Source organism: Rhineura floridana, chromosome 3, assembly GCF_030035675.1.
Source record: "Rhineura floridana isolate rRhiFlo1 chromosome 3, rRhiFlo1.hap2, whole genome shotgun sequence".
Classification (NCBI taxonomy): domain Eukaryota; kingdom Metazoa; phylum Chordata; class Lepidosauria; order Squamata; family Rhineuridae; genus Rhineura; species Rhineura floridana.
The window spans coordinates 103,170,794-103,225,190 of record NC_084482.1 but is presented as its reverse complement, the minus strand read 5'-3'; the positions used below and the strand labels follow the sequence as shown (position 1 = coordinate 103,225,190).

The 54,397-nt window shown below is 42.2% G+C and overlaps 1 protein-coding gene and 1 pseudogene across 3 annotated transcripts; both read left to right on the top strand.

Annotated features, from left to right (window-relative positions):
* The first annotated feature begins 6,869 nt into the window (after positions 1 to 6,869).
* On the top strand, positions 6,870 to 6,978 carry LOC133382547 (5S ribosomal RNA; annotated as a pseudogene).
* A 9,190-nt stretch (positions 6,979 to 16,168) lies between these two features.
* SAR1B (secretion associated Ras related GTPase 1B) lies at positions 16,169 to 46,400 on the top strand. Of its 3 annotated transcripts, XM_061617143.1 has the most exons (8): positions 16,169 to 16,629; positions 24,393 to 24,423; positions 31,023 to 31,098; positions 36,117 to 36,236; positions 38,831 to 38,896; positions 43,340 to 43,443; positions 44,324 to 44,455; positions 45,744 to 46,400. In XM_061617143.1, the coding sequence occupies exons 3-8, from the start codon at positions 31,041 to 31,043 to the stop codon at positions 45,858 to 45,860; spliced, it is 597 nt and encodes a 198-aa protein (XP_061473127.1). In that variant the 5' UTR covers positions 16,169 to 16,629; positions 24,393 to 24,423; positions 31,023 to 31,040; the 3' UTR covers positions 45,861 to 46,400. The 3 variants fall into 3 exon arrangements, with proteins under 3 accessions (XP_061473127.1, XP_061473126.1, XP_061473128.1); XM_061617142.1 differs by lacking the exon at positions 24,393 to 24,423 and having other exon boundaries at positions 16,171 to 16,629; XM_061617144.1 differs by lacking the exons at positions 16,169 to 16,629; positions 24,393 to 24,423; positions 31,023 to 31,098 and adding an exon at positions 34,491 to 34,558.
* Positions 46,401 to 54,397: the final 7,997 nt, after the last annotated feature.

Here is a 54,397-nt window from a genome sequence, read left to right as displayed (position 1 = left end):
GATTGCAGCCCTAGTTACTTAAAGGTGGTTTGCCAGTAGACTTTATTTACGCGCTTCTCGTGTCCGATTTTTGGAATTAACTCTTACACCTTAAGTAAATTCTCGGCTTCAAAAAATCATGAGACATCCCTTATCTGGATGGGAAAAACACTTTTACAATGTGATACCAAAAGGTAAAGAACAAGTCCTGAAAGCAGAGAGACGTGATGCAATCAGATCCACTCCAGCTATCGCTGTACATTTAAAAATGTCCTTCCTAAGTGACTTGTGAAAGAAGACGATTCCATGTTGCAATCTTTCTGCAGGGGAAGACAGCCACAGTCATTCTTCGTGTGGGAATATTTAATAAAGAAAGATAAGCTCACTCACTGGAGATTCATATAATAGATACCATGCCGATCTCTCCCGATATGAACCTACCCGCTCACTACGTTCAACATCAAAGGCCCTCCTCCCAGTCCCGACCCACAGAGAGGCTCGGAGGGTTGTAACAAGATCCAGGGCCTTTTCAGTAGTGGCCCCCGAATTATGGAACAGTCTCCCCGATGAGGTACACCTGGCGCCTACACTTTTATCTTTTCGGTGCCAGGTTAAAACCTTTTTATTCTCCCAGGCATTTTAACTTAATTTATTTTTTAGCTTTCAATTTATACCAGGCTGTTTTACTGTTTAATATGTATGCTTTTTACTGACCTTTGTAATTTTATTGTATTTTACTCTATGTTGTGCACCGCCCTGAGAGCCTTTTGGCTGTGGGCGGTATAGAAATCGAAATAAAATAAAATAAAATAAAAAATCAACCTGCCATACTGACACGCTGAATTTTCAATGCATGAGCCATACTGACCAGCTGCGAGCACACTAGTTGCCTACAGCAAAGGGGGAATGGTTGATCTGCCAATCACTTCCAAAATCTGTTTGAAACTGAATTAAAAAAACGCATTCCGGCGGATCCCGCCACATTTTACAATAAAAAGGGGCAGGGTTTGACTAGCGTTGTGTGCCCCCATTTTTAGAAGAGGTGAAGACGCCCCAGTACCAGCAGAACAGTAGATCGGTTCCAGTGCATCTCCTGTAGGAATTGAAATCTGTCCGTTTTGGTTCTCTGTTTCTCATTTTTCCAATCTTAAATTCTGTTCTCCACATTTCTACAGTATTTGAGATTTTTTAAAAAAAATCTCATGTTAATTTTCCAGCATTTTAGTGCAAATTTCTCGTAATAGACACTCATTTGTAGGCAGTTTTGGCTAATGTACACGTTTTGTATGCTATTTCTCATTGTATAATGCATTTTTCTTATTTTCACATGTGTTTGCATATATTCATTTTTATGCACACTTTCTCCTAATACATGCATTTTTGTAAACATTGGTTGGTTGGCAAACTGCACTGCAAAATTTGAATAAGTGTGAATTTCAAAGGATGGTTGTGTTTCAATTCTCATATTACTACTGAAGTAAACTGTTTCAAAAGGTAGGTGTGAACTCAGACTAATATAACATAATTAAATGAATTTTAAATGTATAAAAAATTTGATAGCTTTGTCTTGAAATGTGAACTGAATCAAAATTCTCACCCATCTTTAGTTTCCACTTTTCTGAAAATGGCAGTACACAATGCCAGCCAACCTCCGCCCTTTTTTACTCTGAAGCCTGGTGGGATCAGCTTGACTCTGTTTTTAAAAAAATTGCTTCAAAGAGATTTCATTTATTTAAAATATTTCTATCCCACCCTTCCACCCCACAATGGGGCACTCAGGGCGGCTTACAATAAAATTACACAAACACACAATAAAATTATACAGAATAAAAACAAGACAAAACAGTAAAATACATAAAATACAATTATTTAAAATACAATAAGCATATATATACAAACAAACTGAGAAACCTACATGTATATATATGAGTACAAATATGGGGAGATAACAGTAAAAACCACAAGATAAAAATTAAAAAAAAGAGAACATTAAAAATAAAAAACGTAGAAACTGTCCGATTTTGCAACTGATCAGCAGATCAACCCATTCCCCCTCTAGGTGGGGCCAACGGAAAAGCTTTGCTGTAGGCGACTAATGATTCACATACATTTTATTCATCTTTTGAGACACAATCCTATTGTACACTTAAGTTCAATTTAACTCAGTGCACTTTATTTCCCAATAAACATACATATGAGCAAGCTGCATGTGGGTGTTCACACTGGAACTTTACAACTGGTTTGCTACTGAAACTACTGCTGGATCTGCTCCTCCTATTACAGGGTTTGTACTTGAGCAACAATAATTCAATGCTAAATTATTGCTGGAAGACTCAGCAGTACTTTACTTTCCCAGGGATGCCTGCAAAAGGAAGCATAACAGTGTGTCCTCCTGTGGGGCTACCCAAGACATCCTGCTACCTGGGGCAGAGGACAACTGAGTGCCCTTGCCCATTCCATGTATAGAAGCCATCCAGCAGGACTGGCAGTTGAATCTCACTTCAACACTGGTGATGAAACAGTAGTATCCTTCATTGCACCTAAGGGCATCAGAATAGCTTAGCGGCTGGAGGGCAGTCTACATGCGACACACATCTCTGTTCTCCAGCAGACAGGAATAGCTAGGGGAAAGAGGCTCAGAAAGAGCATAGGGGGCATCCCGCACTCCGCCTAATGGTAGGGCCACCTTGCTCTATTGGGCATAAACTGTTTGATAAAATGCCTTCTCAACAAAAACTCCTTTCCTACAGAAGCGACTACTGGAGTAAACTGTTTCAAAAGGTAGGTGTGAACTCAGACTAATATAAGATATAATTAAAATGAACTTTAAATGTATAAAAAAGAAGCCCATGCTAGTCTGTTATATTAATTGCACATTCTCATCAGTATATCTTATTAGTGTGCATTAAATCTGTTAGTTTGGGTTGGTCCAGAAAAAAAACTTTTCAGAAACCATGCCTAAATTGAATCTGAAGTCCACTGTGGATTTCAGAATATTTATTATGAACCAATTTGGCTTCCTTCGTTTTCTGTGTCTTTGAAAATACCTCCAATTTGAAGAGCATGCTATTAAAAATGTTAAAAACCAACACCACCAAAAATCTTTAAGTATATTCAAAGCAGGATACCATCTAGGGAGGTGGTTGGACTCTTGGATGACAAGGGAGTCCAAGGTGTGCTAAAGCAGGATAAGGAGACTGCAGAGAAGCTAAATGAATTCTTTGCATCTGTCTTTGCATCTGGAGGATATAGGGCAGATCCCTATGCCTGAACTATTGCAGGGAGTCCGAGGAACTGAGGCAAATGGTGCTGATGAGAGATGAAGTTCTAGGCTTAATAGACAAAATAAAAACTGGCTAATTGCCGGATCTGGATGGCATCCACCTGAGAATTCCTGAAGAACTCAAATGTAAAATTGCTGATCTTCTAACAAATATAGGTAACTTGTCCCTCAGATCCACCTCCATACCTGAAGACTGGAAAGTGGCCAATGTAACACCAATCTTTAAAAAAGGAGCCAGGGGGTATCACAGAAATTACAGACTGGTCCCCTTAACGGGGAAAACTGGTAGAAAATATTGTTAAAGATAAAATATCCAAGCAGATAGAAGAGTGAGCCTTGCTGAAGCAGAACCAGCATGGTTTCTACAAGGGTGAGTCCTATCTCACTAACCAATTAGAGTTCTTTGAGAGTGTCAACAAGCATATAGATAGAGGTGTTCCAGTGAACGTAGTATACTTGGACTTTCAAAAAGCTTTCCAAAAGGTATCTCAACAAAGACTCCTAAGTAAGCTTAGCAGTCATGGAATAAGCGGAGAGGTCCTCTTGCGGATCAGTTACTGGTTAAGCAGCAGGAAGCAGAGAGTAGGAATAAATGGGCAGTTCTCCCAATGGAGGGCTGTAGAAAGTAGAGTCCCCTGAGGATCAGTATTGGGACCTGCTTTTTAACTTGCTCATACATTATCTAGAGTTAGAAATGAGCACAGAGGTGGCCACGTTTGCTGATGATACTAAATTGTTCAGGGTTGTTAAAACAAAAAGGGATTGCAAGAGCTCCAAAAGGACCTGACTACGTGAATGGGTGGCAAAATGGCAAATGCAATTCAATGTAAACAAGTGTATAGTTATACATATTAGAGCAAAAAATATTTAACATATATGCTCATGAGGTCTGAACTGGCAGTGACTGACCAGGAATGAGACCTTGAGGCTGTAGTGGATAGCTCAGTGAAGATGTCGATCCAGTGTGTGGCAGCTGTGAAAAGGCAAATTCCATGCTAGGGATCATGAGGAAAGGTATTGAAAATAAAACTACCGATATCATACTGCCATTATACAAGTCTATGATGCGGCTTCATTTGGAATATTGTGTACAGTTCTGGTCGCCTCACCTCAAAAAGGATATTATAGAGCTGGAAGATGTTCAATATTTTCAACCAAAATGATCAAGGGGATGGAGCGACTCCCTTATGAGGAAACATTGTAGCATATGGGACTTTTTAGTTTAGAGAAAAGGCGAGTAAGAGGTGACATGATATAGAAGTGTATAGAATTACGCATTGTGTGGAAAAAGTGGATAGAGAAAAGTTTTTCATCCTTTCTCATAACACTAGAACTTGTAGACATCCAATGAACCTGAATGATGGAAGATTCAGGACAGACAAAAGAAAGTACTTCACATGGCACATAGCTAAACTATGGAATTTGCTCCCATAAGAGGCAGTGATGGCCACAACTTGGATGGCTTTAAAAGAATAGGTAAATTTATGGAGGATAATGCTATCAATGGCTATTAGCCATGGTGGCTATGCTGTGCCTCCATAGTAGGAGGTGGTATGCTTCCGAATACCAGTTGCTGGAAACTGCAGGAGGGAAGAGTGCTCTGGCACTCAGGTCCTGCTTGCAGGCTTCCCACGCGCAACTGGTTGGCCACTGTGAGAACAGGATGCTGGATTAGATGGGCCATTGGCCTGATCCAGCTTGCTCTTCTTATGTTCTTATGTTCTCATTAATTAAAACTACCTATCTTTTACATTGCCTTATAATTGCCCTGAACAATAAAAATGTTAGCCTAACGCTTTTTAATATGTAAATAGCAAAGCATTTCCTAATCACAGAACTATTTTACTTTCTAAAATGATTTGGAATGACACTAGTAGAATGAAATTGTTTGGCGCATTCCATGATGTGAATGTTGGACAGTGAAAAAAGCAGATAAGAGAAAAATCAACTCATTTGAAATGTGGTGTTGGAGGAGAGCTTTACACATACCATGGACTGCAAAAAAGACAAATAGTTGGGTGTTAGAACAAATTAAACCAGAACTATCACAAGAAGCTAAAATGTTGAAACTGAGGTTATCATACTTTGGACACATAATGAGATGACATGATTCACTAGAAAAGACAATAATGCTGGGAAAAACAGAAGGGAGTAGAAAAAGAGGAAGGCCAAACAAGAGATGGATTGATTCCATAAAGGAAGCCACAGGTGTGAACTTACAAGATCTGAACAGGGTGGTTCATGGCAGATGCTACTGGAGGTCACTGATTCATAGGGTCGCCATAAGTCATAATCAACTTGAAGGCACATAACAACAACAATTATTGGTCCCAGTAACAAAATTGCATATAAGGATGGCAACTGGTTATGTTATTTAGTACTAAAGATGTTTGTTGATCAGCTACTGAAACTTAGGCTAGAGACACACTTACTGTTTTGCCAGCTCCACCTCTCTTTTCTGAAAACAGGAACATGGGATGCTAGTTAAACTCTGTCCCTTTTTACTATAAAACCTGGTGGTATCAGCTCAAGCGTGTGTCTTTTTTTAAAAAATCACTTCAAAGAGATTTCACAACTGATTGGCAGATCAACCTGTTCCCCCTCCAGGTGTGGTCAAGGGAAATGCTTTGCTGTAGGCGACTAGTGTGCTCACAGCCTTAAACTACACAACAGCTGAATGTTGGAAAAATATTGCACACTGAGAAGGATCAAGCATCCTTTTTCTCATGGTGCAAATAATACTTTCCAAAATATGACTCCAAAATTATTTACTTAGCCTTTTTGAATGCAGTTTCAGAGCCCACCTTTTTATTACATCCAGCTAACATGTCATGCTTACAAAAAAGAACCTAACAACTGGACATTACTTATTTTCACATCCTGGCCACAATTCAGCACACCATTAGACGACCTACTGAAATCAGTGGGCTTAAGGCTGTGCTTCCATGCAGAGTTGATAGCAATCCCTTGGAACTCAGTGGGACTTACTAACATTATAATATAACCTTTGGCTAGTACAATAAATTGAATTGATTGATATTGATTATAATATATCACACTGAAAACATACCTACTTTTCTGTGTGACTGAAGTCTCTGTGTTTGGGATCATGATATAAGATGAGCATTCTAAAAAAAGACTACATAACCAACACAAATATATAATTATATAATGTTAGCAAAATGCCCAACATAATGGGCTTGTCCACATTTGAGCATTATTTAGCTGTTAATTCACTTTCACCCCATTTGAATTAGACTGCAGGAGAAAAGGCAATAATGCTGGGGAAAACAGAAGGGAGTAGAAAAAGAGGAAGGCCAAACAAGAGATGGATTGATTCCATAAAGGAAGCCACAGGCCTGAACTTACAAGATCTGAACAGGGTGGTTCATGACAGATGCTCTTGGAGGTCATTGATTCATAGGGTTGTCATAAGTTGTAATCAACTTAAAGGCACATAACAACAACAGTTCACACCTCCATGTATTTGAATTTGTATATGAGAAGCAACTTCAATGTTTCCCATTCATACTTTTAGGCATCCCCTTTTATGTTTCTTCCTGCCTTCTAATTTGTTGATTTAATTACAATTCAGTACTGATAGGGTGCCTACGGCCATACTACCTTGAAAACGCCCGATCTCGGAAGGTAAGCAGGGTCAGGCCTGGTTAGTACTTGGATGGAAGATTGCCTGGGAACACTGGGTGCCGTAGACTTAGAGGAAGGCAATGATAAACCACCTCAGAATACCTCTTACCATGAAAAATCTATGAATATATAAAAAAAAAGTTGAGTCCACCCCAGAGACTAATCGATCCAGATGGTTTCCAAAGGGCTCTGGTGAGTTTTCCGGCTGATAGGGCTGGCGCTCCTGTCAAAACCCTGGTTGAACTGTGGAATACAGAAATGACCCGGGCGGTTAACATGATTGCTCCTGAGCGCCGTCTCCTGTGTAGAGCTCGTACGGCTCCATGGTATACCCCAGAGCTGAGAGTGATGGAACAATATAGGAGACGACTTGAGTGCAAATGGAGACGAACTCCTGGTGGATGCAATTACACACTGGTAAGTGCCTAGGGTAAGCTGTATTTAGGGGCAGTGAGAGCAGCAAAAAAACAATATTTTGCTGCCACTATCAAATCATCAATCTGCTGCCCAGCAGAGCTCTTCAGAATTGTCCGGGGGCTATTACACACTGGCCCCAAGGACATGGAAGAACCATCTGAGGCCCGCTGTAATGAATTTGCTAGGCACTTCCAGGATAAAATCTTTAGCATCTACCAGGATTTAGACTCCAGTGTTATAGCAGGTGAATCAAGCGGGGTATCCAGAGCACAGCCTCGTCCCGATTTCTTGGATGAGTTTCAGTTGGTACAGCTTGAAAACGTTGACAAGGTACTTGGACAGGTTCGTGCAACCATTTCGGTGCTGGATCCTTGCCCTTCTTGGCTAATAAAGGCTAGCAGGGATGGAACAGTCTGCTGGGCCAGTGATTAATGCCTCTCTGCAAGAGAGGGTGGTCCCTGGCTGCCTGAAAGAGGCGGTAGTGAAACCACTCCTGAAGAAACCCTCCCTGGACCCAGAAAATCTTAGTAACTATAGGCCGGTAGCAAATGTTCCATTCCTGGGCAAGGTCCTTGAACGAATGGTGGCAGGCCAGCTCCAGACACTCTTGGATGAGACCGATTATCTGGATCCATTTCAGTTGGGTTTCAGGCCTGGTTTTGGCATGGAAACAGTCTTGGTCACCCTGTATGATGACCTCTGTCGAGAAAGACAGGGGGAGTGTGACTCTGTTGATTCTCCTTGATCTCTCTCTCAGTGGCTTTCGATATCATTGACCATGGTATCCTTCTGGGTAGACTAGCTGAGTTGGGAGTGGGAGGGACTGCATGGCACTGGTTCCACTCCTATTTGGCGGGTCAGCTCCAGAAGGTGGTGCTTGGGGAACACTGCTCGGCACCCTGGACTCTCCAGTATGGGGTTATGCATGGGTCAGTTCTGTCCCCCATGCTGTTCATCATCTACATGAAACCGTTGGGTGCGGTCATCCAGAGCTTTGGAGTGCGTTGCCATCAGTATGCTGATGACACACAGCTCTATTTCTCCTTTTCATCTTCATCAGGTGAGGCTGTCAATGTGCTGAACTGGTGCCTGGCTGCGACAATGGACTGGATGAGGGCTAATAAACTGAGGCTCAATCCAGACAAGACTGAGATGCTGCTAGCGGGTGGTTCTTCTGACCAGATGGTGGATGTCCAACCTGTCCTGGATGGGGTTGCACTCGCCCTGAAGGAGCAGGTTCGTAGCTTGGGGGTTCTCCTAGAACCATCTCTGTCACTTGAGGCTCAGGTAGCCTCGGTGGCATGGAGTGCCTTCTACCCACTTTGGTTGGTGGCCCAACTACACTAAAGTGGAATTTTCCACTCTCAGGGGTTGCTGGTACTAGTATGTAAATAAGGTGGAAGGGGACGGATGTTGTGACAGGATGGGGCAGAGAAAAGATGAGTATGTGCATTCATACTTCCTCTTAATGGAGAATTACCTGACGAATCACGGAGCCAGGTGGGAGCGGGAAACAGGTAAAGCCCCTTATGGGGTACCTTGGGACACATGGCTGTACATTGTAAAATCTTATAAAAGACCTTCAATTTGGGGAAGAAGGCAGTCTTCCGCCATAACACATGCTAGCAGGCACTCCTTATAGTTGTAAGTATAATAAACAGCTGTAAGCTTCCACCTGCCTCAGGGTTGTTTCCTGGACAAGGACTCCATTAAGGAGAAAATTCCACAACATATGGCGCTGTGAGCAGGATTCCAGGCTCTCCGCTGGGAAGCAGCTCTCGCTTCAGCGGCCAGACAGCGCACTACATCAGTAGAGACCGTTTGGTCCCCTGGTCGTCTCAAGCGCGAGCCTCTTCCTGGTGGTGGTAAGTAAAAACAACCGGGCAGTGCTCAAAGCTTTAATTCAGCCTTCGATCTAAATTTCTGTACCTGACTGAATTCGATTTCCTGTAATTGGATGAAATCGAATTCCTGACTGAAGCTGATTTCCTGCAAATTCTCTGATTGAAACCAGCTTCCAGTATCTGACTGAAATCGATTTCCTGACTGAATCCAATTTCCTGTAATTGGACGAAATCGGATTCCTGACTGAAGTTGGCTCCCCGCAAATTCTCTGACTGTAACCGCCTTCCTGCTGCTGGCCTAGGCGTGGGTTATTCCCTTACGGAAAAGGTCTGGGGGACTGTCTGTTGCTTTCCTATTCCGGGGACGCCCGGTTTCTACCTCTTTTTTCCCCTCTCCTTCCTTTGCCCACCAGACCACCCACCTGAAAATGGGTTCAGGACAGTCCTGTCCCAATTCTGGAACACCCTTGGGTTATATGTGTAAGAATTATGGATCCAGGTTAGGTCCAAAGATAGGACAAAAGTTAGTTACGCTAGCACACCGCTAGAATGGGTATACCTATAAATAATAATAATAATAATAATAATAATAATAATAATAATAATAAAATATTCTGAACTGCAGTTTCGTGATACCGGTACCTTTGATTTGGACAAATTAAAGTAATCTCAGGGGTTTTCTAGAGACTCCACACCCCCACCAGATAAACTACTGGTCCTTTTCAAAAGAAGAGGGGGAGAAGCAAAAAATTAAAATCCCTTAAAATCTGGCTCTAAATTTACGGCCGAGAAATAAAGGATTGAAAGCTTCTAAGAGCTCCCTGTCTGTGCACCAACCCTTGCAGCCTTTGTATCCTGTTTTGTCTGGGAGGGAGCCACCCTATCACCCTGCTGTCCCACTTGGTGACCCCTTTGACTCTTGGGTGCCGCTGCCTCCCACCTTGGAGTCTCAAATAACGAACCCTGGAACTCCCACCCCACTGCCCTGCCTGACTCACACTCTCTTGACCTGAGCACTCCCACTCCTCCTTTTGCTGTTCCCTTTTAAGTCGCCAGACCAAGGATGTATTTTTTACTAGAAATGTGTGTGAGAGTATGTTGAGACTAGAGATTTGTTATTGTTGGGGTTTTTGTCCCTCCCCCCCTCTTCATTTTTACACTGCCTGCCCCTCTTTTGTCTGGGGATGGAGGTGGCTCTCTCCCCTGGCAACAGCCTTTTCCCCCCTGAGAATTTTCTGGGGGGGGGCAATTAGGACAACTTTTTGATGTGTACAACCCCACGTGGGCTGATGTGAATCAAATTTTGGCGGGACTTTTACCCTCCCCCGAGCAACGCCTAGACCTATTTACTCAAACTGGCACCTGGGTTGGGAACACTGCTCTTATGTGACTCGATAAAGACCCAGGTCACAATACTACGTCCCTATCTGGCCAGGGATAACCTGGCTTCAGTTGTCCATGCTCTGGTAACCTCCAAGTTAGATTACTGTACTGTGCTCTATGTGGGGCTGCCTTTGAAGACGGTTCGGAAGCTGCACCTTGTGCAAAATGCAGCAGCTAGATTGGTAACAGGGACCAGACAGTTCGAACATATAAAACTGATTCTGGCCCGCTTGCATTGGCTGCCTGTATGTTTCCGAGCTCGATTCAAAGTGCTGGTTTTAACCCATAAAGCCTTACACAGCTTAGGATCACAATACCTGATGGAACGCCTCTCCCAACACGAACCCACCCGTATACTATGCTCAACATCGAAGGTCCTCCTCCGGGTGTCAGATCTGTCTGACAAGGTGTGCCTGGCGCCAACACTATTATCTTTTTGCGCCAGGTCAAGACTTTCCTTTTCTCCCAGGCATTTTAGCATGTGTTTTTAAATTGCTTTTTAAAAATGTGTTTCTAGATTTGTATATTTGTTTTTAATGTTTTTAATTGTTGTAAACCACCCAGAGAGCTTCGGCTATGAGGCGATACAGTAGGGCCCCACTCATACAGCGGGTTATGTTTCGGACCCCCACTGTAAAGCGGAATCCATTGAATAGAATGGCGTGCGATGCCCAAAAACCGCCGTAAAAGGGGAACAAGCGCCGTATGAGTGGGGCTTTAGTCTAATTGTGTCTAATTGAGACCGCTGTATTAGCAAATCACTGAGAAGCAAATCGCTGTAAAGCGGGGCCCTACTGTATACAAATGAAATAAATAAATAAATAAAGATTCATAGGGTCACCATAAGTCGTAATTGACTTGAAGGCATATAACAACTGACAGGGCATGTGCACAGACAGCTGTGCATGCACCTTTTTAAAAAAAAATATTCCCCACCAAGGAAGTGCTTGTAACAGTGCTCGTGCAGTTTACTGTTTTTGTGCAAACCTGAGAGATCAAAAGAAAAAATATATATAAGCTCCTCCACTGGAAATAGGAGCATGACAGAAAATAACCGAAAGCAATAAAAGCAACTGTAAATTCTCAGCATGCACTTTTCTAATTGCTGCCCAATATTTCTGATGTAAAAATGTTTAATGTGGTTTGCTTGTGCAGTTTTCTGGTTTTGTGCAAGTTTGAGAGATGAAAATAAAAAAATACATAAGGCTATGATCCTCCATCGGAAATAGTTAGGAGCATTACTAGGGCAGACTTTGCATGCGCCCTGTAGAATCCCTCTCTGCAGGGCTTGAACCAACCAAGTGCCAGAACTGGAAGGCAGGTTTTGCTTTCACTGCAACCATATCCACACAATTAGGGCATGGAGGCAACAAGAAAATAAAGGATGAAAGGATTCTTGAAGATGCACAGGAATAAAGATTTCATAGTGAACAGGTTTCAGAACATTCTGTTCACAAGGCACTTGTTCCTCAACCATGCACTGAGACCCAATGAACTTGAGCATGGTTGAGGACACACTGTTATATTTATTATAAAATTTATACACTCCCCTCCCTCCCAAAAGCATCCCAGGGTGGCAAACAACAAATGTTAAAACACTGAAAATGTATTGTCAAAACTATTAAAAGCAAAAACTGTTCTGCATGAGGACAGCATCCTCAACTACAATTATTCTGGGGGTGGGGGAGTCAGTCCTTTCCAGCCCTCCAGGAGCAAAGGTTCATAACCCCCAGGCACAGGCAGGGAAAGACTCTGTCTGATAAGCAGCCACGGGGAGTGGCCCGAACATGCAACAAGGGCAGCCACAGACACACACTGACAGCCACAGCCTCCAGTTGCTCACTGTATGGGACAGGGGGCTGGGGAGCAAGAGTTTGAGCCCGCTGGGGGAAGGGGCAGATTTGGCCCCACTCACCCTTTCCATGCCCAGAGGGGAGAGTGAAGGACAGTAATCTTAAGGGCAAAAAAGAGGAAACTCCCAGGACTTGGACCCTCACCAGAAACAACATAGAGCAGTTCTCTACCCACACAACCATAGCAGCAAACAGGAACCAAACACATCCTCGGGCATTTGTCTTCCCCTGCTCCCAGGCTCAATACCCTGTCATAGATACCAGGAAATGGAAGATGAGAGCTATCTAGGGGAACAGCTTATGTTTTATAGGTTGGAGGCCCCAGGTTCAAATCTGGGGTACAACCCCCACTGTTCCTGCCCCCTGCCACACCTTAGCCAATCAACAGGAGCCCAGCATAGACTAATAGCCTGGTCCCTGCATGGACTAACCAGCTCTTTTGGCCTCCCTCCCCTTGGCAGCCCACATCACCATTCCCTCTACGTTGCCTGATAGGCCATCCCTGCCAGGTAGCATCCCAACAGGCCTAAAGGCCACTTCCTCCCGTCTTCCTTCCCCCTTCTCCAGGAGATTGCTTCATGCACCCTGATAGCCTATCTGTCCTATGCATCCTGAAAGTTCTGCCCCCTCACAGTCCAGGGAATCTGAGTGGAGAGGGAGGAGGGACCACTGTCCCTGTCCCCATCAGGTTCTCTGCTCCCTCTTGAAAGTCCCATCCCGAGGGAAACGGAAGCCAGTTCATACTGGGATGAGGGAAAGGGATTCCTACCTCCCACACCCTAACAACAAAGATACAAACACATGTGGCAATATCAAAGCCTTTATTGCACAACATCTAGGATGGAGGAGATCCTGAAAGGGAAAGACATGTGTGGGACTGCCAACTGGTCACCTCAGCTGGGCTCCTGTGCCTTTGAGAGTAGCTCTACAGACACCAGGGTAGCAGGTGCAGCAGTGTCCCTTAGAGTAGCAGCTCTATGTTAGATACACTTTTCCCTGTTTCTTGCCTAGAGCAAGCAAACCCCATGAAGGAAGGTGAGAGCCTCCTGATCGCTGCTGCTGATAACGGGGTGGGTCTCTTTTATGGTCAGCAGTGATGTAGTGATACATTTGGAAGTACAGGAGCTCTGCAGTGTTTGAGATACATCATTCAGCTCTTGTGAATCAAAAAGAGGGTATATCCAGTTCTCAAGAACTTTGCAAAAGTTTAACAGGCTGAGCCGTGCGAGGGCAAGCGAGAATGGCGTCTACAGGCAGGACTCACCGGGAGGCCGGCATGCTGGTGCTGCCGGAGGGGCTCGACGCCGTCAATGCCTGCAACCCCCTCACCAACTTCAGCGTCCCGGCTGCCGCTGCCGCCGCACATACACCATGCTCGCCCTCATCCAGCTGGGCGGTGGCTGCACCTTCTCCAAGAAGATCAACATGGTCGCCAAGCAGGGGGCCACTGCTACCGTCACTTACAACTACAGGGAAGACATCCAGGCCATGACCCACCCTGCTTCTGCGGAACCAGCTGGTGCTGGGGAAAGCTTACTTGCATTTTGCCATCAGAGAAGCTGATCAGAAGTTCAATTGAACGTGTCGGACTTGCAAGCACAGAAGGAAAAAGACAACCAACTCAGTGCTTTGTTGGGGGTAGCCTGAGATGTTTCTGCCGCTCCAGGCGCCTGCACCACACTCTATTTTCACTGGAAGTTGTAATTGCTGTTTTTTAATAATGTTATTTGTTATTTAATTTTGTAAATTGTATTGTTTTATTGATGTATTCCTATATTTGTGTTTTTCTTGTAAGCCGCCTTGAGGGCCTTTTGGCCATAAGGCAGGGTATAAATAAACTATAATCATCGTCATCATCATCATGACAGCCACAATAGGTACACCCTCAAGAAGAGTTAAAAAATGCAGGGAGCTGTGTAGATATATATTATATATAATAATATATAGCTGGCCTCATCTAACTTCCTCCTTGCAAATATGTCACGTACAATAGTAAAACTTGAAAGCCTCATTATCACCTCATTCACTTGCCAGATCAAGTGACAGATGATGTACTGCTCCTATTCAGAAAAAAAACTCCTGGCGTTGCACTGCTCTGCATGCCCTCTCCATTACACTACTATCTGCCCGTGTTCATGGCTCACAGAGCAATCCAACTCAGGGGAAGCCAGAGAAAGGGGAGCTGGTGCAAGAGGAGCGGGTGGGAAGGTCCGTGGCATCCAACTGCCATTTGGGAGCCTCTGTGCTGGCTGAATGCCGGCTCTGCCAAGAGCTGCACACAGGGACTAGAAAGTAAAATCTGGCTCTCAAAAATACCCCATTGATTTCCAATTATTGATTTGCAGTTATTTTCTTAGACTGACCTTTTTCCTGGCAGGAGAGGGGCCTGGACCTGCAGGAGCACCCCGAACATGAATTGGATGTGGCCTAAGTCCCTTGGCCCCTCTTCCAACACAACCCCAGAATGCCCCTTTTTAGGGCCTTAAGCCAGCTTCTGCTAGCTCCCCTTCCACCGGGCTGGGCTTCCCCGGTGGACCCCCAGCTGAGCCGGCAGAGTCCCAGCTCCACCGCAGCTAAGCCAGAATGAGGGGCTTCTGCTGGCATAGCCTGGCTGAGTCAAGACCCTGCCGGCTCAGCTTGGAGTTGGCCATATCCAACATCCTCAGCCCAGTTTAACTAGCAGTTGGATTGTGCCCTCAGACTCTCCCAGGTAGAATTGGTTTAGAACTTCAGAAATAGAATCTGACATTACCTTTGAATAACTCTTTATGACTTTGAGTTGTTTGTATATCTGCTTTTGTTTCAGCATAATAATGGAAAATATAGTAGAAGGCATGTAAAAGGATACTGTGATTGTTTTACAGCAGCCAGCTATTATTTCCCTGAAGTTTTGATAGAATCTAAATCAGAAAAACAACAACTGGAATTATATTATGGGTGTGCAAAAATATGGTTGCAAACAAGCGAAAACTGCACTTCCATGGAAAGTCTTTAAATTGCTGTATATTTTGTACAGATTTTGCATTGTACCCAAAATAAATTTTAATTGGCCACCATTTTGTAATTGTTCAATGGGAGGCTTCTAAAGCCCTTTGGGATAAGTGTTAGATACCACATTAGCATGCCCTCAACATTTCATCAAAGTTGGTTAAACAGTGTGTCTGCCAGGGCAAGTCATGTTGTTAAGGAGTGGGTGTTGGCCATCTTAGCTAACATCCTTGGTTTTCACATCATAGCTAAACTATATAGCTTAGATTAGCCTTCCCCAGCCTGGAATCCTCCAGATTTTTGGACTACAACTCCTATCATCTCTGACCCTTGGCCATGCTGGCTAGGGCTGATGGGAGATGAAGTCCAAATAGGGTTGCCAGGTTCAGACGTATCTTTAGAAGAGAAAGTCAGCCAAGTGCAGGTGTTTTTGCAACACTGTAATGAGAAAAACCACAAGGTGGAATTCTCCCTTCCCCCTGCACAACTTTTAAAGATACAGAAGACCTCTTGGAGGCCTGGCCCACTGAATTCAATAGGGCTTATTTCCAAGTAGGCATGGTCAGGTTGCACTGTAAAGCACTCAACAGATATTAAATGGTAACTAACCTTTTTAAGTGACCTTGGGGACCACAACATCTAGTCTTGAGAGTTATGTTTCAAATGTTGCTCCTGGGGCTCTGGTAAATATTGGCTTGGGGTTTTAAGCTCTATTACACTCATAATTTAGGCGTGAGGGAATATGAGGTGGCTGCAGCTTGCCCAATATAAGGGCGAAGACCGGATCTGAAGAAGTAACCGCGGGTTTCGGTTAAAGTCACAGCCCTCCTTTCTCCAGCGAGGCCCCCAAAAGCGGTTTTGAAGGAAAGGATCATCTTTTCGCATAGAATATCTTGTAGCAGCTATAAGGTGATGGTGACTGATGTTGTGTTTTTCCGCACAAGCAATTTCTGGAGTATGAGCAGCCTTTGTTGGGGAGCTTGTAGAGGTGATGCTCGAGGGAGGGACAGGCAGAGACACCCCCGCCCTCGAAAATCCGCCGCAGAAAGATTGCCACTCACCTCCCGGCAGCTGCCATACTCCGGCCGGGCAGCAGGGCCCGGAAGGAAGGAGCCGGGGAGGGGCGGAGCGGAGAAGAAGAGAAGAGAAAGTGTGGAGCGGCCTCCGGGCTCCTGTGTTGGTGCCGGGCGGAGCTGAAGACGGAGCGGCCTGGATCTCAGGCTCTCAATAGCGGGTGAGTAGCACTGATGGTGAAGCCGGGTAGGGAGGAATGGTTGTTGGCCACGGGCTAGCGTCCTCCCTCACTCCCTCTGGCCTGCCTTCTCCACATAGCCTCCCATGGATCTCTTCCCTGTCTCCTCATTTGTATAGCTTGTCATACCCCCATTTAAGCTCTGCTTCCCCCGACTCCCCCGTACTTATTTCCCTCTTGGCCCGGCACCTTGGCCCGGCACCTTTACTCTGCTTCTGCCCTTAGCGCCACTTCACATTGGTCTGCTGCCCTCCCCAAAAGAACCTCTCTTCACGCCACTGATCCACCCCCCCCCCAAAAAGATTTCGTTCTGTCTCTTCCCTGCCCTGTCCCTTTTGTCACTTGGTCCCAGTATCCTCGCATCTTCCCAGGGTTACTTTCTCCCGAGTGCTTGCCTATCCCGTGATCTCTCCCTCTTTTTAACTTCCTTACCTGCTTTGTTTTTGGTGATGGCTTTTTTTTTTTTTATTGATAGATTTTGGGAGCACTAGTGAACAGTCCATCAGTCCTGTTTAGCATTTTTACTTAAGTAAATGATATTCCTTATTTAGAAAGGAAGCTAGCTTTAAGTGGCTTGCCCAACTGTCACAGGATGAGTCAGTGCAAGCAGGTAGTTAGGAGAGCTTAAAGGGTAAAACTAGGTTGTTGGTTTGACCACTAACCTTTCCTGTTGTCACATATCAAACTGTCACTATGAATCACTGTTATAGCACATTGAATGGGCTAAAATGACAATCTGTGTCTTGTTCATCCTTAAGAACAGTTCTGTGAGGTAACCACTACAATTACCATTTACAGATGAGGAACTCCAAAATGACTTGCCCAGGCGGGCTCCCTCATAAATAAGAATTTGAACATAAAACACTCTGCCAAGCTTGCAAGTTATGTGCATGAACATTCACATTCTCATTGAAGACATGATGTTCTCAGTTAGTTAAAATATAAGTTGGCAGCTCCTTCCGATGGATAATTATTAAGCTTAATACTGATAAATTCTCAGTGATGGAAACTCATTACGCACACCACTGGCTATATGGGAGGAACATGGGTTACTTGAGAATTAGAAAGTGCTGCCATGGTGGTGGAGATAGCTTGGGCTATTACAAGGCAATTGCATATTTGGCAGGTTGGGACTGGGGGAGGAGTTTCTATACTGTATTTTCTTGTCCCATCACCAATTTTGTATAGAATTAAATGCATACATGAAGTGATAAATATCATTTAGTCTTTGGTAACAGAACTTAAACTTAAATAATGTTTAAGATTTCATCTGGCCTGCTCTGTCACTTTTAGGGGATCTGAAGCCACTTAGAGCAGGGGTAATGAACCTGTGGCTCTCCACTTATTATTAGACTCCAGCTCCCATCAGCCCCAGTTACCATGGTCAATGGTCAAGGATGTTGGGAGTAGTAGTCTAGCAACATCTGGAGTGTCACTGGTTCCCCCATCTCTGCCCTAGAAACAAGTCAAAAGTACAGTTGGGCAGCAGACCTAAGTCTACTTACACCAGAAAGAATCCAGTTAAACTTAGCAATACATGCTTCTAGCAGATATAATTACAATCTGGCTATTGGTATGTGCTTTCATGTGCTTGTTTTCCTACAACTAGTAATAAACTGTTTGAATTACTAAAGCAGCTATTTAAAATGTTGTCATGCTTCTAATGTGGAAGGCTAGAAGATTTATGAATAGGACTGTGTTTTTTAAATAGGGTGACTATTCAACATTGTTTAATACAAACTAGTTCCTCCTGAATTTGGGTTGACTATACTGTGTTCGCAGTCAGGATTTAGTAGACTCACCCCTCCCCCTTAAATGCAAGTTTACCAGTGAAGACGGAATGCAGATGCCACATTATTGTGAGTGAATACCTGATGGTGGTGGTAGCTATTCTAGATGAATGAATTTAGAACAAACTGGTATAAATTTATTTATGCATCAGAAGTTCAAAAAATAAGTTGGGCCAGAAAGTGGACTGAAAACTACTGTTCGCTGATATTCATAGAGTTGAATATATTCTTATACCTTGTGTGGAAAAGGAGGCAGCCATTGTGTCACGGTGGTAGGAAGTTACAAAGTCTTCAAAGATTTAAGAACATCAAAAAAAATGGTATACAAGAAAGAGATATATATTTAAAGAAAACATTATCAATTACTTGTAGAATGTAATGCATGGCAGATCAATATGCTACTATTTAAATGGACCCTAGAGTACACTAAATGTTTACTTTGCTTCTATTTAAACTTGTAAGTTCTGCTTTGGGAATTTGCAAAAAGTTTTTCCGTACTAAGTAGGAGTTTTGCAATTTCAGGCTTGTTTAGGTCACTGTATGCCAGGCATAGAAGTTTCACTTTGATTTCCCAAGGTTCAAGAATTTAATGATGTGTATCAGTGCAGATTATTTTGTATTACTAACTCCACCTTTTGGTGGGAGATAATGCTAGGTGAAATTAAATGAATCAGCAAAAAAAGTTGAAATTCATTCAAATAATAGAAACAATGTTACACCTACTGTATTAAAAAAATTGTATCTTGTTGATCACCATTACCATCTCTTCATATAATGAACGTAGAAGTGACACCATCTCTCTGATGGTTTGTGATAGCAAATATAACTTACAATACTTATAGTTAGTCTGACTCTTGTTACAAATATATACAAAGTTCTCTGAAGTGGATAGCTTTTTTAAAAAAATATGTAGGAAATAGGCCAATTGCTTACATACTACTCAGTTTTACCATTGTAGTAGCCCACCTTAAATTAATGATGCTGCTTACATGTTGAAAGGTAGGCATGCAGTTGTGTTAAAAGGTCAGGGCAGAGATGATAGATATGCCCACGGCTGTTAAGCAAGGCAGCCTAGTAATTGCAACACCACTCCCAAAGTGTCCCTTAACCTCTGATTGCTCAAAACTAATGAGTGAATGGCACGGATTGGATTACTACGTAATTGCCTTGAGACTTCTGGTATGTTTCTTCTAAATCATCCAGCACTGGGCTAAGGTCTAAAGTGACTAAACACATTGGGTGCCATGCATAGGAAACTAACACACACCCCTCTACTAGCCCAGCTATATGTTCTCACAAGAGGTCACATATCAGTACATAATCAAATACACTAAACTGATAATTAGTAATATAACAAATTCATCAGACTGCTAAATCCAGCCAGCTGCATCAAATAAAAATGGATCTGATTGACCACAGTGAGGACAGGATTTTGGGTAACAAGTGCGTTCGGCCTAATCCAGCTGGGCTCTTTATATGTTCTTGTACATTATTGAAAGAAAATAGCTTCAACTTACAAAATCCTTAGGTGTGGTTTATTATGACAATTGACAGGAATGCTAATCAGCAAATACTGAAAAAATGCAAATAGGAGAAGTAATAAGAATACATTGAATTGTAACCTGTAAACTCAGAACTACAGTTTAGGAGATACTTTTGCTGGTGTTTAAGTAGTGCAGTATTTATTTTTAAGGATGCTGTATGGCTGTCCCTTTTCTTTCCCTCTGTTGTATTCTTAGACAATCATATTTCTGGCCCAACAGTGATACAATTTCAGATCAGTCATACCCTTTTAGACTAACCAGTACCCAGGCATCCCTCCAAGCAGGGGTTCAAATCTGCTTTTTGTTTGATTGGCTGGAAGATCAATTAAACGGGAATAGTTCTACAAAGTAGTCTCCCCTAACTTTCTTTCTTTGTTACCAAAATGAGAACGGACCACCACTATTAAAATAAACATGCAGCCTTTGACACTTCATGACATAGAATCTGCTATAAAAATATGAGTAGAAAACGGACTACTGTTGATTCCTTTTCAGTGGATGTTTAGGAGCTAATGTGACTACAACAGCACAATATTCCTTGAATTTTATTTTTCCTAACTCAACCCAGAATGTTATTTTTCTTAACTCTGAAATTCCACAAAAGCTTTGTGGAAGCTCCACAATGGGAGGATTTATTAATGATGGGTGAGCTGTCTGATAGACAGATTGCCTGTCATTGCTAGTCTTCCCTTGCAATGTGCAGCTGCAGGAGGTTTGGGGGTGTTCTAGGATGGCCTGAGAGCACATACAGGGCAATGACAAAGTCCAAGCAGCAACACACAGGGATTTAGTGGCAGACAAGCTGAGATTCTGTGAGCGTCAGTATGAAATGGGATCACTGAAGGTCTGAGAAATTTGAACCCCATTGCTATAGAGTGCTATGGCTCTGCTCATTCAAATGAGACACACACAAATGGTGCAGATGGAGTAGTGTGGAATCTCTGTTTGCTTATAGTCCCATATGTGTGCATAGTACTTTGCAGAATATGAAATGAGAGGGCCCTGCCCCAGTGAGGTTACATCTTAAAAGCTGATACACAGGAGGGGGGGGGAAGGGAAAGAGAGGTAGTATAAATGAGAAGATCATGAATTTATTTCAGTAGTAAGGCATAGTTAAGAAATTGACTATGGTTTAAAGACTGGGAGTGAGCAGGGGCATGTGTGTCATTCATGTAATCCCCACTTCTGGTGTGTGAATTGTTACTGCCCATATGCCTAAAGCCCACCAAAATCTGCATTAGAACTAACTGCAGTTAAGGTTAACTAGGATTCCCTTTAAATTAGGATTTGAAACCAGCTGGCTATTGAGCCATCATGTATTGGCAAGCAATATTCAGTTACAGAAGTTGTGTAAAGATGCTTAACTGTTGGCTTAAAAACCTGCAGACTCGGTTCAGCTTCTGTGGCTCAAATAAAAGGTATTACCTCACCCATTTGGTAGCTCTCAAACAATAGTTTGCATAATGCGCACCTGTCCACTATATTGTAGTAGTGTAACCAAATTGCCATAGAAAATCTTACAGAAATCTTAGTTTTGATTTATCTGGAAATATTTGCTTGTTTTCCAAAGTAATTGTATACTACTTTGCTGTCAGAGACTACAATATTTTTCTGCTTTACTTATGAATGGAATTTAACAAGGAATAGAATTCAATCGCATATAGAAAATTGGTTGAAAATATGAACAGTTCTTGGAAGTGCTAAGATTTAAGTGAAGTCTAAGTTCAATAAAACTGCTGTGAATTTTGCAGAGTCACATAGTAGACTTTAAACTTTCAATTGCCAAGCTGTTTCTAGGAGACTATGGACCTAAAATTGTGGAAATTCAAAGTACAATGGTTGAAGTGCACTCAGATTGTATGGTAACTCATCCTGTAGTTTTTCTTATCGGAGTTTTTACTTGATGATTCAACGCAAAGTTGATATTGCTTTTGAGTGAAATATCTTCTTCTAATGATAATCATACCTCAACTATAAAACCAGAATCTACCATCACAGAATTACCATCTTGTATACCAGGGATTTGGAACCCTGGGCCGATGGGCAAAACATGGCTGCAAGGCTGTTTTCTGCAAACCACACCCACCTGTCCTGTATGTGATGTCAGTTGTAGTGCAGGTAGAGATACCTACCTAGATTGGATGCGCGACTGAGTTCCCTGTGGGGTGCTTGGTCACACAGCCAATCCCTGTAGAAAGCAGGCTTGAAGTCATCACCCATCAGCTGATAGATGGTAAGTTCAAGCCTGCTGATCAGCAGTACAAAGCACTGCACAGGGCTCTTTCCAAGCCCTGTGTAGTGCTTTGAAGTCCTGAGGATCATCACCTGACAGCATTGTGACATCAGGTGACTGACAGGTGGATAGTGGTGCCCATTTGTCAAATTTGTCCCGCTGGGGTGAAAAAGCTCTTGGCCGCAAGCATAATCAAAGTCCCCACTCTTGCTGTATAATGTCCCATGTTAATTAGTAAACATGTGGATCTGCCTTTATCTTTGGAATCATTTTTCCTTTGTAGATAGGAAAGGTACCACTGCAGAGTTGAGAGAAAGTGAAGGCTGGCTGGTGGTAATGGAGAAATGAGAGGTTTGAAATCAGCATTTCAAAAAGGACTCTGGTATCTTGTTTTCTGTCTGGCAAAGCCATAGCATTCTGAAACAAAAAACATAATCTGTGTTTTGTAGGGTTTTGATGTTCAGTCCTACCTGTGCAAGCTTCATTAAACTGAAGAGTTTAACCAGAAGAACAGCTTTGTTGGGTCACGCTGATCCATTTATTTGAATAACCTAAAGCCCCACAGGGGAGTGAAAGAATAATTTATTGTCATTCATTTTCCCCACGTTATTCATAATTTTTATTAATTTCTATCATGCCCCTCATTCAGTGCTAATATACATATTGCAGCCATTTTTCATAGATGATGATGATGATTTATTTATTTATTGCATTTGTATACTGCCCCATAGCTGAAGCTCTCTGGGTGGTTTACAACAATTAAAAACATTAAAAACAAATATACTGATGATGATGATGATGTGACTTTTCTCTTACTCAGCATTCTCCAATCTTGGGTCTCTAGATTTTGTCAGTCCCCACATCATAAGTGACCTTGCTAGCTAGGGGTGATTAGAGTTCAAGTCTAGCAACATTTGGGCACTCAGGGTTGGGAACCACTGCTTTAAATACTTTAATGTACCATTATAATGCTGGCATGATAATACACTTTCAGTTTTATTTACAGTCTCTTCACTAACTGAGGCGTCCTTTATATTGCAGCTGGGCTAGTAGCCTGCAAAATATGGATTCTATACCTGAACCTCAAGTCTGAAAAGCCCGTCTTGATCTAGGCCACAGTGCACCAAACACATAGTAATGGACGTTAGGATGATTACCTGGTTTGCAAATATAATATTTAGTTGTGAAATGTGGGAGAAGGAAATATGCCCTCCCTTACCCTTTATTTACTCCCTGGTAGCCAGAGTGATGGGGTGTGGAGGATTCTTGACTCATCCTACAACTCATCATAGAGGCCAGTGCTACAGTGGATGGAAGATCCAGGATGAGCCTAATTTCCAGATCTGCTTGTACTCCTAGTTTAACCTAGTGTGGCCTGGATGAGCAAATGGCAGAGTGCTGGTGGGGCTTTCCATCTGTTCCACAGGTTCTGGCACTCCACTTGCTGCAGATGCCACATGGGAAGTTTGTGTTTCTCCTCACACAACTGCATATGGCTCTTTTGTGTTGGTTATGCCTTAAGATAGAAGATCTTCGGTGCAACTTGGGCAGCTTTAAAAGAAGATCAGACAAATTCATGGAGGATCACGCTATCAATAACTGCTAGCCATGATGGCTGTGCTGTGCCACCAATCAGATGTGGTATGCTTCTGAAAACTAGTTGCCGGAAGCTGCAGGAGGGGAGAGAGCTCATACACTGAGGTCCTGCTTGTGGGCTTTGCATAGGCATCTAGTTAGCCACTGTGAGATGCTGGACTAGATAGGCCACTGGCCTGCTCTTCTTATGTTCGTATGATCCAAGCAGACTTTTATATAAAAATAACTGATTGCAGAACCCTAACTATAACATGTCAATAGTAGAGATGTAAAGGCCTGGGGGGAGGATGGAAAAATTTGGAAAAACATTTCCCCCTTTTGTCCAGTTTTTTCCAGGGGGGGGGACAGAAAAAAATGAAGAAGAAGAAAACCAGGGAAAAGCATTTTTCCCCAATTTTTTCTGTTTTTTCCCTGGGCCTTCACATCTCGACATTAGTACTGTACCAATAACCAACTATGGCACGCTCCCCTTACCATTCTTTCTCCCCCTCCTGTTCCCCATACTTGAAGTACTTGACTTTGACTGTTGTAGAGTACTATTATTACTGCTACATAATTTCTATTCCCCCTCTCCTTCCCCAGAAGCCCAGAGCAGCAGTTACAAAAGAACAAGGTATGAATCCCTTGAAATCTTTAAGTGTTAGTCTTTTCAGTAACACTAACACGCACACACACATACATATATATCCCATTTAACAATAGAAATGTAAAAATGTACAGTTTGGTTGGTGGGACTGAAAAGAGTCCATGGTATCTTCTCCACTGTGTTCCCCTTCTACAGCGTGTTTCAATCCTATAAAGGATGTTGTCTTCAAATGTAATTTTAAAGAAAATCCCTGGAGGCTTCTGTTTCGGTTTACAGGATTGCTTAACCTGAAAGGATTCCTCCAGCATAACTTCTTAAAGCCTAGTAAAGTTATTTTCACCTCTGAAATCTGAGCAGTTATTTTGCATCACACCCTGTGGACTGATTTGTGTGTCACTTGAGTAGATCGTGTTTTCTAAGCCTCTTGGAAGCTTTTCCTATTCGGTATTTTGTTCAAGCAATAAATAAATCAGATGACGTCTATGTACTGCTGTGTTTGCTTGTTCTTGACCTTTGCTTTTGAGACGTGTAAGTGTCAGTTTTAGATGTAGCATTGTGTAACCTAGAGTTCATGGGGTGAGTGTGTTCTGTCCTTAATGTTGTATCTAATCAGTTGTTGTGTAGGTCAGCCAAGCAGTTTATACAATTCCATGCAATCTTACTTCATAGTAAATCCTACTGAAATTAGTGGTACTGAGTAAACATAGGATCAGGTTGCTAGTCTTACTCTTTTGTAATAAGGGAAAGCATAGCACAGATCCAAATCTGTTTTCTTTTCCTTGTTATAGTTCATGTGACAGATCTTGGCATTTATGTTAACACCAGACGGTTCTGTATTCTTTAGACAATTAATAGGGAATCTAGGGGAAGAACCTCCTTTTTCTCCATGAATATGACTTAACAGCATTTTATTTGCTTCCTGGTGAACAGAGAGGGAAGTATGAATGGGGCCTTTTTGTTGTTCAGTCTGTCTGTGTCCCCAGGTAACTAATATTTGAGGCACGAGGGATGATAATAAATTTGTGGCTAATAATTATTGGGGATGTATTGCAAATCGGTGTTATCCTAAAACCAGACTACCCTGCCATAGGAGAAGCCATCCAGATACATGGTACACATGAGGCTGCTGCTGAAAATGACCCCATACTACATTCTCGCTTCTGTTTCTGATGTGATGTCAGTTGCGTTTCCACAATTCCATTCCACATCATTGGGTGCCACTAGCAGGGAAGTGCACAACTGAATGACCATAATGTAACAAAATGAAACTGCACAATATGGTCAAGAGGGGACACTGCAATACAAGGAGGCTCTTCTTGGCAACCAATCAATGACTGCTTTAACTTACTTCGGCCCTAAGACCCCAATGTATATAGGCATTGCTGAGAGTGAAAAAATGTGACACTGACACCTTTCGATTCTTTTATTTGTTTGTTTGTTTGTTTGTTTGATTGCATTTCTATACTGCCCCATAGCCAAAGCTCTCTGGGCGGTTTATAACAATTAAAAACATTAAAAACAAATATACAAATTTAAAAACACATTTTTAAAAGGCAATTTAAAAACACATGCTAAAATGCCTGGGAGAAGAAGAAAGTCTTGACCTGGTGCCAAAAAGATAACAGTGTTGGCGCCAGGAGCACCTCATCACAATCATCATTTCATAATTTGGGAGCCACCACTGAGAAGGCCCTCTCCCTTGTTGCCAGACTCCCAACTTCCCTAGGAGGAGGCACCCAGAGGAGAGCCTTCGATGTTGAGTGTAGTGTACGGGTGGGTTCGTGTCGGGAGAGGCGTTCCATCAGGTATTGTGGTCCTAAGCCATGTAAGGCTTTATAGGTTAAAACCAGCATCTTGAATTGAGCTCAGAAATATACAGGCAGCCAATGCAAGCAGGCCAGAAACAGTTTTATATGTTTGAACCGTCTGGTCCCTGTTACCAATCTGGCCGCTGCATTTTGCACAAGCTGCAGCTTCCGAACCGTCTTCAAAGGCAGCCCCACGTAGAGCACAGTACAGTAATCTAACTTGAGGTTACCAGAGCATGGACAACTGAAGCCAGGTTATCCCTGTCCAGATAGGGGTGTAGCTGGGCCACCAACCAAAGACGGTAGAAGGCACTCCGTGCCACCGAGGCTGCCTGAGGCTCAAGTGACAGAGATGGTTCTAGGAGAACCCCCAAGCTATGAACCTGCTCCTTCAGAGGGAGTGCAACCCCATCCAGGACAGGTTGGACATCCACCATCCGGTCTGAAAAACCACCCACTAGCAGCATCTCAGTCTTGTCTGGATTGAGCCTCAGTTTATTAGCCCTCATCCAGTCCATTGTCGCAGCCAGGCCATTGTTCAGCACATTGACAGCCTCACCTGATGAAGATGAAAAGGAGAAATAGAGCTGTGTGTCATCAGCATACTGATGGCAACGTACTTCAAAGCTCCAGATGACTGCACCCAACGGTTTCATGTAGGTGTTGAACTGCATAGGGGACAGAACTGACCCCTGCGGAACCCCATACTGGAGAGTCCAGGGTGCCGAGCAGTGTTCCCCAAGCACCACCTTTTGGGGCTGACCTGCTAAGTAGGAGTGGAACCACTGCCATGCAGTCCCTTCTACTCCCAACTCAGCCGGTCTCCCCAGAAGGATACCATGGTTTTATGGTAAAGGCTACAGAAATGTGGAGTGTATTTGAGAGATGTAATGAGTTCAAGAGACTTGCATAAGATAAAGCAGCAAGTTGGACATAAATGTTCCCAACATAAATATTTTTCATGCGTAATACTGAGCGCTGCAGTGTTCGAAACAGAAAATAAGGATTTTGTCCTTGTGATCTGAATATATTTTCTGGCTGTCTGCCATCTATCTCCATAATGCAACACCTTCTAGGCAACAGGTAATAGAATGGTTTTAGGTTTCTCTTACACAGCTTTTTACAAGTTCCTATTGTCTTGTCAGAGAGCCAGTGTGGTGTTGTGGTTAAGGCAGCCTTTCCCAACTAGTGTGCCTCCAGATGTTGTTGGACCACAACTCCCATCAGCCTCAGCCAGCATTGCCAATGGTCAGGAAAGATGGGAATTGTGGTCCAACAACATCTGGAGGCACACTGGTTGGGAAAGGCTGGGTTAAGGTGTTGGACTACGACCTGGGAGACCAGGTTTCGAATCCCCACACAGCCATGAAGCTTACTGGGTGACCTTAGGCCAGTCACTGCCTCTTAGCCTCAGAGGGAGGCAATGGTAAACCCCCTCTGAATACCGCTTACCATGAAAACCCTATTCATAGGGTCGCCATAAGTCGGAATCGACTTGAAGGCAGTCCATTTCATTTTAATTGTCTTGTCACAAAAAATTCACATTGGAACCTTCTTTGAATTACTGAATTCTTGATTACACTTTACCACAATCAAGGGACTCTGGACTCATGTCTCCTGACCTACAGAGTGCCCCATCCACACTCCACACAGTTGTTAGGGATGTACATCAAAAGTTGTAACCTATTTCATCAAGATAACAGAACCTGATGAATAGTTATCCTGGTGGTGTCACAGTTGGTTTCTGAGTAAGCTGCAAATGCAAATGAAACATTCAACTTTTGCTGTAAACCGCCCAGAGAGCTTCAGTTATGGGGCAGTATATAAATGTAATAAATAAATAAATAAACTTACTGGAGACAGGTTTGATTTTGATTGGAAATAGGATACTGCAGTGATGAGGAAATCAGACTAGATGTTTCTATGGATAAGTGTACTGGTGATAGTGAATCAGTTGTGGTTCTCCCAGCAGCTGTTATGATTATGGTGCTTCTAGTGAGCATTCAGGAACAGGCAATGTGGTGTTTGCAGGGCTGACTGTACTCATGCCAGTTCAGTTCTCAGGTCCCATCTGCACTATACATTTAAAGTTGTATTTAATAGTCATGGCTTCCCCCAAGAATCCTGGGAACTGTAGTTTAAGGGTGCTGAGAGTTAAGAGACTCCTTATTCTTATTCCCATCAGAGAGCTATAATTTCCAGAGTAGTTTAACAATCAATCCCTCTTCCCAGGGAACTCAGGAAATTGTAGCTCTGTTTGGGGGAACGGGGCTCCTAATAACTCTCAGCACCCTTAACAAACGACTATTCCCAGGATTCTTTGGGGGAAGCCATGACTGTTTAAAATGGTAAGATACTGCTTTAAATGTATAATGCAGATGTGGGTTCAGCGGCCGATGAATCTGCTTTGTGCAGCGTGTAAGGGGAATGTTCTGCTATTGCTGGAGTGTTCCAAAGAGAAAGGGACACTTCCTATGCTTTTGATTTTCCTCCTGTGCAGACTTACACTGAAACCCCATAGTGGCTAGAAGTACAGCCCACTTTTCCCCAACCTGATGCCATCCAGATGTTTTGGACATCTACTCCCAGAATGACTAATGGTCAGGGATGATGGATGATGGGAATAGTAGTCCAGAACATCGGAAGGACAGCAGATTGGGGATGGGTGGTATAGACCAATATGAGCATACTAATCTCATGCAGTCTGAACCATTAAGACGTCAAGACTGTAGGGAAGAATGTAAATGTTCACTGGCCAGTAGATAAAGAATCTTAAGTCCTGTAGGCTTTCTAGTCTGAAACTAATAAAACCTGCTCTCCTAAATAAGAGAAATTATCTTGGTTTGCTTGAAGGACATGTCCTTTGCTAAAAACTATGTAAGATTTGATTCCATACAGTGATACATTCAGAATGTTGTTACTGCAACAAATGGCATCAAAAATGGGCTTTCAAGGAGGCTGATAGGCAGTGGGCATATTTGCTTCCATTCTGATTCAAACCCATTTTTATTGGGTTGTTTTTTGTGGGTTATCACGTAGCCATTATGATGTCATTGCACCATGTAGCCAATTAGATTTCAATATTTGGTGATGTCACAGAAGGCAAACAATGCCTTTTGCTTTGCTTTCACATGGAATGGAATGCAGTGGCTGTTTGACATGTTTCCTAACCTTGCTGTGAATAGTTTTGTGCCCTTTTCAGCCCTGGCAAGAGATTGCCAAAAGGGGTGTTCGTTTTCTGGATGTGTGAAAATCTTAATGAAACTTCACCCCACCCCTCGCTTATCCTCAGCGCTGTTCGTTATTTTTCTGAGAACTTTCAGATGACATATCATGCTGTAGCCTTAGAATTTAATTTGAATTCTATGTCTTCTCTTATATTACCTGTCTTGCTGGAGAAGGTCACATTGCTAGTATTCTGAAACAAAGTTGTCCCACCCAAAATGAACTTGACTATGCTATTCTGAAAAAAACAAGTTAATTGTTTTTTCTGGCATTTCAAATTATTTGAAACAAATGTCCTGATTTTGCTTTGGGTCTCTACTCTAGTTTGAGCATATATAGATGGCCGTTAAGTTAAATTATGCTTCACATAACTGGCAATTTAGAAGGAGGACTGTTGGAAGTGAAAGGCACTGTATTTCACCACTTTAGACAAAGTAAATTCTTATTTGGTAACGCATCAAAGTAGAAGACAACTTTCCCTTGGCAATAATACATTAATCCGTCCATCACATCTCTTCTGAATGTGATCTTCCTTTCCATTCATGGAGGTCTGGAATCAAACTAGATTTATGCTGTGCCACCACAATGTTGTAGTTTTGGATGTGGAACTAAGACCAGTCTTGGCATGTGGTTTAAAAAAATATCATTGAATATGCATTTTTAAACAACTTTGTCAGAAGATAAATGTCTTTGTTTGGAATGATATAAAACTGATGTTTCTGGGCTTTGAGTTTTACTCACTTCCCTAGTTTCTGCTTTCTAGATCTTGAATGTGATTCCTGAATGCAGCCCTGTTCGCTTCCTGTTGTTGAGAATGCAAGAGGAAGGTACCTTTTGTGCATTCATGGAGCACTTCAGTCTTAGCAGACCGTGAAATTCCCATGCGCATATGGGTCTCCACCAACAGCTTTGCCACACAAAGTTACTTCACAGTTATTTTTAAACTATTCCATTTTGTTACAATAGCTGCTGTCCTCTGGGTTCCAAAGAGTTATTTCAGATGAAGCCAAGAGCTTCCATGTACCCATTGAGCCTTTTGTGCAATAGGCCTGCATGGCATACCACAAAACTCACTTCGAAATGCCTTTTCTGATGATGAGCTGGACAGATTTATGCTAGAAATCTGCTCACGTGAGCGGTCCAAGTTGCATTAGTCACAGTGTCACATAAGACTGCAGCTTTCCTTTCCACATTGTGCTGTTTTTGCAGATAAACCATGTGGGTGAGCAGATTGTGTGTGTGTGTGTATGCATGTATGGCCCTAACAAACACATACACACACCAGGTGCAAGGCTTGGGGGACCTGTTATCTGAAAAATACCATTCCAAACCCTGTTGGACATGAAGAGCTTGTAATGTACTTCTGTGGAATGTGGCCGTAACCTTTTTTAAAAGCATAAAAACAGAATGTTTGCCTCTCTAGCATACTCTTTAAGATTCCAGTCAATCAGCATTCGTGGTTTCACAATAAGATCAGTATTGGTGGTTTCACCACAGAGTAATACATGTGATTTATCTGTGGATATGTTATCAAGTACTCCGCATTTCTTTGTTAAACTCTGACCCATGGGGTTTATCTTTGTTTCCTTTCAGAACCTGCAAGATTTGGACATGTCCTTTATATTTGACTGGATTTACAGTGGTTTCAATAGTGTACTGCAGTTTTTAGGTAAGATCTACAATTCCACGCTGATGTTGTAACTTCCATTAAATCTGTAGATATTTTCCCATATCATTCCTGTTAACATGCTTTATTTATGTTTATGCACATTCACAGATATTTTCTGCCTATATTCAAAGGCACCAAAGGCTGTTCTTATGAAACGTCTTCAGCCCTCTTCTCCCCCATCAATAGTTTTTTCCTTTATGATATAGAAAAATTATGCTAATATACATTACTTCTCTGAAGTTAGTCAGATGGCCAGAGAGGCACAACTTCAGTTTTTACTGTCATACAGTGTGTACTTTAATGCCTACTTCTTTTCATTTTACTTCTAATCTTGCCGTAGTTAGCTGTAGTTACTCAGGTCAGCAGTTACTCACTAGTGAGCCTGTATAGTTAAATAAATATATATTGTTCCCCAACTCCTCAAGTCTTATGGTCAGTATTTAGACTTTTGGTCCTGCTATAATGGACGGAAACTTCTGATTACTTCCATTACCACCATAGCTGTTGTATCAAATTTGCCCTTTGATTCATGGATAGCTCTTTGATCCAGCAGAGGCTTCCATAAATGGAAGCCGAGAGGCATTTCTTGTACATTATCCCTTTCCTCTGCATCTTCCATCTGTTCCAGAGAGTTGGGGGGACCTTCCAGTTTGGGGGACAGATGAAATGGGAATCGGCAAAGAAATGTCTCTTTCCTTCTTGTGTTCAGATAAACCTCTGCTGGATCAAAGAGCTATCTGTGGATGGAAGGATAGCATTGGGTGCAACTCACTGTCTTCCTATTTACCTGCTAGCAGGCCCATCTCACTAGTTCTCCATTCCTGCCTTAATTTTTTTTAACCTTTATTGTGCTGTGCAACCCTCCTGTCTTAATACTCCCCCTTTTCCCTGCGCTCCTACCTGTTGCATTATAAATATTGTGTAAACTGTTTATTTTCACAATAAAGCAGTATATATATATATATATATATATATATTTATATTGTTAATTGAATAAATAAATGCAAACAAATGAACAAGCTTGCTCATGCAAGTTGCAGTGGAAGGGGAGGTACAGCCATGTGCCATGCTGTTCTTCCTTGCTCTGCAAGACGTGGGAGGCTGTGAAGCAGGGGTGAGGAGGAGAGTACTTTCAGTGGGCTATGTGAGAAGGGAAGTTGCTTGACAGTTGCCAACCAAAGTGGACGGCATTCTTCAGAGAGCTGGTTTTCTTTTTTGAAAGATCCCAACTGTCAAGAGTGTTGCACTGTTAATGGGAACATAAGGACCTGTCTTGTACCGAGTCAGACCGTTGGTCCATACAGTAAGACTGAGTGACTACTTAAAGAAATAACACCCATAATTGTCACTAGTTAATGTTTTGTCCTCTTGCCTCTGTAAATTAGCTTCTGCACTACAAAAATATATCTTTAATTGGGGATAATAATAAAGCTTTAATTGAAAACTAAAGTGTAGTACTATTTTTATTTTAGTCTATAAAATGTCAAAGCAGCTATCCCATAGAGGCCTCGACAATGCACTCATTTTCAAGTCTCCTTGAAGAGAGAGCACACTTTTTCTAATTGATTGAAACTGCCACTGGTTCTTGTAAAATGCTCTTGGCCCTGCTGAATTGCATGCACATGACCTCTGATAGGCCTTCTGATTTTGTCCAGTTTGGAAGCAATAAAGGCACCTTTGTATCATAGCATGCTTAGCAGCAGTGAACTTTGTCCCGCAAATAATTATGAGCTGCAGTTTTGCTTGAGGCATATCTTGTGTAACAGATGAACTCATTAAGACTGCCTTTAAAAGCTTTCTAAGAGGGTGATCTGTTCTACTCACTAGCATGACAAACAGAATAAATTGTACAAACAAGCACTAAACTGCAGATTGCAGGTACTGGACAATCCAATGCATGTTTACTTGAAAGTAAGCCCTGTTATGTTTAATGGGTCTTACTCCCAAGTACAAATATATAGGATTGCAGCTGTAGTCAATTAAAAATGGTTTAAGATTTAGCATTTGTAAACTTCTCTCTCTCTCTCTCTCTATATATATGTATCTTATTTAGAAGAGCAAATCACTGTAATATTACAATTTTAAAAACTCACTGCTGACACACAGCTAGCATGACCCCATTGTCAGGGCCACTGCCAGGCTTGACAGGGCCCTTAGACAGCAGCCTGCCCCGGGGCTGTGGCATCACAGCACAAGACCCCCTCCTGATACAGGCAGCACAGAGCAAATAAGCCTGCCCACAACTCCACCTGCCTCTTGAATCAGTGTGCATGACATGTGCATATAGCACACATGCTTGCCATCAACCAAGATAGTGCCAGGGGCATCAACCCTTTAGGGAAGCCCCTGCTGCCATCTTGGTGACAGCAGGCATGTGTGCACACTGATGGGAGAGGTAGGTGGGGCATACAGGCAATCTTGCTGAAGATCTTGCTGAAGCCTGAGCTGCCTGTATTGGGGGTGCATAGGAGCTCCTGCTCCACAATCCATGACAGCATTAGATTGAAGGACCTGATGCTGCAACGGATCATAGAACAGAAGCACCACCCTAAGGAGGGACCCTTCAGGGACCCTCTGCTAGGGCCCAACCTGGCCGCCCTTTGGCGTCGGGCTTGATTACTACAGTGCACTATACTTGGGGCTGCCTTTGAAGACTGTTCAGAAACTGCAATTGGTTCAAAATACAGCAGTTAAATTACTGTGTAGAACCAAATTAATGCAACATATTTCAGTAGTAAAAAAGGCTCCCAGTACATTTCAAAATACAATTTGAAGTGCTGATGGTAACCTTTTAAGGGAGGGGTGGAGAACCTGTGGCTTTTGAGATGATCTTGGACTCTCAACTTCCCATCAGGCTCAGCCAGCATGGCCAACTGTCAAGGATCGTGGGAATTGTAATCTGGCAACATCTGGAGGGCCACAGTTTCCCCCACTCCTGCTTTCAGGCCCAAAGTGCTTCAGAAATTGGCACCTTAAGGATTGCCTTCTCCCCTATGAACCTGCTCATCTATTAAGATTTGCCTTAGAGGCTTCTCTTGTAGAGTGCAGCACCTATTAACCAGTATAACCAGTAGAGTCCAGTAGCATTTTAGCTTGCTTATCAGTGCCAGTTGCCGACCGTAATAATAGACCATCAGCCAAGTCTTTAAGAAAACAAAACTTTACTGTTTTCACACCGTGCTCCGTCTCTTGCTCACCAACCAACTCTATAATGCTTTCCTATTACCCCCACACCTCTGTGTGCTCATGGAAGCCTTTTTATTGCTGCTTCACTTATCAGTTACAGCTGCAGCCTGACCTTGGGCGTTTCTGCCAAGTGCTGTCAATTACCGGCTTCACTGTGTCTTTAACTCCTAACAGTCTTGTCTGGAACTGGCTGTGTTGCCCACCTAAGCCTGACATCTCTCTGGATTGATGGAAGAAAAAGATTTCCTGGCTGTTAAATGCTCTCTCTGGGAAGGTCTGCCTAGTTGAGTCTGTGGAAAAAGATTTAAAATATTTTTATTCCCTCAGGCTTTTCAAATCTACATATATTTTTAAAAACTGCTTTTGCTGGTTGCTGCATTTGTTTAAAATAGTGTTTTGCTCATTTCTTTTTGTTACAGATTTCAAATTTCATTGTAAGTTGCTTTGAGAAACTTCTGAATTGAAGAGCAGGGTAGATAGTATAGACCATTTTAAAACTGGGACTAAATGTAAAAAATGTACTACCTTCAAGTCGATTCCGACTTATGGCGCCCCTATGAATAGGGTTTTCATGGTAAGCGGTATTCAGAGGGGGTTTGCCATTGCCTCCCTCTGAGGCTCGTCCTCCCCAGCTGGCCAGGGCCTGCTCAGCTTGCCACAGCTGCACAAGCCAGCCCCTTCCTTGTCCGCAACTGCCAGCTGGGGGGCAACCGGGCTCCTTGGGACTATGCAGCTTGCCCACGGCTGCACAGGTGGCAGGGCACATAACCCCTGAGCCACTCACTGTGGGGGTGATCTTTAGCTGGCCCTTGACACCCAGGAGACACGAGCGGGGATTTGAACTCACAGACTCTGGACTCCCAGCCAGGCTCTCCTCCCCACTGGTTTAGTTGACTTTAATTTGCCAGTATTCATTCTTCAAATGGGCTTAAATTAAAAATGGCATTTTAGAAACAAGATTATAATTGAATTAAAATTATGTGCTTGGAAACATCTGAGGGCTGAATTATTATTCAACCTGGGGAGAATGTCTGCCTGGACCCCCCCCCCCAAGTGATTGTGTGGCCTTGCTAAGAAATTTAATACACATCCAGTTCATGGCCAGAGCGACCTCTGCCAGTTAAGAAACATACAAAGGCTCTCATATACCACCTCATACGATTTGTCTATCTACTTCATGTGTAGCCCTCCAGATGTTGTTTGACTACAACTCCCGTTGTCCCTGACCATTGACTATGTTGAGCTGGGATTGATGAGAGTTGGAGTCCAGAATTCCCATTCCAGGTTCTCCATTGCTGATCTAGTTCAGTATTGTCTATTCTGACTGGCAGTGGCTCCCCAGGATCTCAGGCAGAGGTCTTCCACATTACCTGCTGCCTCATCCTTTTATCTGGAAATTCCAGGACCTGAATCTAGAATCTTATACATGCAAAGTATGTGCTCTGTCACTGATTTATGGTCACCCCTCAAATGTTGTAGTGATCTTAGCTGGAGTCTTCTGTCATAGTTTTACATGCTTCTCCTAGTTTTAGCAAGTAAGCTTAAAATAGATTGGCATCCTGTCTTGAAATCTTTATCATCCTCTTTGCATCTTCTTAAGCAACACTATTCTAGAGTAACCTGATCCTGAACACTTGCATAGCTGTATATGCATATGTAAAGTGTTTTGAGATTATGTGGTGGCATTTAGCAGACCATCTGTCATTATTTATTTATTTATTTATTATGTGGTTTATATCCCGCCCTTCCTCCCAGCAGGAGCCCATCATTATATGATGATATACCTGTGGAAATTAGTGCTTATTTACTGAATACCTCTGTCCTTTATTTAGGATTGTACAAAAAAACTGGTAAACTAGTATTTCTTGGATTGGATAATGCTGGAAAAACTACCCTCCTGCACATGCTTAAAGATGACAGACTGGGACAACATGTCCCCACACTACATGCAAGTAAGTCAGTGTTCCCTGTTTCTGTTATATGCTTAGTGCTGCTTCAAATATCATATGTGCTTCATTAATTTTTATGCCACAAAATAGCTTGTGGAGAAGGAAATGAATAATTCTCAAACTGTGAATGGACTTCCCTTGAGGGGTCATTGGGCACTTGGGCAGAGGGTGCAAGGCTGCATTGACGGTTGGGATCCTGACACACATGGTGGTATCCTATCACACTAGCCAACAGGCGAGTAGATTGAACACCCCCAGGCAGTTTGCCTTGTTGCTTCTTAATCCTACTTGGGAAGAAGAGCAGCTCTTTCTGAATTTCCCCTTTGTTCTTACGTTTCTCTGTGTATGGCTTTAGGAGGGGATCTGAGAGAGAGTCTCTTCTTCCTTGTGACCTGTTCCTGGAAATGCCAACAGTAACTGGCTGACGATTCTTTGAGGTCTTTTCCAGCTCTGCTACCCAAAGCCTTTTTAGAGATGTCAGGGGCTGAATCTGGAACCTTCTGGTTCAATGTGTTCCAATACTGCACTATAATCCTTCCTTCTGTTCTGTTGGGCCCAAGGGCACATTTAGTTCCCCCTTTCCACTTGTTTTTGCTTTTGTTACTGTTGCTATGCTTCTCACCACTGCTTCTAGATGACCTGTTACTACATGGCCCACCATAATTACACCAGCCCAATATTACCATTACTTGTCAGTGGTCTCCTTTCAGTGTCCCTGCTTCCATTCCCCTTGCGCTTGCGGAATTGGAAGCAGGGCAAAGTGAGGAAAGATATGTTTGCAGCATTGTAGGCCTCTGCTAGCTATGAGGAAGTACAGATAACCACACATGGTCCTGGTGGCTGCTTTGATTTAATGGACACCCTGCCCAGAGGAATAGCCTTCTTATCCTGTTGTAACAAAACCAACAGTCTTGTGGCACATTAAAGACTAACAAATTTATTGTGATGTAAGATTGTATTTTTGTTTTTATCTGTATCCCACTTTTCAGAAAACAAATCCTTACCAGCGACGTTAAATGACTCTTTAAAAACTGCAATGATATTTTGAAAACCCACAAATAATATCAACATGTAAAAAGTCATTGGGATCCTTCTCACAAGGCTGTTGGTGGCACAATGAGCCTGTTGAGGGCTGGGAGGGGACAGTCCAGCTCATCTGCTTTCTAGTGGGATTCTTTCCTCGACGGTTGATGGTAGATGGCTGAGTGGTGAAGGAGTTCAGGTGGAGTTTCCATGAACTTGGTAAAACAGGGGCAACCAGTGTGGTGCCATCCAGATGCTGCTGTTGCTGGCTTACAAGCTACCATTAGCCAATGGTCAGGGGTGATGGGAGTTGTAGTCTGACAATATCTGGAGGACACTATGGGTGTATTCCAGTAAGTCGTATTCACAGTACACCCATTGAAATTAATGAATATAATTTAGTCATGTCTGTTAAATTCAATGGGTCTACCCTGAGTAGGACATAGTGTGTTGAATGCCACACTATGTTGCCTGCCCTTGAGGTAAAAGAGGCATGGTATAACTGACTCCAGGATTCCACGAGCAAAAGTGTTTAGCATGATGATGCATCCTGATTTGATTTTGTGCATTCTTCCACAACTGCAGATGCTACACATTGAATGTGCTGAAATCATCATCACAGCTGGTATTGGTTGGCCAGTTTCCTTAGGTAAAGAGTTGTGGGCAATGTCTAAACGCAGTTTATCTAGTTATTATTTAACACTGGTGTGTGGCAGCAGTCTCGGCATTTATGTGCAGTAGCTCACCTTGCTGATTATGGAGTTTCCCCCACCTCATTGCAAACTCTGAAAGGTTTTCAGCAACATAGTGAAAATCTCTTGATCCACATAGCAGACTGTCAGCTGACTTGCAAGTGGAAAGCTGTTAGTTTGCCAATCCATCTGTGTAACTTCCCAAACAAACCTTACTGATATTACTGGGATTTACTACACCATATATATATGACATGTCTACTCAGAGGTCCCATTGAGTTCAATGGCATTTACTCCCAGGTAAGTGGGTATAGGATTGCAACCATAAACACGGCTAATACTCTCTAATTGTACCCCATAGCTCTTGTGGCCAAAATTCACACGGCAGTTAAACCTGAATAATCTAATTTTCAGCTGCTCAGTTCAGTGCAAGTTAGACCACAATCCTATGCATACTTACAGGAGATAAGCCCCACTGACATTAATAACATTACTTCTGAGGAAGCATATATAGAGTCAGGCTATTAATTACTTTAGTTCTGAACACTCTGGAACATTTATATCCCACATTTCCTCTGGGAGCTCAGGGTACCCATCCAAACGTGGTTCTCCCCCTCTCAATTTTATCTTTGCAACAACCCTGTGAGGTAGGTTAGACTGAGAGATACTGACTGCCCCAAGGTCACCCAGTGAGTTTCATGGCTGAGTGGGGATTTGAATCCTGGTCTCCCAGATCCCAGTCCAACACTCTAACCACTACATCACAGCTTGATTCTGCAATGCAATATGGTTTGTCAGTATGATGGTTATCTACACCAGATAATGGCTTGCTGCAAGATGTTATTTCTTAAAATAAATACATCTAATTTTATGTTTCTGCAGCTGCAGAAGAGCTGACAATTGCTGGTATGACTTTCACTACTTTTGATCTAGGTGGACATGCTCAAGGTAAGTGATGTCAACATGCAGGAGACTTATTGTAACATGCTAAGCTTCCTTGGCTGCACATAAAAGTTTTTGTATTGCAAGAGGATTATATATTTTTCAATTCTGAAAAACATTCCTAATTTTATTATAATTGATAGTGAACTCTTGTGTTAAAATTGCAAATCTCTCTGTTATTTGTTCTCTGTTAAACTACACATAAATGGTGGGTAGCAGACACACTGTCTTAAGTGTGAACTACAGGATGCTTAAGTTGCTGGTTTTGCACTTAATAGGATGAAGGCTACTTAGAATATTATATCACCATAAGTGTTTTCAATGCAATAGTGTGTGTGTGTCATTTGGAGAAGCTAACATTATGCAACACCTCTATTTTTATTATACTTCTAACACATTAAAATAGGCTAAATGTAGGTAAAGTCAACAACTTAATCATATGGATTGAAGTTAATGGTTATCTGGGACTCCCCCCATTAGATGCAGGGGGAGCAAAAGAAGTAATTCCACAAGCACAATGACTTCGTTGGATGGAACCCAATATATGTACATATGGACTTGCTGCACTACTGAACACTGCTAGACGGAACTGATCCTCAAATGTTACTTGCTTTTGTATTTATATTCACTAATAAGCAAAAAATCTTGTGGTCTAAGAACGTATTTGGTAACATTTGGTAACGGTTTAAGAATGAATTTGGTAACATATAAGCATCTGAGCATATGGTTAGTGGTTGCAGCACCTGCCATCTCCAAAGATGGAGAATTACATTTTTGTATGTTTGTTGGTGTTCTTTTTACTTTGCTTCTTTTCTGTGTTACTACTGTTTCTACAGAGCGTTTAACCTAGAAAATTGTATTTCTCTCATTATTCATCCTAGAAATCTGTGTCAAAATTCAAAGCCTTTTTAATGATCAATATCATATGATGGTGAAGATAGCCTTTTGTGTTTCAAACTGGAGGTTGTGCTCTATTTCTATTTTAGGTGCATTAACAGTTGAATCTGAGACTGCAGTTTAATGTAAAATCAGACTGATTACAATATGTTGCTACTTAAGCAATGACTCTAGCTGTTGGAAAAAACAAACTTGGCCTGCCCAAGATGCATATTTTCAGCCTGCTATGCTTAAACTACTTCACTTAAGGAAAGGTGAGCATGGTCAATTAAAAACATAGAGCACACCTAGAATTTTGCTAGAATTCTGTTTTATCTTGTGCAAACTGAGACACTCCTCATGTCCATTGGAAATTACTAGGCAGAAGTCAGTGCCATTATTCCACAATTTTTTTTGAGCTTTTTTGTGTGTGTTGCAAAGTGTTGCTGTACTTCACATACTCACAGAAACAGAAGCAAAAGAAAATGATTTACTATAGGAAACTTCACTAAAATTGCAAAGTAAATCAAACATATTTAAAGTGACCATCTGAACTATATCAGCTGTCTTAATAGTGTTGCTTCCTCCCTACTAAAACAAGATCAGCACAGCACAGGTCTTGTCTCTGTTATTTGGCCTGATGGTAGGTGTTGCCACCACTCACCATACGCTCAGAGGGACATGTTACCAAATTCTCCCAAGCTACACAGGAAGTGGATTGGACTGTGAAAGACCAACCCAAATTGTGTTTGCATTTTTTTACAAATTTATAGGGCAGTACAATATCTCAGAGAGGAGGTCAGGTCTCCTGCTCCCCTGGTGCATTCACTGTAGCTGTCCAATTTCCCTGCTTTTTAAAGTTTGATAGAAATATCTGTTGGCTATAGCTACATTATTAAACCGCAAGGTTTTTTGCCTATTAGTGAATTTCTCTGCTTTTTAATCCGGGAGGTAAGAAATGGGATCCTGTGCAAGTTTGCTGAGAAGGATTGATCATTTGCATGCTTATTGAATTCAGTGGGATTTACTCCTCTGCAATCATGCTTAGGATAGGTGAAACTGACCACAGGGGATGGGGAGGGGGGCAGGGGAGGAGGAGGAGGGCAGGTTTGATCATTTGCATATTTATTGAGTTCAGTGGGATTTACTCACGTGCAATCATGGCTAGGATAGGTGAAACTGACCATGGGGAAGGAAGAGGGGAAGGGAGAGTAGAGGGAAGGAGGAAGAGGGGAGCGGAAGGAAGGGATTGGAGGGGGAGGGGGGAGGAGTGAAGTAAGGGGGAGGGAAGGGGCAAAAGGGAGGTGATGGGAGGGAGGAGGGAGGGAGGACAGGTTTGATCATTTGCATGCTTATTGACTTCAATGGGATTTACTCATGTGCAATCATGCTTAGGACAGGTAAAATCGACCATGGTGAGGGGGGGTGGAGGGGAGGGAGAGGAGGGGGGAGGGAGAGGAGGGGGGAGGGAGAGGAGGGGATTGGAAGAGGAAGGGGGGTGAAGGAAGGGAGAGGGAAGGGGCAAGAGGGGGAGGAGGAGGGGAGGGCAGGTTTGATCATTTGCATGCTTTTTGAGTTCAGTGGGACTTACCTCTGCAATCATGCTTAGGATAGGTGAAACTGATGTGGGGGTGGGGGGGGAGGGAAGGAGGATGGAGGAAGGCATAGGGGAGGGGGAGGGGAGGAGGTTGGGCGGGTGGGCAGAGAGGAAGCCCCTTTCCTTTCTAAAAGCAAAACATTGTGAATAGTAGCCTCCCACCCAAATTTAAACCAAAGCTGTCACTAGCCACATCCACAACCGACCTTTATTTCACTTTAGACCGTCATGGCTTCTCTCAAAGAATCCTCAGAAGTGTAGTTAGTGAAGGGTGCTGAGAGTTGCTAGGATATGCCCTGTTCCCCTCACCGACCTTCAATCAGAGTGGCTGACTGTTAAACCACTCTGGCCACTGGAGCTCTTATCAGGGGAACAGGAGTCTCCTCTCAGCACCCTTCCTGTCATGCCCCCCTCAGAGGACTCATCCAGGGAGGAAGAGGAATGGGAGACCGCAGACCCAGGAGAGGGGACAAGTAGGGAGACAGCCCAGGACCCTTCACCAGACCAGAGACAAGCCCCTGAGGGAGCCAGAATCAGGAATCGACCAGGAGGCTGCTCCTTCCCCAGCAGAGAGAGGACACCAACAGGTGTTGCAGCAACGAAGGCAATCAGTGCAATTAAGGAGCAGGAGAGTTCACAAGAACGCAGGCTGATAGGTAGCACCTGGGCCAGCATGCAGAGTACAAAAGGCTGGAAGGAAAGGGAAACTTCTTGCTAGAGTCAACGTCAAGCCTTGCTGCAGACATTACTCCAGCTCTCCTGTTAAACCTGTGCCTTGAACCCTGCCCTGCCTGATTGGATCTCTTGGTTTCTGGACATTTGGACTCCCTTAAGGAGTTCTCTGCCTCCTCCTTCAGTGCTTCCCAAATGGTAAGCATGCTGGCTGACCCCGGGGTTCCTCCTGCCTGGCAGATTTATGGTCTGGCCTTATCCATTCATTACCTGCATGCCTCTGTGAACCCCTGTGTTTGACACTTCCAAGGATTCTTTGGGGAAAGCCATGATTGTCCAACGTGAAATCAAAGTCTGGTGTGGGTGTGGCTCCCTGATTAGGCAAGTCCAGCAGCTGTGAGTCTGGTTTTTAGGACTCTGACAGTTGGTTCTTACTGAGCATGCCCGGCCTTATTGAGTTCAATCTAAATTACTTAAATTAATTAAAAACCAGCCAGGTATTTTTTTTTAACTTTTAAACTGCAGAAGATGAAGGTCAGAGTATGGGGCAAGGTCAGTAATAGGATTACAGGTACTCTGTGAACATGGCTGATTTTTAATTAATTTCAACAAATTATTAGAACTCAGAAAGAAAAAAATCCAACAGGGGTCTGGTTTTTTCTCTCTTTTTTCCTTTGAACTCTCAATTCTATATGACTATTTTCTGTATTGCCATGAAAATTTAGAGCGTTGTTAAGCAAGCATTTCTGAGTTCAGGACTATACGTTTTGTAAGGTTTTGTTTTGAAATGAGCTTATGGGAAGCATCAGAATGGCATGGAGGGTATTTTCAATTTAACATCGTGGCTGTAATTATTCAGCATGGATGCTGAGTATCCAGAGGATCCAAGATGGCATTTTCTAAAGGATGTCTTGATAGTGGGATGTGGTTTAACTTTTTAGAAAATATATATTCCTAATGGTGAATGTGCAGCTTTGTTTTTAAGTTCCACCTCTAAATTGGGTAATCTTTTTTTAAAAGCTGCAATCTATTTGCCTGTTAATGTCATGAGCTATAGCACAGGTTTAGAAATGGATTTATAGATATTAAGACTGTGTCTTGCAGTAAAAATAATATGGTTTTTCAATTTTAAACTCGGTATGTCACACTGTAGAACAAAAGTAGGCTTTTTAAAAGCTTTATAAATATAGCTCAAAATGCCTTTTTTAAAGTTCCTACTCCTTAATGAGGTGTTACTATGAATAGTGTTATAAGAATAACAGATAATTTCCTCTTGCAGCTCCTTTATAACTGTCTTTTGTTAGCTCGCAGAGTTTGGAAAAATTATCTGCTTGCCATCAATGGCGTTGTCTTTCTGGTGGATTGTGCAGATCAAGAAAGACTGGCTGAATCTAAGCAAGAACTTGATGTGAGTTTGTAATATATTTGGCATCTCTAAAGTACTACTGAAATGTGTGACATTGTAATGTGTGGGGGAGAGAGGAAAGGTTGCAGTGACTAAGTGGGGAGCATTGCATTTACATTATGTGCCCTACAGCATCGTCTATGTGCCTACAACTTATTTTTAAAAAAGGAAAAAAACAAAAAATTATTTCACTAGAGACTGGTCCATTAGAGCATTGCCCCACCAACCTCAGCTAGCCCCTACTTGTCTTCCTTCCTATTTACAACCAGTCCAGAGACACCCTGTTGATGTCGTCCTCCTTAGTCTCAGTGTTGTCCTTGTAGAATTTGGCGAAGGATGGGGACAAAGCTAGAATTAATTGGCTCTGCCATTTTTCAGCTCTGGTTGGTCTCACTGCCTTCTGCCCTACCAGTCCCAATGTGCACTGGCCACCATAGGATTACCTCATGACATGTGATTATTTTCACCCCGTCTGACATATTTGGTATATTTTACAAATCTCTCCTATGCTTTAACTGTATAATACTCGTACTGGTTTTATGAATTTGCTACATACGCAGTTCTCTAAACCTCTGTTTTTTCCTGTTCCCACTTTATTAATGAATCTTCTCAGGAGCTGTATTTTTAGGGTCATAGTATCCTCTTTCATCTTTGTTTAGTTTCATAAAGTGTAAACATGTGGGGAAAAGCCGTGCTGTGGAGAATTAATATGTTGTTGTTCTCCCTTCTTTGAACATATTTTGACCTTAATACACAAAAGAGAGATCTTGCAATAAAATATTTTAATAGGTGCTAAACATTCTCCAACTATAATGGACTTTTGGAGGTTCACTTCATGTAAGGTGTACAAAAACTAAAATATGTGTCTTTTCTCTCTTCATAGGCACTAATGACAGATGAAACTATTGCTAATGTGCCTATCCTAATTTTTGGTAACAAGATTGACAGACCAGAAGCCATCAGTGAAGAAAGATTACGAGAGACATTTGGTTTATATGGCCAGACAACAGGAAAGGTACTATTATTCTTCTTTCCCCTTTCTGCAAAATGCATAATTCTAATGTGTAGATAGCTTTCTCCTTTGTGTTTCTGAGGCGTGCTTTACTGCTAGTTTACATATAATTCTGTGTCGATTCCATTTATTTTTGTTGTGCTTTTGTTCATAGAATTAAAATGTGTTTATATTTTTAAAAGGTCCCTTACAGTGCTTCAGATTCCTTTTTAAAATAAGTCAAGAACAAGTAAACCTTTAGAGACTGAGGTTCATAAAAAAAAAACACTGGCTTTGTTAAAATGTACTTTTAATATAATTTAGAATTTTAAAAGATAATTGTCTAATGGAAATCTGAATTGTTGGCTTGTGAAATATCTTCTTGCCTCTGGCAATAAACTCAAGAATTCAAATTTTAAACTAAGTTTATTTGAACTCTTTTAATTAAATATAATTTTAATGTTGTTTGTGCCATTTACAGTAGTCAGCTTATATATCTCAATACAAGAAGCAGATTATTTCTTATGCTTATGAAACTGTTACTTACCCTTGTTTGGGACACATCTGAAACCTGCTTTTCTGTGTTCAGAGAATAAGCCTTTCTGGAACACGAATGACAGGGAGGAGAGCGAGACTTTCCTTCTAGTCCTAGGGGAACCTCTCCCTACTGCGACCTGGCACTATTCTGCTAGAGCAGCCTTTCCCAACTAGTGGGCCACCAGATGTTGTTGGACCACAATTCCCAACTTTCCTGACCATTGGCAATGCTGGCTGAGGCTGATGGGAGTTGTGGTCCAGCAACACCTGGTGGCCCACTAGTTGGGAAAGGCTGCCTTAACCACAACACCACACTGGCTCTCTGACAAGACTGTCAGCACAGTAGAGATTGCCCAGAAACTAGCATGCTACCAAAATGTACAGGAGCACAGCATAGGTAGCAAAGTGCCCTTGTAAGGTACTCAGGAAGGAGCAACAGAGTTGAAATCTGAGCTTTTCCAGCAAAGGAGTTTTTCCTGAGAAAAATTAGCTATTGAAGACTGTCCAAAAAAAGGGAGGGGAAATGAGGCTGAACTGTTTTCGGTGATCGCCTTGCATGACTGTTAGGTTGGATAACTGCAATGCACTTTAACAGGGCATAGATAACTGTAGACTGACTACTGTGGACTGACTGAAGGGTTTGCAGCTTGCATAGTTGCTTCAGTTGAACGAAGGTCCTTCATCCACTATGGCTACTTAGAGGTCAAGGGATAAAGATGAATGTAAAGGATTAAATTTCAGCTTATTGACCCTCATTTTTATCTCATTTTTTCAGGGGAAAGTTCCAGTGAAAGAATTAAACACCCGACCCTTAGAAGTCTTCATGTGCAGTGTGTTAAAGAGGCAAGGCTATGGTGAAGGATTTCGTTGGATGGCACAATACATTGATTAATGCCAAAATCACATTAGTACATACTATCCCAAGCCTGTTCATTATTTGATCACTCTGTGTACATAACTTGAACTCAATAGACTTTGGTTACAAAAGTGTATTTTTTTTATTATTGTATCAATTGTGTTAAATTTTAAGTGTGAAGACTGAAAACATATTTTAAGCAAGTTTGGCAATTTGAATCTTGTAACATTAGTCTCTAGTCCTATAAAACCACTTTCTTTTGGGATTTATAGCTTGTCTGTTGTCTGCAGTCTTTTTTCTTTCTTTCTTTCAGTGACTTTCCAGGTCAGTCTGGTTTTTTTTAATGCACTTTTTAAAAGCTCAGCTCTACAGAAGTTTTGGTCATATTTAATGCTCATCATGTTAAATTTTTATGTCCTTTTTTGAAAATTGGTTTTATAGATGTAGAGAGTATAACCACCTCTCAAAGAAAAGTAATGAATCAGCTTATGGATAATTGCATGATGCCTTACAGTTTTCAATAATATACTTTCTTATGCAACGTCATGCAATAAAACTAAATCCCATTTCTTGACATCTTTAATGGGAAATATTTCATTTTAATGTGTCTTAACCTAGTAACGATGTCTCAAGATGTGAATATGTGGGGTAGTTTTCTGAAATGCAGTATAATTCCAGTGTAATGTTGGCTTTTTATTATTAATCTGATTATCTCTATGCTGGGAATGAATCAAATTAATGTTAACTATGTTTTCTGAATATTAACATTCACTCACAGTTCTTCACATTGTACAGTAAGTTACAATGGTCTCTCTGTACATGCCCTGGTCACCTCTCGCCTAGACTACTGTAATGCGCTCTACGTGGGGTTACCCTTGAAAACGGTCCGGAAGCTGCAACTGGTACAGAATGCGGCGGCTCGTCTGATTAAAGGCAGCCGCCGGCAAGATCACATCACTCCAGTGCTGAAGGAGTTGCACTGGCTACCGGTTGTTTACCGGGTCCAATTCAAGGTGTTGGTTTTGACCTTTAAAACCCTATACGGTTTTAGCCCAGTCTATCTGAAGGAGCGCCTCCAGCATCGTCAGGGATGCCGCTCAACAAGATCAGCCTCAGAAGACCTTCTCTCAATCCCACCGGTTAAAACAGCTAGACTGGTGAGGACTAGAGAGAGGGCTTTTTCAATAGTGGCCCCCACCCTGTGGAACTCTCTCCCAAATGATCTCCGCCATGCCCCTTCTATGATAAGCTTCCGCCGGGCCTTGAAGACCTGGCTCTTCAGGCAGGCTTTTGGGGTGGGTTAGGTTTCTTATTGTTATGGTTTTAAATTTTAATGTTTTAATGTATTGTTTTATCTTGTACGTCGCCCAGAGTGGCTGGACAACCAGCCAGATGGGCGACTAATAAATTAAATAAATAAATAAATAAAATATCATAGTACTAGTGAATGCCTGAACATCCATAGCTGAGCAGTGCGCTTTGCACAAGTTTTTGTGCAGGGCAGAGTGCCACCAGATTCCCTGGGCTGCGACGGGGTGGTGGGAAGAAGTGTCATCATGCACAATGTCTGTTGTCCAAAGCAACAGGATAATGTACTCGGCACTAAAGATGTGCAGTAGAAACCTGGTTCTGCATCTAGATTTGTGTTCACTGAGTTGAGGCCTCTGTATGTGGCCAGCTATCTTGGGCTGTTTTTATTCCTCTTGAAGTGTTGGTGCATTCTTTTAGTTTCTATGCACTGTTTTGTTACCCCATATCAACCACTACCCTCTAGAAAAGGCCCTCTAATTGCCCTTTGGGGCTATGATGTGATATACTTTTTTAAATTAATTGCTCATGTGTTAAGGAAGTGATAGCAGTTGTGCAGAGAAGAAACTTTGCAGTTACCTCATCCAACTGTTTTCAGTCAGCGGTAGGTACTATGTTGTGACTTTTGTACCACTTTAGCAGATGAAATAGTTTTTAAGATTCTTGGCAAAGATGATTGATCTAATGTGCTGCTTACAAGAGTAACCTGGTACTGCTGTCTCCTTATTTGAGAGCCAAGCTTTAAGACAAAACAGGGAAGCTGTTTTGAACATTGTTTGAAACTCCCTTTTCTTGGTTCTGTTCTCTCTTTCATATGTATGACAGTTTGGATTAATAAGCAAGATTGATACCTAGTGAACTGAGATGAGGCCTGATACAGATTTTTGTTTCTAATCAGTTTTTGGCTGAATTCAGATGTGTGTTGTGATTGGAATGAATGTAGCCTCTGTTGTGTCTTCCCTGCATACCCTCTGCCTTGAGCAAGTAGAGATACTTTTTATTATTATTGTTCACACTACAGTATAGCAATGCTGTTTATAGGGACTTTGACATATTCCTCCAGCTGTTGCTATCAATGCTCAGGCAACAGGAAAGCCTCAACCCCCCTGTAAATACTTCATATCCTTTAATGGACCCTGCTGTGTGCTGACCTCCTATAACCTGTTGCTGTTACAAGTTTCAGCCTTTGTTTACCTTTTGCCCACGTACATGTTCTTTGTAATAGCTAGCCAAGAACTAGGTATGTGGTTAAACCAAACAGATTTATTCAACAGAAGTTATAAACGTAAACCAGAAAAAGTTCAGGTTCTCAAAGTATGTGGTTACAAATTAATGTTCTTTAGTTTCCTACAAGTTACACTTGCGATGTTTTCCTAAAATACTAGAAGTAAACCCTGCATCTCTATCTTCTACTAACCTCCCTTCCAAACCAATCCTCTCTTCCCAAGATCAAGCCCTATCTAAGGGTGCAATCCTCCTGGCAGTTACACCAGGCTGAGGGGATTCCGGATGCAGCATAGCTGTGGTAGAGGAAGAGGATGTCATGTAGCTGTGCGCCAGCATAAGTCCCCCCCCCCAGGTGCGGCTGCAGCACAGCAGGGACCCAGATGCCTCAGCCAGGACTGGCAGATGGCGTGAAAGGGGCATTCTGGGGGGATCTCGGGAACGGAACCGAGGGAAGGGGGACTTACACCGCATCCTGAGCCTGTTCAGCTCGGTCCTGCGGCCCTCCATCCTGGCAGCTGACCTGCCAGGAAAAGGGGTGGAGGAAGGAAACATGACTTTATTTGCCGTCTGTCGAGCCCTGCCGGCACAGCCAGTGTCCTTCTGTCCCAGTGGCTCCTGAATGCAGGTAGGGTGTGGCGGCCCCTTCTGCCAGCCTCCACCGAGTTGGATTGTGCCCTAACTCAAGAATTATTTCGTATCCCTTTCAGACCTGTGTCCTGTCTGTCTACTGTCATATACCCATGAAAGCCACCCCCCATTCTCTCAGCCAATCAACACATAGCATTCACAAACATTCCAACTCACTCACTCCCCCTCCCTTTACTCTATGTACCATATTTACCCTAATACAAACCTGTGCCAACGTATATTATCATACAACATTGGAACATTACAGCCTCCCTCCCATGGATTTTGGTTAACCACAGTTTAGTGATGCATCTGAACAGTTTGGTGCTGCATCTGCGCTCCTGCTGGGAGGAAAGGTGGGGTATAAATAAAATAATAAATAAATAAATAAAATCTGAACTTTAAACTGTGGTTAATCTTAAGTATCTTTTGACACAAGTTGGCTCTGTAAACCATGGTTTGAAACTGATGTGTTTCAACAAGTTAAGATTAATTACAATTCATTGGATTTGGATAACTGGCTGCAGTTCATTTAAAAATGGAAGCAAAAGTTCTGTGCTGTGAGGAGGGGGGCATGCAAACTTAGCAAGAGTCTTGGCTGCTTCTTCCTATCATGATAAACCATACTTTATTGTGACATTCAAACTTAACCTATGTCATGTAATGTTTTGGATGCAAAAGAGTGCTTATTTTTAAGGTATGGTTTGAGATTGTGATAATGTTGAGAATTTGAGGATAGTTTTCTATATATTTGCATCCAAGTGTCCTTTCAGAAGGAGGAGATGAAAATTAGAAAACTGGCATATTTTTCTATGGCTACTGCTAGTTGATATCTGCTTTTGACTCTTTGAATACCTCTATACTATGCAAGTAAAACAATTTTAAACTTGTTTAACTGTGTGGCTTTTCTAGAAAAAACTATCAATTGTAATTTTGTGAGGGTGCTAAGAATATAAGATTTCTCCAACTTTAACATAAATTAATTTCTATAGTTCCTTGAAAGGAACATTAAATTTATTTATACTGCCTATAATATTCATTCTGCACATTGCAGATCTCTTGTTCTGTAGTCTTGGTCAGATTGTATGGAAAGAAAAGTCAGGCTGTAATCCAATACATTTCTACTCAGAAGTAAGCTCCACTGGGTTCAATGGGGCTTCATCCCAGCTAAGTGTGTATTGGATTGCAGCCTTAGTCTATTCAAAATATTTTCAGAACTTGAAGACATCTTTTCAAGATGTTTAAAAAATGCTACCACTGAAATTGTGAGGATTGATATAGGGCTTTTTGGAGGAAAACAGGTGCCTGAGCATTGGATGTTGCAGAAGAACTTGAAATATGGCTGATTGCTGTTAACACGTGTTTAAATTTTTCCTTTCGTGACGTTCATTTTAAAATGTAACTCTTCCAGGTTTGTAGATGAGAGGCACAGTAATTCTTTAATTTACTTGGAATTACCATCTCAGAGTTCCAGTGTTGTAGTAATGAGGTTAAATTAGGGCTTTAAATATACTTGTACAGATTACTAATAATACTTTTTCGGGGTGTCTTCAGTTCATAGGAATCCTTTTACAAAGTTAAATACAAGGTCTGTTTTAGATATGTTTTTTGAAGAAACAAGGAAAGGGTTCTTTGTTGTTACCAGTGCTTGAATCTCCCCTAAGCTATAGTGAATCTGGAAAGTTCTTCAACCTCCAATTTGCTATCCTTCCTAGATGGATTTTTCCCCTCAGATACCTTCAATGGTTATATTTGCTTATTAAATGAATTGGTAGTGTAATTGTCTTAGGTTATTGTGGATGCTGCTGGATCAGATACTCTACCAATTATCTTCTATCATTTTGGACAGGAAATTGAGAATGAATGCAGGCTATCTCCTTTTCATCTTCAGCTATGCTGGGATAGGGAACCTGTGGCCTCTAGATGTTGTGGGTTCAAACTTCCATCAGCCACAGCCAGCATGGTTAATGATTAGGGATGATGGGAGTTGCAGCCCATCAAATATGGAGGGCCGCAGGTTCCTCATCCCTGAGCTATAGAGTGATTGCACAATTCTGTTAGCTGATAGACTGAGTAGGTTTCATATTTGACTGAATGATTGCCATATAATATTTCAAACGCATATGAGCAATGCAACAGCTCAAGATTATCAGCTTGTGACCCAAACATTTTTCTAGGATTGTAAAATAGTTGTATGACAACAAGAGGTTTGGAGAGGGCAAGTTTGTTATGTCGCTAGTGCTGGAAGAAACTACCTTGCCAGATATATTGCTAATGGCACAGGAATGCCCTATCAGACTAGCTTTGAGCAGTAATAGTGGATGAGTGATATTATGAATTAAAATGACAACGCTAACACTTTAAGAAGCATTTTTTTTAAAAACAAATGCTCATATTGTGCTCCACAGTCTTGGATCCTAATGTAGATAGCTTCACGCAAGATATATCTATTCATGAAATGAATTCCGTAAGAGGAGATCTTCCATGCATCCAGAGCAGTGGCTTGATGCACATTTGATAAACATCAACAGAATCCATGTAGTTTCCTATATAGAAGTGACTTCTGTACTAGAAATTCATGTTTCAGCCCTGGGGAGTTATTTTGTTGTTGTTGTTTTAACTGACAGGGGCATGAACATTATGCTGATCCTTTCTCTCTTTGGGTTTTTACAATCTTCTCTGAGCACCATACCAGTATTTATCGACAGAGAAATTAGACACTGGCTGTGTTTGGACATAATGCTAAACCATGGTTTAGTTAAGGAGTGGAGAACTTGTGGTCCTCCAGATATTGGAATACAACTCAAATAATCTCTGATAATTTCCTGTGCTGGCTAGGGCTGATGGAAATTGAGTCCAACAATATTTGGATAGCCACAGGTTCTCTAGCCCTGGTGTAGGATTATGAGAGTGAGTCTATCCTCCTCCTGGGCTCATATACTCTCCCCTTTCTCCATTGTGACTGCAAGGAATAGTTGAAGCTTCTGTTTTAAATTAACTCCAGTTTAGTGTGATGTTTGAACCCTAAACTGTGGTTAATCTTAACTATAGTTTATAAAGCTGGTTTGTTTGCACTAACCATAACCATGGTTTGGACAACACATTAAGTAGCGGTTAATTTAAAACGGAAGAAAAAACTTCCCAACTCGTCCTCACAACCAAGTCAGAGGATGAAGGGGAGGAATAATTTAGCATTATGACCAAACCAGCCCACTCTCCTGTTACAATATTACTTATATATGGTTTAGGTGGAAATGCCTAAGAGATAGGAAAAAATTACTCCCTCCCCCCACCTTTGGTTTCTTCAGCATGAGACAATTTAGTTAATATAACAAGTTAAGCATTTAATTCCAGGAAGCAAGTAGTTTCTGAAGTTATACATTTATTAATTCTGTATGGCATGTGTGTGTGGCAGTGTTTCATTCTTTGTTTCCCCATTCAAAGTTGGCTTCCTAAATAGCTCCCATTTAAAAAGGCAGTAATGGTGTGCTGAAAATACAAAATTTATAATAATATAAATAATAAAATGTTAATATGAATGAAGTGTGTCTAACATAATTTTTACTACAAGAATTTCAGGCTCCCCATGCATGCCAGGACTGCTAGTGAGACAAAAGCATACATATATTGCAGTCACTAAATTGGAATTAACATTTGATTGTACAGTACTGATGTGTGTTAACTGTAAGTCTTTCCTGATATCATAATACCAGCTTTGGCTTAATAAATGCTAGGCAGAAAACTGGATGGATGGTGTTAAATTTGTATTTTTTAAAGATTTAGGACTACTTCTCACAAAACGCTTGGCATTTGGGTTCAGAAACCAAACACATTTATCACAAATTATGCTGGGAATGCAGGTTCCCATTGAAAATAATGCTTACCTCTTCTGTTTGCTTTGAAGTGAAATGCTGTGTTTTAAAACCAAGTATTTAATAAGAAGTAGTCCTTGGCCACTCTTAATCTAGATCAGCCTTTTCCAATCATTGGGTCCCCAGATGTTGCTGAACTACAACTCCCATCAGCCTAGCTAGCATGATCAATGGTTAGGAATGATGGGAATTGTACTCCAGCAACATCTGGGGACTGAAAGCTTGGCAAAGGCTGATCCAGACCAGTAATCTTGTTTTTGCAAGTGAGGTAGAGAAATTCCTTGGCAAATTCATGGTTGAACTGGGATTATTTCCTCAGTGTCCCACACCTGATTCCAAGACTTTACTTTTTGTGCCTCTTCTTTGGGCCATGCAGTGGAATTGCCACTATGATTTTCCAGCATATAGAGACTGAAGGTATCATTACAGCTGTTGGATTCTTAAAACCTAAAGAAACCCTCTACATTTTGCCCTGGCTGCGTCAATGGACTGGATGAGGGCTAATAAACTGAGGCTCAATCCAGTCAAGACTGAGATGCTACTAGTGGGTGGTTCTTCGAACTGGATGGTGGATGTCCAACCTGTCCTGGATGGGGTTGCACTACCCCTGAAGGAGCAGGTTCGTAGCTTGGGGGTTCTCCTAGAACCATCTCTGTCACTTGAGGCTCAGGTAGCTTCGGTGGCACGGAGTGACTTCTACCAGCTTTGGTGGGTGGCCCAGCTACACCCCTGTCTGGACAGGGATATAACCTGGCTTCAGTTGTCCATGCTCTGGTAACCTCCAAGTTAGATTACTGTACTGTGCTCTACGTGGGGCTGCCTTTGAAGACGGTTCGGAAGCTGCAGCTTGTGCAAAATACAGCGGCCAGATTGGTAACAGGGACCAGATGGTTCGAACATATAAAACTGATTCTGGCCCACTTGAATTGGCTGCCTGTATGTTTCCGAGCTCGAATCAAGGTGCTGGTTTTAACCTATAAAGCTTTACACAGCTTAGGACCACAGTATCTGATGGAACACCTCTCCCGACACGAACCCACCTGTACACTACGCTCAACATCCAAGGCTGTCCTCCGGGTGCCTCCTCCAAGGGAAGCTGGGACTCCTGCAGCAAGGTAGAGGGCCTTCTCAGTGGTGGCCCCCAAATTATGAAATGATCTTTGTGATGAGGTGCGGCTGGCGCCAACACTGTTATCTTTTCGGCACCAGGTCAAAACCTTCCTCTTCTCCCAGGCATTTTAGCATGGGTTTTTAAATTGCTTTTTAATAAATATGTTTTTAAATTTGTTTTTAATGTTTTTAATTGTTGTAAACTGCCCAGAGAGCTTCAACTATGGGGCGGTATACAAATGAAATACATACATACATACATTTTGCTCTGAGGAAACCCAGATTGTGTGCTTGCAATCTCAGGCATATGATGTAAATGTACATCCATTCCTAATTCTGCCCTTTTAAGTCTCATGTTTGAGAATGTGGTGGTAATTGCTAAGAACTGCTGTGACAGTGGAAGTACTGGCTGAAAGGAAGGTCAGAATG

Excerpts from the sequence above, each read along its gene's own strand:
- SAR1B (XM_061617143.1), top strand. The coding sequence starts at position 31,041 with ATGTCCTTTATATTTGACTGGATTTACAGTGGTTTCAATAGTGTACTG. Across the intron at positions 36,237-38,830 it reads TGTCCCCACACTACATGCAA|CTGCAGAAGAGCTGACAATT; the intron begins GTAAGTCAGTGT and ends ATGTTTCTGCAG. Across the intron at positions 44,456-45,743 it reads ATGGCCAGACAACAGGAAAG|GGGAAAGTTCCAGTGAAAGA; the intron begins GTACTATTATTC and ends TCATTTTTTCAG.